General features: G+C 48.8%; 3 protein-coding genes across 4 annotated transcripts; 2 read left to right on the top strand and 1 right to left on the bottom strand.

The window, feature by feature from the left end:
- The first annotated feature begins 1,645 nt into the window (after nt 1-1,645).
- Nucleotides 1,646-31,111, top strand: LLGL1 (LLGL scribble cell polarity complex component 1). 2 transcript variants are annotated; one of them, XM_069734675.1, is made up of 23 exons: nt 1,646-1,850; nt 16,030-16,127; nt 20,194-20,275; nt 20,656-20,786; nt 21,667-21,825; nt 21,956-22,118; nt 22,216-22,351; nt 22,547-22,601; nt 22,746-22,900; nt 23,175-23,392; nt 23,523-23,590; nt 24,168-24,321; nt 25,157-25,261; nt 25,384-25,676; nt 26,084-26,237; nt 26,314-26,467; nt 27,708-27,991; nt 28,080-28,344; nt 28,439-28,553; nt 28,651-28,739; nt 28,846-28,969; nt 29,201-29,277; nt 29,976-31,111. In XM_069734675.1, exons 1-22 carry the CDS (start codon nt 1,770-1,772, stop codon nt 29,274-29,276), a joined length of 3,159 nt encoding a protein of 1,052 aa, XP_069590776.1. In that variant the 5' UTR covers nt 1,646-1,769; the 3' UTR covers nt 29,277; nt 29,976-31,111. The 2 variants fall into 2 exon arrangements, with proteins under 2 accessions (XP_069590776.1, XP_069590777.1); XM_069734676.1 differs by having other exon boundaries at nt 1,671-1,850; nt 20,656-20,771.
- A 3,323-nt stretch (nt 31,112-34,434) lies between these two features.
- Nucleotides 34,435-56,412, bottom strand: FLII (FLII actin remodeling protein). The gene is made up of 30 exons (XM_069734674.1): nt 56,202-56,412; nt 51,835-51,945; nt 50,104-50,175; nt 49,908-49,988; nt 49,229-49,314; nt 48,232-48,393; nt 48,041-48,144; nt 47,767-47,942; nt 47,263-47,420; nt 47,099-47,183; nt 46,867-47,023; nt 46,645-46,781; nt 46,209-46,421; nt 45,674-45,853; nt 45,464-45,546; nt 45,069-45,143; nt 44,912-44,995; nt 44,480-44,651; nt 44,262-44,366; nt 43,726-43,917; nt 43,450-43,638; nt 43,193-43,332; nt 42,873-43,113; nt 36,890-37,044; nt 36,730-36,790; nt 36,523-36,651; nt 36,330-36,436; nt 36,047-36,152; nt 35,906-35,971; nt 34,435-35,146 (listed from the first exon to the last, which is right to left on the bottom strand). The coding sequence occupies exons 1-30, from the start codon at nt 56,262-56,264 to the stop codon at nt 35,012-35,014; spliced, it is 3,825 nt and encodes a 1,274-aa protein (XP_069590775.1). The 5' UTR covers nt 56,265-56,412; the 3' UTR covers nt 34,435-35,011.
- Nucleotides 56,413-56,741: 329 nt separating this feature from the next.
- Nucleotides 56,742-63,853, top strand: MIEF2 (mitochondrial elongation factor 2). Its single transcript, XM_069734673.1, has 4 exons — nt 56,742-56,829; nt 58,029-58,182; nt 58,288-58,474; nt 59,541-63,853. Exons 1-4 carry the CDS (start codon nt 56,750-56,752, stop codon nt 60,593-60,595), a joined length of 1,476 nt encoding a protein of 491 aa, XP_069590774.1. The 5' UTR covers nt 56,742-56,749; the 3' UTR covers nt 60,596-63,853.
- The last annotated feature ends 1,032 nt before the right edge of the window (nt 63,854-64,885 follow it).

Below are 64,885 nucleotides of genomic sequence, written 5' to 3'. Positions count from 1 at the left end.
AGGCTGTCACTGCTGTGCAATGCGTGGAGTGGTGTAGTGAGGTGCCTGTGCAGACTGTCACTGCTGTGCAATGCGCGGAGTGGTGTAGTGAGGTGCCTGTGCAGGCTGTCACTGCTGTGCAATGCGCGGAGCGGTGTAGTGAGGTGCCTGTGCAGGCTGTCACTGCTGTGCAATGCGCGGAGTGGTGTAGTGAGGTGCCTGTGCAGGCTGTCACTGCTGTGCAATGCGCGGAGCGGTGTAGTGAGGTGCCTGTGCAGGCTGTCACTGCTGTGCAATGCGCGGAGCGGTGTAGTGAGGTGCCTGTGCATGCTGTCACTGCTATGCAATGCGCGGAGCGGTGTAGTGAGGTGCCTGTGCAGGCTGTCACTGCTGTGCAATGCGCGGAGCGGTGTAGTGAGGTGCCTGTGCAGGCTGTCACTGCTGTGCAATGTGTGGAGTGGTGTAGTGAGGTGCCTGTGCAGGCTGTCACTGCTGTGCAATGCGCGGAGCGGTGTAGTGAGGTGCCTGTGCAGACTGTCACTGCTGTGCAATGCGCGGAGCGGTGTAGTGAGGTGCCTGTGCATGCTGTCACTGCTGTGCAATGCGCGGAGCGGTGTAGTGAGGTGCCTGTGCATGCTGTCACTGCTGTGCAATGCGCGGAGCGGTGTAGTGAGGTGCCTGTGCATGCTGTCACTGCTGTGCAATGCGCGGAGCGGTGTAGTGAGGTGCCTGTGCAGGCTGTCACTGCTGTGCAATGCGCGGAGCGGTGTAGTGAGGTGCCTGTGCAGGCTGTCACTGCTGTGCAATGCGCGGAGCGGTATAGTGAGGTGCCTGTGCAGGCTGTCACTGCTGTGCAATGCGCGGAGGGGTGTAGTGAGGTGCCTGTGCAGGCTGTCACTGCTGTGCAATGCGCGGAGCGGTATAGTGAGGTGCCTGTGCAGGCTGTCACTGCTGTGCAATGCGCGGAGCGGTGTAGTGAGGTGCCTGTGCAGGCTGTCACTGCTGTGCAATGCGCGGAGCGGTGTAGTGAGGTGCCTGTGCAGACTGTCACTGCTGTGCAATGCGCGGAGCGGTGTAGTGAGGTGCCTGTGCATGCTGTCACTGCTGTGCAATGCGCGGAGCGGTGTAGTGAGGTGCCTGTGCAGGCTGTCACTGCTGTGCAATGCGCGGAGCGGTGTAGTGAGGTGCCTGTGCAGGCTGTCACTGCTGTGCAATGCGCGGAGCGGTATAGTGAGGTGCCTGTGCAGGCTGTCACTGCTGTGCAATGCGCGGAGCGGTGTAGTGAGGTGCCTGTGCAGGCTGTCACTGCTGTGCAATGCGCGGAGCGGTGTAGTGAGGTGCCTGTGCAGGCTGTCACTGCTGTGCAATGCGCGGAGCGGTGTAGTGAGGTGCCTGTGCAGGCTGTCACTGCTGTGCAATGCGCGGAGCGGTGTAGTGAGGTGCCTGTGCAGGCTGTCACTGCTGTGCAATGCGCGGAGCGGTGTAGTGAGCTGCCCTGAGCCCTGAGATCAGAGAGGAGACACGACAGGATGTTGATTTCAGAAAAGACAAACCTCTCCACAGAAACTACACTTCCCACAAGGCATTGTGCTCAGAGTCGCATGCGTACAGATCGGCGTGAAGCTGAGCAACGCTGTCGAAATCCGAGCCAGAATCTGGCTTTTGTGATTGGCTGAGCCGTACGTCAATCACAACCCGGGCTGGATCAAGTTGCCCGGCCGCTTGTGTGAGTGAACGCTGGCTGCGGAGAGTGGCGGCGGCGGTCGTGTGCGCTCCGGGAGCCGGGCAAGATGATGAAGTTTCGCTTCAGGCGGCAGGGGCACGACCCCCAGAGGGAGAAGATCAAGCAGGAGCTGTTTGCCTTCAATAAGGTGCGGGGCCGGGAGAGACTGTGGTGGGGCCCCGGGGGCTGCACAGGGGTCTGCGGCTGAGCTGAGGGATCAAGGGGCTGCACTACAGCGCTGTTATGGTGGGGGGCTGTGAATTGTGTCCCTGGTATTCTCCATAGGATTCCACCAGCAAAACAATGAGTGCAGCTCTGGAGGGTAATACAGGATGTATGTAATGTATGTACACAGTGACTGCACCAGCAGAATAGTGATCGCAGCTCTGGGGTATAATACAGGATGTAACTCAGGATCAGTAATGTAATGTATGTACACAGTGACTGCACCAGCAGAATAGTGATCGCAGCTCTGGGGTATAATACAGGATGTAACTCAGGATCAGTAATGTAATGTATGTACACAGTGACTGCACCAGCAGAATAGTGAGTGCAGCTCTGGGGTATAATACAGGATGTAACTCAGGATCAGTAATGTAATGTGTGTACACAGTGACTGCACCAGCAGAATAGTGAGTGCAGCTCTGGGGTATAATACAGGATGTAACTCAGGATCAGTAATGTAATGTGTGTACACAGTGACTGCACCAGCAGAATAGTGAGTGCAGCTCTGGGGTATAATACAGGATGTAACTCAGGATCAGTAATGTAATGTATGTACACAGTGACTGCACCAGCAGAATAGTGAGTGCAGCTCTGGGGTATAATACAGGATGTAACTCAGGATCAGTAATGTATGTACACAGTGACTGCACCAGCAGAATAGTGAGTGCAGCTCTGGAGTATAATACAGGATGTAACTCAAGATCAGTAATGTATGTACACAGTGACTGCACCAGCAGAATAGTGAGTGCAGCTCTGGGGTATGATACAGGATGTAACTCAGGATCAGTAATGTAATGTATGTACACAGTGACTGCACCAGCAGAATAGTGAGTGCAGCTCTGGGGTATAATACAGGATGTAACTCAGGATCAGTAATGTAATGTATGTACACAGTGACTGCACCAGCAGAATATTGAGTGGAGCTCTGGGGTATAATACAGGATGTAACTCAGGATCAGTAATGTATGTACACAGTGACTGCACCAGCAGAATAGTGAGTGCAGCTCTGGGATATAATACAGGATGTAACTCAGGATCAGTAATGTAATGTATGTACACAGTGACTGCACCAGCAGAATAGTGAGTGCAGCTCTGAGGTATAATACAGGATGTAACTCAGGATCAGTAATGTAATGTATGTACACAGTGACTGCACCAGCAGAATAGTGAGTGCAGCTCTGGGGTATAATACAGGATGTAACTCAGGATCAGTAATGTAATGTATGTACACAGTGACTGCACCAGCAGAATAGTGAGTGCAGCTCTGAGGTATAATACAGGATGTAACTCCGGATCAGTAATGTATGTACACAGTGACTGCACCAGCAGAATAGTGAGTGCAGCTCTGGGATATAATACAGGATGTAACTCAGGATCAGGAATGTAATGAATGTACACAGTGACTGTACCAGCAGAATAGTGAGTGCAGCTCTGGAGTATAATACAGGATGTAACTCAGGATCAGTAATGTAATGTATGTACACAGTGACTGCACCAGCAGAATAGTGAGTGCAGCTCTGGAGTATAATACAGGATGTAACTCAGGATCAATCAGTAATGTAATGTATGTACACAGTGACTACACCAGCAGAATAGTGAGTGCAGCTCTCGAGTATAATACAGGATGTAACTCAGGATCAGTAATGTAATGTATGTACACAGTGACTGCACCAGCAGAATAGTGAGTGCAGCTCTGGAGTATAATACAGGAGGTAACTCAGGATCAGTAATGTAATGTATGTACACAGTGACTGCACCAGCAGAATAGTGAGTGCAGCTCTGGAGTATAATACAGGATGTAACTCAGGATCAGTAATGTATGTACACAGTGACTGCACCAGCAGAATAGTGAGTGCAGCTCTGGGGTATAATACAGGATGTAACTCAGGATCAGTAATGTAATGTATGTACAGAGTGACTGCACCAGCAGAATAGTGAGTGCAGCTCTGGGGTATAATACAGGATGTAACTCAGGATCAGTAATGTATGTACACAGTGACTGCACCAGCAGAATAGTGAGTGCAGCTCTGGAGTATAATACAGGAGGTATCTCACGATCAGTAATGTAATGTATGTACACAGTGACTGCACCAGCAGAATAGTGAGTGCAGCTCTGGAGTATAATACAGGATGTAACTCAGGATCAGTAATGTATGTACACAGTGACTGCACCAGCAGAATAGTGAGTGCAGCTCTGGGGTATAATACAGGATGTAACTCAGGATCAGTAATGTAATGTATGTACAGAGTGACTGCACCAGCAGAATAGTGAGTGCAGCTCTGGGGTATAATACAGGATGTAACTCAGGATCAGTAATGTATGTACACAGTGACTGCACCAGCAGAATAGTGAGTGCAGCTCTGGGGTATAATACAGGAGGTAACTCAGGATCAGTAATGTAATGTATGTACACAGTGACTGCACCAGCAGAATAGTGAGTGCAGCTCTGGAGTATAATGCAGGGTGTAACTCAGGATCAGTAATGTAATGTATGTACACAGTGACTGCACCAGCAGAATAGTGAGTGCAGCTCTGGGGTATAATAGAGGATGTAACTCAGGATCAGTAATGTATGTACACAGTGACTGCACCAGCAGAATAGTGAGTGCAGCTCTGGAGTATAATAGAGGATGTAACTCAGGATCAGTAATGTAATGTATGTACACAGTGACTGCACCAGCAGAATAGTGAGTGCAGCTCTGGGGTATAATAGAGGATGTAACTCAGGATCAGTAATGTAATGTATGTACACAGTGACTGCACCAGCAGAATAGTGAGTGCAGCTCTGGAGTATAATACAGGATGTAACTCAGGATCAGTAATGTAATGTATGTACACAGTGACTGCACCAGCAGAATAGTGAGTGCAGCTCTGGGGTATAATAGAGGATGTAACTCAGGATCAGTAATGTAATGTATGTACACAGTGACTGCACCAGCAGAATAGTGAGTGCAGCTCTGGAGTATAATACAGGATGTAACTCAGGATCAGTAATGTATGTACACAGTTACTTGTGCAGAATGGCGAGTGCTGCGCTGGAGTGTAATTGAAACTTAAGCCAGGAGTGTCTGAATCCTTTGTGAGCTCTTCCTTCTCTGTAGACTTGAGGTCGGTGTCAGCTCCTGGTCAGGACGGTCCTCACTATTTGTGAACAGGTGTAATAGTAGAACTTAGCGGTGCAGCCACAAATAGTCGTGAGAATATAACAAGCAATAAAGTTAAGGAAGTGGTGGGGGGGAATGTGCCCCTCTGTTATAAGAAGCCCACAAAACCTTTTTCCGAAACTGTTGAGCTGAACATTTGCCACCTGTAAACAAAGGTTGGCAGAGCTGAACTCTGGCTGCATTAGAGGAAATGCTGAGTATCCTTCTGGGGGTCTAATAGGTCCTGCTTGTGCCCCTCTAGAGCAGCTGCTTTGGTTTTATCAGAAGTACTGAATCCCCCACAAAGGACACTTCTATTCCTTGTATTATGAATGTGTAGCTTTGCTGGAGGAGCGGCGTTCTCTCTGATGGTTGGAGCGATTGATCCGTCTTAATGCCATTCTCTTTAATTCAGAAGAATTTTTAATTTTTTTATTTTTGTTTCCATTCACTAACATAAATAAAATCTGTGCAAGTAGCCTGTTTGTCTCTGGATTTGCCACACTCCTACATAAAACTGCTAATCCTGCATGTAGAAGTAGGTGATTACAGCTCTGGGGCCCCGTACCCCAATGATTTGTTGTTAAGGACCAGCAGCATAAGTCTGCACTATTTATATGAAGTGTATGTCCGCTATTGAACCCAATCTTGTAGATGACTTACACTGATTCTTAGTTATGGTTTGCAGAGCTGCATTAGCAATTCTGCTTGTTACTGGAAACTGTCAACAAGCCTGATGTAAGACAACCCCACCCTCCACTGCTTGATTTCTTCCACATTTTAGTATCTCCGCCAAGTGTCCCTGTTCTTTATAAGATATCAGGTCAGAGGATAGGAGAGAGGCTGAACAGCTTGCTGACCATTTTCAAGAATAAACAGCAGAATGAGTGCAGCTCTGGGGTATAATACAGGATGTAACTCCGGATCAGTAATGTATGTACACAGTGACTGCACCAGCAGAATAGTGAGTGCAGCTCTGGAGTATAATACAGGAGGTAACTCAGGATCAGTAATGTAATGTATGTACACAGTGACTGCACCAGCAGAATAGTGAGTGCAGCTCTGGAGTATAATACAGGATGTAACTCAGGATCAGTAATGTAATGTATGTACACAGTGACTGCACCAGCAGAATAGTGAGTGCAGCTCTGGGGTATAATACAGGATGTATCTCAGGATCAGTAATGTAATGTATGTACACAGTGACTGCACCAGCAGAATAGTGAGTGCAGCTCTGGAGTATAATGCAGGATGTAACTCAGGATCAGTAATGTATGTACACAGTGACTGCACCAGCAGAATAGTGAGTGCAGCTCTGGAGTATAATACAGGAGGTAACTCAGGATCAGTAATGTATGTACACAGTGACTGCACCAGCAGAATAGTGAGTGCAGCTCTGGGGTATAATACAGGATGTATCTCAGGATCAGTAATGTATGTACACAGTGACTGCACCAGCGGAATAGTGAGTGCAGCTCTGGAGTATAATACAGGATGTAACTCAGGATCAGTAATGTAATGTATGTACACAGTGACTGCACCAGCAGAATAGTGAGTGCAGCTCTGGAGTATAATACAGGATGTATCTCAGGATCAGTAATGTATGTGCACAGTGACTGCACCAGCAGAATAGTGAGTGCAGCTCTGGGGTATAATACAGGATGTAACTCAGGATCAGTAATGTATGTGCACAGTGACTGCACCAGCAGAATAGTGAGTGCAGCTCTGGGGTATAATACAGGATGTAACTCAGGATCAGTAATGTAATGTACACAGTGACTGCACCAGCAGAATAGTGAGTGCAGCTCTGGGGTATAATACAGGATGTAACTCAGGATCAGTAATATAATGTACAGTTGTGGCCAAAAGTATTGACACCCCTGCAATTCTGTCAGATAATACTCAGTTTCTTCTTGAAAATGATTGCAAACACAAATTCTTTGTTATTATTATCTTCATTTAATTTGTCTTAAATGAAAAAACACAAAAGCGAATGAAGCAAAAAGCAAAACATTGATCATTTCACACAAAACTTCAAAAATGGGTCAGACAAAAGTATTGGCACCCTCAGCCTTAGGCCGGCGTCACACTGGTGTTTTAAACGGCCGAGTGCAATGCGATAAAAAAAATCGCATTGCACTGGGACCAATGTTAAGCTATGGGGCAGCTCCCAGCAGCCGACTTTTTGTTGTCCGTTTTCCTCGGTCCGAGACAATCGCAGCCTACCTGCTGGAAAACTCTCGGCTGACTCGCACTAATATAAGCCTATGGGTGCGAGTGAGACAGCGCACACCACTCGGATATCATCCAAGTGCTGTGCGTTATAAGCGGACCCCAGCAATGGAGGAGATGGAGAAACTCATTTCTCCACAGCTGTGCTCCGATCCTCCCTGTGTGAGAGAATCGGAGCGCAGACGCATGACACTCGGCTCCTGATCTGCTGCAAGCAGGAGCCGAGTGTCATTAGCATATGACATCCGACGATATCGCATCAGATGCAATACGCCAGTGTGACGCCGGCCTAATACTTGGTTGCACAACCTTTATCCAAAATAACTGCGACCAACCGCTTCCGGTAACCATCAATGAGTTTCTTACAATGCTCTGCTGGAATTTTAGACCATTCTTCTTTGGCAAACTGCTCCAGGTCCCTGATATTTGAAGGGCGCCTTCTCCAAACTGCCATTTTTAGATCTCTCCACAGGTGTTCTATGGGATTCAGGTCTGGACTCATTGCTGGCCACCTTAGAAGTCTCCAGTGCTTTCTTTCAAACCATTTTCTAGTCCTTTTTGAAGTGTGTTTTGGGTCATTGTCCTGCTGGAAGACCCGTGACCTCTGAGGGAGACCCAGCTTTCTCACACTGGGCCCTACATTATGCTGAAACATTTGTTGGTAGTCTTCAGACTTCATAATGCCATGCACACGGTCAAGCAGTCCAGTGCCAGAGGCAGCAAAGCAACCCCAAAACATCAGGGAACCTCCGCCATGTTTGACTGTAGGGACCGTGTTCTTTTCTTTGAATGCCTCATTTTTTCTCCTGTAAACTCTATGTTGATGCCTTTGCCCATAAAGCTCTACTTTTGTCTCATCTGACCAGAGAACATTCTTCCAAAACGTTTTAGGCTTTTTCAGGTAAGTCTTGGCAAACTCCAGCCTGGCTTTTTTATGTCTCGGGGTAAGAAGTGGGGTCTTCCTGGGTCTCCTACCATACAGTCCCTTTTCATTCAGACGCCGACGGATAGTACGGGTTGACACTGTTGTACCCTTGGACTGCAGGGCAGCTTGAACTTGTTTGGATGTTAGTCGAGGTTCTTTCTCCAACATCCGCACAATCTTGCGTTGAAATCTCTTGTCAATTTTTCTTTTCCGTCCACATCTAGGGAGGTTACCCACAGTGCCATGGGCTTTACACTTCTTGATGACACTGCGCACGGTAGACACAGGAACATTCAGATCTTTGGAGATGGACTTGTAGCCTTGAGATTGCTCATGCTTCCTCACAATTTGGTTTCTCAAGTCCTCAGACAGTTCTTTGGTCTTCTTTCTTTTCTCCATGCTCAATGTGGTTCACACAAGGACAAAGGACAGAGGCTGAGTCAACTTTAATCCATGTCAACCGGCTGCAAGTGTGATTTAGTTATTGCCAACACCTGTTAGGTGCCACAGGTAAGTTACAGGTGCTGTTAATTACACTAATTTTTCGAACAGTGCCAATACTTTTGTCCACCCCCTTTTTATGTTTGGTGTGGAATTATATCCAATTTGGCTTTAGGACAATTCTTTTTGTGTTTTTTCCTTAAGACAAATTAAATGAAGATAATAATAACAAAGAATTTGTGGTTGCAATCATTTTCAGGAAGAATCTGAGTATTATCTGACAGAGTTGCAGGGGTGTCAATACTTTTGGCCACAACTGTATGTACACAGTGACGTAGATTCTTCTTGCCCCATGTTGTGTATGTACTGGTGTTCTGTGGCATTGTTTTAGTGGTGGTCAGCTCCTCTCTTAACCCCCTGGCACCGTATGGCATCCGGTTTTGCTGGGGATTTAGTCCTGTATCCTCCTATTGTGTTACTAATGAGAGCTGACTGTCTGTCCGCCTCATTTGCTGGATCTGGGACATGTAGTGTTTGGATGTGCAGACTAGAGAATATTTCCCCAGTAAATTGGGAATAACTGCACTGGTTTCTGGGAAAGCTGGGTGATTTATAAAGGTCGCTGCTACTACATCTTATCATTGTTTTACCCTGCTTTCTCTGACTATGTAAATATATCAACCTTGATAATGGATCAGAATATCCGAGGCTGGGTGATTCCTGTGGCTACACTCATCACCCAGCTTTCCCGATATGACGTGTGTAGTGATTGATTTGCTCTGGATGCTGTCATGGCCGCTGTCTGCTGGGAGTTGTAGTTTGGTAACTGCTCTGAGGTTGCTGATTTTTTGAGTGTGATAAGTCAGGGCAGATGGAGAGGAAGGTGGGCTTCATGCTGACGACTCCCCTGTTCATCCTGTGACTGCACAGCTGCAAGGCATTAACATTAGAAGTCCATAAAACGGCAAATCATGTCAGATAGCAGCAGCGCAGAAATACTTCACTGATATTATGATAAACTTGTGCATTGCCAGAGGTGGCCCGCAGGGACCGAACCTGGGCCCCGAGCCCGGGCAAAGCCTCGTCTGAGGACTCCCTGTTGCATTGTTTATTTAAAAAAAAAAAAAAAAAAAAAATTAATCCCTTTTTCCCTTTTTGCTCCTACTTATAGTCCTGGGTGCAGCAGCTGGATCCCTCCTACACACTCAGCAGAGTGCCACTTCCCTGACTCAGCCGAGTAGACTCCAGTGTGTTGTAATGGATCCTGTCAGACAGCTGGGAGGCCGACGGCCCATACAATTAACTCGTAAAGAGGTCCTCCTCCTCCCCGCACGTCTTATAGGACATATACAGTCACAATAGTAGTAATCGCCTACCATACAATAATCCCACAATCTCATGTAGGAGAAAAGAACCGCTATAATACTGCCCCCCCCCCCATGTACAGGAATATAACTACTATAATACTGCTCCTATGTACAAGAATATAACTACTATAATACTGCCCCTATGTACAAGAATATAACTACTATAATACTGCCCCTATGTACAAGAATATAACTACTATAATACTGCTCCTATGTACAAGAATATAACTACTATAATACTGCTCCTATGTACAAGAATATAACTACTATAATACTGCTCCTATGTACAAGAATATAACTACTATAATACTGCTCCTATGTACAAGAATATAACTACTATAATACTGCTCCTATGTACAAGAATATAACTACTATAATACTGCTCCTATGTACAAGAATATAACTACTATAATACTGCTCCTATGTACAAGAATATAACTACTATAATACTGCTCCCATGTACAAGAATATAACTAATACTGCTCCTATATACAAGAATATTACTACTATAATACTGCTCCTATGTACAAGAATATAACTACTATAATACTGCCCCTATGTAGAAGAATATAACTACTATAATACTGCCCCATGTACAAGAATATAACTACTACTAGATGGTGGCCCGATTCTAACGTATCGGGTATTCTAGAATATGTAGGTAGTATATAGCACAGGCTGTGTACTATATTGCACAGTGACGTAGTATATAACACAGCGTATGTAGTATATTGCACAGCCAGGTAGTATATTGGACAGTTACATTGTATATTGCCCAGCTACATAGTATATAGCACAGAGATGTAGTATAGAACAGAGCCCACGCAGTATAGAGCAATGTGGGCACTATATGCGTGGTTAAAAAAGGCGTAAAATAAACATATACTCACCTTCCGAAGGCCCCTTGATGTCCTCGCCCTGTGTGCGGTGCACGCGGCAGCTTCTGGTCCCAGGGTTGGTATGAGCGCAGGACCTGTAATGAAGTCGCGGTCACATGACCGTGACGTCATGGCAGGTCCTTCTCGCATAGCATCCTTGGCACCGGAACCTGCGCTTGGACTGCCGAGCACAGTGCGCGACCTCGGAAGGTGAGAATAACTTTTTTTTTTTTTTTTTAATGTTATTATTTGTAACATTAGATCTTTTTACTATTAATGCCGCATACGCAGCATCAATAGTAAAAAGTTGGTCACACAGGGTTAATAGCTGCATTAATGGACCCCGGGCATTAACCCTGTGTGAGCGCTCAGCGCTGACTGCAGGGCAGTAAAGCAGCGGCCATTTCGCTGCCAGACTATGGCCATCGCTGATTGGTCGTGCGCGTTTTGCCACGACCAATCAGCGACTTGGATTTCCATGACAGACAGAGGCCGCGACCAATGAATATCTGCGACAGACGGAAGTGACCCTTAGACAATTATATAGTAGATAATACTGCCCCATGTACAACAATATAACTACTATAATACTGCTCCTATGTACAAGAATATAACTACTATAATACTGCCCCTATGTACAAGAATATAACTACTATAATACTGCCCCTATGTACAAGAATATAACTACTATAATACTGCCCCTATGTACAAGAATATAACTACTATAATACTGCCCCTATGTACATGAATATAACTACTATAATACTGCCCCCTATGTACAAGAATATAACTACTATAATACTGCTCCTATGTACAAGAATATAACTACTATAATACTGCCCCTATGTACAAGAATATAACTACTATAATACTGCTCCTATGTACAAGAATATAACTACTATAATACTGCCCCTATGTACAAGAATATAACTACTATAATACTGCCCCTATGTAGAAGAATATAACTACTATAATACTGCTCCCTAAGTAATACTTTATAATTCGGCCCTGATATTATCTCATGTTCTGTCTAGTTTCTGTTCTGTGCATTATGTAAGGACGTGAATTATTAAAGGTTCCGCGCTCCTCTCTGCATTATATATGACCTCTTCGCTGGAAGATCTTGCGGTTTCTGATCGGATTGTGACCCGTCCATTTAAACCTAGAATATACATGGGTATGGAGATGGGAGTACCGTGCTGATGATGTCGGCCATGTTGTGCAGATGTTAGCGGTATGCATCGTGTGGTGCAGCGCTCTCTGCAGCGGTGCCAGGTCAGCTTTGCAGCCTCTGCTCCAGGTGTTTTTTTTTTTTGGGGGGGTCTTAATGATGTTCATGAAGCTTTGTGCAGAGATTGTGGTGCTCATCCTTCCTTGTATATTTGTAATCAATTTGGTTTTTTTTTTTCCACTATTCTTTAACCCTTCCGTTACTACTACGTTCCGATTTCATGGCTCCTCTGCATTGCAGTCCTCTATCGGCATGTAAGCAGTTAATCCTGGGAAAGGCTACCTCCGGTCATTGAGCAGAGGCCCCTCTTCCCGGGGTGGCATTGTGGTCCGGTCTCTGATCTGGCCCTCCTTTCTATGGCCGAAGCTGGAGTAATGACTACCCCCACCGTCCCCCTCCTCTTTGGGGTATTGTGCACTTTGTGTATAGAGGACAAAAGCTCCATTTTTCTCCAGTCCTGGATTAGATGCTCTATGGGAACAATGGTCATCCCTAAACTTCTCCCCATCTCCTCCTTCTCGTGCCCCCCATCTCCTTGCAGATCCGTGTATCTGATGGAGGGAGGGCTGCAGCGCTTTCTATGGAATCTTCTGCATATCCTATATACCTCCCATATGTCTTATATACATCCTTGCGTCCCCCCTTCATGCGGTATCCGCAGTCTGCATTGTATGGACGCCGCTGGTTTTAGTTTAAACTTCCTCGACCAAGCCTAAGAAATTCTTTAGAAATTCCCGGCCCCTTTGGGAATGGCGTTGACCGACCAGCTGTGGGGGGCCGCCTATGATCATCCACCCGTTCTATAGAGCCATTTCTGGTCCTCCTATGTAAAGATTTGTGTATCGGCGACTTAAAGGGATCCACCCAAATATGAAAAGTCAGGGTTTTTTTTTTTTTTTGGGATATTCTGTCTTGTGCGACTACTGTGTCAGTCTCTACTGCATTTATGACATTATATTCAGGACTCACAGTATGAACAGAGAAATGGGACTGTACCGCATGAAATACCGTAGTTGCTGGAAATCTTACACCTGCCCCATTCATGGCTGAAATGATCACCTGACCTCCTCCGACCAGAAGAGGAAGCCATTTTTGAGCAAAAACAGTTATGGTTTCCTTTTTCTGGACTTCCCCTTTAAAGGGTCATTGAAGTCTTTAAAATAAAATAGCACGGAGGCTGTGTCCACCCTAAACAATAAATGGACTGGGACGTTGTGGAGTGAATATTATTTCCTTTTATCACTGTTTCCAAGAACATTGAGCATTTTCTATCATTACTAAGGAGGGGAAAACAGCCGGCTTTGTTACCCTTAGCAACCAATCACAGCGACTCTTTCATTTTTCCAGAGCATAAAATAAAATGAAAGCTGCAATGTGATTGGTTGCTATGGGAAACGAGGCCTGTTGTGATAATTGAAGCCTTTACTTGCATAGTTGTGGTGTAAAAGCCTCGGGTGCACTGAGATAAGGCTTCCTTCACCTTAGTATAGAGATAAAGGAAAGTTAGGGAGCAGTTACCACTATAAAATGGCTCTCATTTTGGTAAATTCACACCAGCACTCTAGGTCTTGGCTGAATTGGTGCCTTACATGTGTACCCTATGTTTTACCAAAAACTTTTACTGCCTGTTTAAAGATATCAGATTGACCAGTTATAACCTTGTGATCTGCCTGCAAATGTTCAGTTTGCCAACACTGCCCCCACAGGGGAGAGGGGGCATTACACTGTTCTCATTGACATTGGCAAGGTGTTCGCATAATTGGGTCCTCCAAAGACTGGAAAAATCCAAAATCAGCTGTGCCACGGTGGATGTAGAGACGCCCCCATGTTCTCGTCTACAAGGCGCATATCTGGGGAAGGAGGGGCGAACAGATCACTCGCACATAATTAAAATCAGATTGTGGCAGAGATAATTTATCCATAGCTGATGCAGCTGTTTTGTGATCTCACCCAGGGGGCGAAGAGTGACGTTGTTCAACCTGCTTAAAGGAGTTCCTCCCTCACCGGTGGGGTTTAGGGAGGATGGGGGAGATGCTGCACTCGCTTTATTTATTTTTCGGCGTCGCCTCATGTTGTTGGCTCCGCTCCTTGTTTTGTTGGAACGGGCCCAGTTCTTGGAAGGTCCTGAAGTATTGGATTTTAAGGAGGCTTTCATATGTCCAGGTGTAATGGGGCCTTCGTCTTGTAGCGGGCTAAGGGTGAGGAGGAGGTGAGAGCGCCTAGCGGGGCTTTGTTTACCGCTAAGGTGGTTTATACTTCTTTTTTTTTTCTTGTCTTGTGTAGATTCCAAGAAGGTTCTGGGTAGTTCTCGGTGTAGTTTCATATGTGTTTTTATTCCTTTTTTTTTTTTTTATTTATTTATTTTTTGGAAGGGATTTTCACATCATCAATATAATTGTCTGTGGGTCCCTTCCGTCTGTCTGTCTGTCCTTCTGTCACGGTTATTCATTCGCTGATTGGTCTCGGCAGCTGCCTGTCATGGCTTCCGTGACCAATCAGCGACGGGCACAGTCCGATTAGTCAATCCCCCTCCACTCACCGCTCACACAGGGTTAATGGCAGCGGTAACGGCCCGCGGTGTAACGCACTCCGTTACAGCTGCTATTAACCCTGTGTGTCCCCAACTAATTACTATTGATGCTGCCTATGCAGCATCAATAGTAAAATGTCATGTTAAAAATAATAAAAAAACAAACAAAAAAAAAAACCTGCTATACTCACCATCCGCCGCCTTTCCCGCTCCTCGGGACGCTCCCGGGACCGCTCCATTGCAAGTGGCAGCTTCCGGTCCCAGGGCTGGTGTGCGACAAGGACCGTGGATGTGACCGCGACGTCATCACAGGTCCTGCTCATACCAGCCCTGGGACCAGAAGCTGACGCTTGCAATGGAGCGGTCCCGGGAGCGTCCTGAGGAGCAGGAAAGGCGGCGGATGGTGAGTATAGCAGGACTTCAACGGGCCTTCGGAAGGTGAGTATATGCTTAATTATTTTTTTTTTTTAAGTCTCTATACTACGTGGCTCTGTGCTGTATACTCCGTCGCTGTGCAATATACTATGTGGTTGGGCAATATGCTACGTGACTGGGCAATATGCTACGTGACTGGGCAATATGCTACGTGACTGGGCAATATGCTACGTGGCTGTGCAATATACTACGTGCACATGCATATTCTAGAATACCCGATGCGTTAGAATCGGGCCACCATCTAGTCTTTTATAAATGGGTACACTGTCGGATAGAGCTTGTAAAAATAATCACGTTTGCAATTTACTGTTTGTTTAAAATTTGCAGTTGTTCTTGAGATATTACGCTTTTTTTTGTTTAAAGCATGTCACGTTGCCCTGGAGACCGACTTCCACTGCTGTCTAGATTGTAAGCCCTTTGCTGAAGGTGGTCAGGATTTGGAGGTAACCGCATACTTTAGCAATCCCTGCCAGCTTCAAAACGGCACTTGCGAGATGTTTTCCATTGACTTTGTAAGGACTGAGCATGTTCTGCTGCCTATCAGTGGTGGTCGGTTTCTAAGGCAACGAGATGTAAACAAACTAAGTGTTAATATCTCAAGACCGGTTGAAAATTTTAATAAGCAGTAAATTGCAAAATTGCTTGTATTTACAAGTTCTGTCCAATAATGACCTTTCTGGAGATGGGGAAATAGCCTCTTTAAGCCAGCTAGATGTTTTCCTTGGTTGATAAGCGGCTCCAGATGTGTCTTGCGGATACTTGTCTGTCTTCACTGCACTGTAGAGGCCTGGCGTGGCGGGATGACTCTAGATTTTTTTTTTTTTTTTTTTGTTGTAATTGAATGATACAGTATATAGACTTCTGATTATTATTTATTTATGGTTTATATACTTCTCACCTGTCTCTTTTCTCCTTCCAGACTGTAGAACATGGATTCCCCAACCAGCCCAGCTCCCTTGCCTTCGACCCTGTGCTGCGGATTATGGCGATCGGTGCAAAATCCGGAGCTGTTAAGATGTATCCTTTCATTACAATTGGTCATATGACACTTTGAGGGCTGTATGGGGCGAGAAGAGGGGGTCATACAGGTAGGAAGTCTGGACCTCGCCATTAGACAGTAAAGGCTATTCTGTCTCTTTAATTGGCTTATGTCCAGAAAAAGGTCGACATGATGCATGGCCCAGATATTTGTGTGTCAGTCTGTTCAGCTCTGCTACATCACTGTGCATGCATCTTGCAATATTGGCGCATGCGCTGTGCTTGTCAGCAATAGACGCAGGTTCTGGAGTCTTGTCACTCTGGATAATAACCAATATGGCCGCTATAGACACCATCACCCTGCTCTCCTAAAGTACTAGGTACACAGCAGTACTGAAGCTTGTGCTCCCTCCTGTCCCTTTTGGCGGTTTTGCCTGTATTGAGCCCCTGGCATCGTTCTGGGTGACCGCTCAGATGAGGGCACGGGAGATGAGTGTCGCCAAGCAACATCCCCCCCCCCCCCCCAATGAATAGATTTTTTTCGCCCCCTTGTACAAGGGCTAGGACGTGGCCCCCTGTCCTCCCCAGAGCGCCTGTTGCCAAGATGATGGCATTGATGTGACCCGAAGGGAAGGGGCGCAATTAGAGTTTTGCCCACTGTAACGGGCGCTGCGTCTGACATCCTCTTGCCTGGGGCTGTCTAGTTGTTCCGTCATCCTTCACATAATAAAGATGCAGTAGTCATGTCACTATGCCCCTGCCCCCTACTCTGTGCAGCCCCAGGAGGGGCATCAATGAGCCCTGGAGAAATCCCCATACAGGGTCAAAGACTTAATGATAGGTGGAAAATTCTATACCCAAAAAAGTTGTTTCCCCCCCCCCCAAATTTGAATCATTAATGTTCATTTCAGTTCTTGCGTTTTTTTTTTTTTTCCTTCTTATAATATACTAGATTGTGGCCCGATTCTAACGCGTCGGGTATTCTAGAATATGCATGTCCCCGTAGTATATGGACAATGATGATTCCAGAATTCGCGGCAGACTGTGCCCGTCGCTGATTGGTCGAGGCAACCGTTATGACATCATCGTCGCCATGGCAACCATTATGACATCTACGTCGATACTGTGCCCATCGCTGATTGGTCGAGGCGAATTCGCGGCAGACTGTGCCCGTCGCTGATTGGTCGAGGCAACCTTTGACATCATCGTTGCCATGCTGTGCCCGTCGCTGATTGGTCGAGGCCTGGCGGCCTCGACCAATCAGAGACGTGGAATTTCCAGGACAGACAGACAGAAAAACCCTTAGACAATTATATATATAGACAACCTATACTGTTCAGGCCTAGTGGATCTCATCCCTACAAGATTGGGGTGATCCACCAACCAATCTGTTCATGGGCAGCTTGAGTGACATCTGCCGCAGACGTTGGTGCTGTCGTCCGGCTCTGTCCGTTTTCTGCATGAATCCCCCTCATTGGATTGAGCCTCCGTTATTGATGACATCCCTATCCCTCTCCCGGTCTCTGTCATGGCGTCTCCACATGGCGTTTATTCTATAGTGTTGCCTTGTAGCGCCCACATAGGGGATGAGTGTGGCCCCCATTAATGTGGGGCAGCGCTGAGGGTCTTCCACAGCTGTCAGTGAGCTGGGAATATCCAGGTCACCGTTCCATTACCCGTCCTGCACACAGACGCTTATTCTCCAGCACAAAAGGACAATTGTGCGTCTGCAGCTGGGCCTGACCGCCGGGGCGAGGGTCTCTGTCAGCCCATGATGGCTCCAGCCTCGTCACAGTCCCATATAACGGTTGCTGCCGCTCCCAATTGGCACACGGATTGGAACTTGGTTAGAGCTTTTGCAGTGGTCTCCTGGGTGGGGGTGTTAAAAAAAAAAAAAAAAAAAAAAGCCTTATGATTTTGCATTAGAAGGACAAAAAATATATCTTTGTTCTTATGGCTAATAGATTGAAGATCTACTTGCCATATACTGTTCTTGCATAGGCCCCTTCCGTGTGTATAGAACTGCATATGATGCAATTACCAAAAGTACCTTGAAAGTGGATAATTTTTTTTTTTTTTTTTTGGGACTAAATGTAAAATATTAAACTCCCAAGAGACGCGCCTGTAACGGCTTGTTCTGCGCCACTCCGTCACCTGCTGAGTCAGCGGGACCAGACCTGTCATCTGCTCTTCCCTTTTAAGTTAAAGTTCTGTAGTCATGGTAACAAGCGGCACAGAAATCTACTGCGTATTATCTCCCAAACACATCTGTTCGGGAGACGCTGCAACTGTTCACTAATTACTTCTAAGGGGGTAGTATTATAGTAGTTATATTCTTGTACATAGGAGCAGTATTATAGTAGTTATATTCTTGTACATAGGGGCAGTATTATAGTAGTTATATTCTTGTACATAGGGGCAGTATTATAGTAGTTATATTCTTGTACATAGGAGCAGTATTATAGTAGTTATATTCTTGTACATAGGGGCAGTATTATAGTAGTTATATTCTTGTACATAGGGGCAGTATTATAGTAGTGATATTCTTGTACATAGGAGCAGTATTATAGTAGTTATATTCTTGTACATAGGAGCAGTATTATAGTAGTTATATTCTTGTACATAGGGGCAGTATTATAGTAGTTATATCCTTGTACATAGGAGCAGTATTATAGTAGTTATATTCTTGTACATAGGAGCAGTATTATAGTAGTTATATTCTTGTACATAGGAGCAGTATTATAGTAGTTATATTCTTGTACATAGGAGCAGTATTATAGTAGTTATATTCTTGTACATAGGAGCAGTATTATAGTAGTTATATTCTTGTACATAGGGGCAGTATTATAGTAGTTATATTCTTGTACATAGGGGCAGTATTATAGTAGTTATATTCTTGTACATAGGGGCAGTATTATAGTAGTTATATTCTTGTACATAGGAGCAGTATTATAGTAGTTATATTCTTGTACATAGGGGCAGTATTATAGTAGTTATATTCTTGTACATAGGAGCAGTATTATAGTAGTTATATTCTTGTACATAGGATCAGTATTATAGTAGTTATATTCTTGTACATAGGGGCAGTATTATAGTAGTTATATTCTTGTACATAGGAGCAGTATTATAGTAGTTATATTCTTCTACATAGGAGCAGTATTATAGTAGTTATATTCTTGTACATAGGGAGCAGTATTATAGTAGTTATATTCTTGTACATAGGGAGCAGTATTATAGTAGTTATATTCTTGTACATAGGGAGCAGTATTATAGTAGTTATATTCTTGTACATAGGGGCAGTATTATAGTAGTTATATTCTTGTACATAGGAGCAGTATTATAGTAGTTATATTCTTGTACATAGGGAGCAGTATTATAGTAGTTATATTCTTGTACATAGGGGCAGTATTATAGTAGTTATATTCTTGTACATAGGAGCGGTATTATAGTAGTTATATTCTTGTACATAGGGGCAGTATTATAGCAGTTATGTTTGTAAATTATTTGTTTGAGGGATTTTTTTTTTTTTTTTGTGATAGAATATATTCTTATCTTTTTGGTGTGTTATGTAGCTAAATAGTTTTTGTTTTGTTGCTGCGCCAGCGGTGTTGGCGTCTGTCCCTCTGGTCGCTCCTCTCTCTGCAGAGGGTCTTGGTGCTGGCAGGAGTCCGTTCGTCTCTGGACTATGAATGGGTTTGTCCTTCTGATTTCCGTGCCCCCGCTCTATGGGCTCTGGCCTGCCTTCATCGCTGATTTGAGGTTTAATCTTTGCACTTCTGGATGTCGCAGGTTCTGGGCAGGAAAGCGTTGGGTCCTCTGCAGTTGGAGACTTGTTTGTTGCCTTGTTACAGAATTGTACATCTGGGGATTTATTATAGAGTTGATGAAAATGTTCTGATTTTTAAAGGGACGGTATTAAAGATGAGGCCTGTTTTCAACACCGATCTTCTCTTCAGAACGTGTCTATCCACTGCCCATCACCCGCTGCTCCTTGGATCCTTTGCGGATTATCTCTTCCGCTTCTATAAATATTCTCCAGCGCCCCCCCACCCCACCCGCTATGACCGTAGACGAGTTCATCTCCTTGACCCCTTGTGTCCTTCAGATATGGCGCGCCCGGCGTGGAATTTACCGGTCTGCACAAGGAGACCGCCACCGTGACCCAGATGCACTTCTTACCTGGACAGGTAGACTTTTTTTTTTTTTTTTTTTTCCCCTATCTAAAAATGAACCCAAAACTCATGGTTAAAGGGGTTAATAGACTCCCTTTGCTTCCACATCAGAAAAGCTGCGGCTGAAGTGGCCGGCGGCCTGTCAGCTCATGGCGGTCCTTGTGCGTCTGTCCTACCTAGACGTGGTGTACTGATACCTGGCAGGCGCCATCGATGCCACGTCAGCAGTAACTGATGCAGAGGCACCAGAAATCCTCTATTAATATTCCCTAGGGCGTATTTCCTAGTGATGGGGGTCACACACCACCTCCTGTATTTCATTAATGTCTCTATAGCGCCAACTACTGGTTGTTTGTAGAAATGCATCCATTCAGCTCCTTCCTTTTCCTTCCCAGGGTCGCCTTCTCTCCTTGCTGGACGATAACACCATCCACCTATGGGAGCTGCAGCAGAAAGATGGCTGCTCCTACCTGGAAGAAACCCGCAGCTTCCTCCTCCCAGGCCGACCAGGGTTCGACTGCGCTAAGTACTCACGCCCCTACCTTCTTTCTCCCACGCTCGTCTGTTAGGAAGAGAACGGTCTGCACCCGTGTACCAGAGCATGATGGGAGTTGTAGTTTTACTACAGGGGGCGAGAGACTCGCTGCAGCCGACTGATGCACCATATTGTGACTGGGGAAGGTTATGGGTAGTATTTTTTTTTTTTTTTTTTTCCCACCATGCACTGCAGATTTTGGAAGCCATGACCCCCGAGAGGTCACACTAGCCCCTGGTCGGGTGGATCTGGCCCCATATAGTGACAGCACACAAGCGTGAGGAGGGGGACGGCGGTCACTTTGGTGGAAGCTTTGCGGTGTCCCTTGTTCAGGACCTTGTTTTTTTTTATATATATTGTTTTAAAGGGGATGTCTAGGATTAGGAAAAAAAAAACTGCTTCCCCCCCCCCCAACTCAGCGCCACCTCCCTCTGCAGGTTGTGTGTGGTATTGCACCCCTGCCCTATTCATTTTCATACAAGACGTGCTGCAATACTCAACACAACCAGGTGTGGTGCTGTTTCTGCAAGAAGGCTGCCATGTGTGTTTTTTCTAATTGTGGACCATCTCCTCGTAAGATGACGGACTTTCCGTACCCGCTTCCTTTGCATGATGTGATCGGTCGCTGATGGTTATGGCGGCTGGTGACGATGCAAGGGGAGATTTATCAGAAGTCATGTAATTCAGTGTGTAATGGGGGTGGAAAATAATCATGGCTGTCCGCAGGTTGCATGACCTTATAGCTCGGTGAAGCAGAGCCGCAATACCAGATGGAACCTGTGGACGGAGGCGGCGCTGTTTCTGAATTAAAGCGGCCAATGTTTTTTTAAATCCTGGTGAGCGGATGGTGACGGTCAGTGTCTGTGTTCAGTTCCCCTCCCAGCGTTACCCGCGTGACTGTGATCCTAGTGGCGGCCTCCTGTGACGTGGCCGCTCTGGGGACGGAAGGTGGCGGCGTCTACTTCATCCAGATCCCGACCTTCAGACTCCTGGAAGATCAGACCTTGCTACAAGACGAGATCTTGCAGAGGTGAGGGGCGTCCGTGCGCTGGGAGGCCACTGTGCTGGGCCTTGTAGTCCCCATCTGCATCTAGGTGGGGTTCATTGTAGATTATCTCGGACCCCCCTCCATGTGACCTGTACGTACTGTCCGCTTACAGCCTTCCGGAAGAATACAGATGTGGGAAGACCCTGGGGCCGGTCGAGTCTTTGCAGCAGCATCCACAGCATCCGAGCAAGATACTGATCGGATACAGCCGGGGACTGGTGACCGTGTGGGACCGAGACTCCCGGAAGGGGGAACATCACTTCTTGGGGAACCAGGTGACTACGAGAATCCAACCTGCCACGATTCTCCTCCTCTGCCCGGGGATTTTTATTTTTTTTGCATTATTATTAATTTCTTTTTTATACCCACCAGCAACTGGAGAGTCTGTACTGCGAGAGCAACGGTTCGTCCTTCATCACGTCTCACAGCGACGGAGGATACATGGTGTGGGCCGCGAGCAGCAACTCCACCACCACATCCCAGCCCGTCACCTCCACAATACCGTACGGTGGGTTCACCTCCTCCCTCCCCATTAGGAAAAACCAGTTTATCCAGTACTGGTCCATTTAGGTCAGACGGTCTATATGGCCGCACCTTGCCCAGAGGACAACATTCTCGCAAAGAAGTCATAGAAAAAAAAATGGTGGCTGACAACCCTGGGAGTAGTAGTGAGATGACAAGCGTGTTCTCTGCGTTCTTCTAGGTCCCTTTCCCTGCAAAGCGATTAGTAAGATCCAGTGGCAGTCCAGCAGCTGCGGGTAGGTGAGATACGGGGGTCCTATCGCCTCTGCTGTTATTTCCTCCCTGGGATGTGACGTTGGGGTCCCTCCGGTGTTGGGGCCGCAGATGTTGACTTCTTTAATGTCAGGAAGTAATTTCCTTCCTTCTTTCCTTGGCTGCAGGAATCACTTCATCATGTTCAGCGGCGGTATGCCCCGCGCCAGCTACGGAGACCGCCACTGCGTCACCATAATGCAAGGAAAAAACCTGGTGACCTTGGACTTCACCTCTCGCGTCATCGACTTCTTCACGGTCTCTCCAGTCAAGAGTGAGGACGGTACGATACAATGGGGGGGGGGGGGGTCTCGCGGGGGTCATTTATGGCCAAACCAGGGTCCCCTCCACTGGATTTGCCATAAATGTCCACTGGGTGCGACCAGCGGGGAGGTTGCCCGACATTCGCCCCTTCTCTCCATTCATCGCTGTCAGATTTCCTCCTTTTTGATCAGAAATTCTTTGCTTTGGACGTGAATTATCAAAATCCGCAGCTCGGCCTAAGGACAAGGAGCGAATGATCGTCGTCTGCTCACATTTCTTCCACTTGTCTCTAGGTTCTGACAACCCCTCAGCCCTGGTGGTCCTGGTGGAGGAAGAGCTGGTGGCAATTGACCTTCAGACCCCCGGTTGGCCCACCATCCCTGCCCCCTACCTCGCCCCGCTCCACTCGTCGGCCATCACCTGCTCCTATCACATTTCCAACGTCACGCTGAAGCTTTGGGAGCGGATCATTCTCGCCGGCGAGCAGCAGAACCCGCACTTCTCATCTGTGGTGAGTGCAGCGCTTTCCCCGCGCCGTCCTCCATTTTGGAGAGGGGATACGTTGACATTTCCTGCTCCCTATTTTTGGATGAAGCCGTTCTGTTCCTGATGTTTTGATAAATGCGTCTTTTCTGTTGCAGAGCTGGCCACTAGACGGTGGGAAGAGCCTGGCCGAGGAGCCTTCCCAGAGGGGACTGCTGCTTACCGGGTACGGGGACGATGGGGTCGGAGATTACTATGATGTAATTTGGGCCATGGGGAGGGGATTTTTATGGACCAGTCGTATTTGGATTTAAGATGCGTTCTTAAAGGGATATTAAACCATTTTTTTAGCATCTGTCTGACTTCCCACGTGCGCCCCCTTAGGATGTGTCGCTGTGTTCTGCAGCAGCTGGAGTCCTGGGTTAGGTCTCGTCATCCAGCGTCCTGGATGGGAGGCCTTCCTGTATTATCTGGAGCTGCAGGGGAGGAACGCGGGCTTGTGTGTGGGCTCGCGGGGGCCTCTCCTTTATGGAGCAGCTGAGCCAGGAACTGGATGGGAACATTGGAAAGTCAGATCCTGGGACTGGAGCAAAGCCCCCTGGGAGCTGGGAGTGTAGAGTCGGGGGTCAGCACAAGTCCAGATGTGCGGGGGAGAAGTGAGCGGGGAGCGCCGCCGATTCATCCTGCTGCCGTTGTAAACCCGTCTCCTCAAATGCTCATTGGGACCCCATTATTTGCACCTTGCGTCCCCTCCAACTTCTTTGCTTTCTGCTTTTTAGAATTCCGTTCCCTTTGTCTTCTAGACACGAGGATGGCACCGTGCGCTTCTGGGACGCCTCCGGTGTTGCTCTGCGGCCGCTCTATAAGCTTTCCACCGCCGGCATCTTCCAGACAGACTGCGACCACAACGAGAGCTTGAACCAGAGCGCAGATGAGGACTGGCCGCCGTTCCGCAAGGTGCGAATTTTAAAGGGATTTCTGCTCCAAAACTACAACTCCCAGCATACCCACATGGTCTAAGGACTGCAACTCTCAGCATGTCTTGACAGCCAGGGGTTGCAAAGCTTACTACATCTTGTATCGTGCATTGTCAGGGAATGCTGGGACTTGTGGTTTTGCAATGAATTTGCTTTAATACACAGAACGAACCCTCTGGAAGCCTCCGCTGTTTACGTGTTCCATTCATGGCTGCCGGCGTCTCCTGTCTCTGGGTTGTGTTTGCTTTTGGCTCGGGTGTGTGCAGAGCATCTGGTGCGCAGCTCTCCCCCATGTGCTGCGCCCTGATCTCCGCTCCGACCCGGCCGTGTGTTCACATCTGTGATTTACTCCTCTCCTCTTTCCTTTTGCTCTCAGAGGAGGACGCGGTAATGTTTTTGGATTTGTCCACACCGCAGACTTAGTCTATCATAATCCATCTGCGTCCTGACACAGCGGGGGGCACTGTAGATAGCGTAACCCCCACGAAAAATAAAGCTCTCCATCCCTTAGTCCAACTTTGACACAACCACTTTGCAATTTCTTCCTTGGACTGATTTTTATTTTATTTTTTTTTAGCCGTTTACTTCTCCATTCACACCCAAAGCTGATTCCAAGCTGCTGTCATAGGAGCAGTGAGGGATTTGCAAAAACCATTCCGCTCTCCCCTCCTCAAACATCTTGACAATCCACCATCTGTAGCGACAGCGCCCTCTGCAGACGGGAAATACATTTTCTGTGATTTGAGTTTTAGCTATAATATATACAGGTTCATTACATACGTCTCACTTTACTGTACGCTGTGTTTTTTTTCCAGGTGGGCTGCTTTGACCCATACAGTGATGACCCCCGGCTGGGCATCCAGAAGATCGCTCTCTGCAAGTACAGCAGCAAACTGGTGGTGGCAGGTACCGCAGGACAGGTAATGCCACCATCCCTGAGCGGGGAGACATCAGAGCCCTCTTACAGGACCCTCTAAGGGCCGTGATTTAGCCTAGGTACAGATGGAGGGTAATTTTTGTTTGGCTGCTTCTTCTCTTCTAGGTTCTCGTCATGGATCTGAATGATGATAAATCCGATCACCTGGTCAGCGTGGCCACCGTCGACCTCCTACAAGACCGAGAGGGCTTCACCTGGAAGGGGCACGATAGGTTGACGCCTAGAAACGGCTCCTTGTTTTTCCCGCCCGGCTTCCAGACGACCTTGTTGGTGCAGTGTATGCCGCCTGCAGCCGTCACCGCCGTCTCCTTACATTCAGAATGGAATCTGGTGGCGTTCGGCACCAGCCATGGATTTGGGGTCTTCGACTATCACCGGAGGAGTCCTGTCCTGGCCAGGTAACCGTCCCCCTGTAGAATCGGATGGTGAACTGATCGTGTTCATTATTTTAGGTTTACCTACAAGCTGATGACTGATGCGTAGCCGATTCGGTGGTCTTGGCCTCTCGTACGCAGCGGCTGCCGCCCATCCTCTTCTCCTCATTAATAATGCACCGCGCTGTCTCTGTGCCAGTGTTGGTCCTGAGAACGCGGCGACGTCTCATGTTTTGATACATTAAGTGGTTTACGGTTGAAGCTCGTTAAACTTGAGAGTGGTTTGTTAGCGGTCGCAGCGCTGCGGTGTAATGGATCCTGCCAGGATTGCTTGTTCTGACTGTGCCAGTCCCTGGAGATGAGGATGGGGGGGCTCCCGTCTGGGTATAAATGGCTGCTGGAGCCACTAATAACGAATGTTGTCTCTACAGGTGCACGTTACACCCCAATGACTCCCTGGCCATGGAGGGACCCCTGTCCCGGGTGAAGTCTCTGAAGAAGTCTCTCCGACAGTCATTCCGAAGAATAAGGAAGAGCAGAGTATCTGGGAAGAAGAGGCTGAACCCCGCCAACCCCAACAGCAGGGTATGTGACGGACGACAGCTTCTGGTACATGTGACCACCCAAAACCCCCGACTCACTTATCCTGTTTGCTTTTCAGCTCCAAGAGGCCAATGCACACTTAGCAGAGCAGCCGGGTCCCCATGACCTAGACATAGCGCCCGTGCAGAGAAGGATCGAGCCGCGATCTGCAGATGACTCGCTTTCTGGCGTGGTGCGCTGCTTGTATTTTGCTGACACCTTTTTGCGGGATGGTGAGCATCATTCTCATAGATCTATTATAATACTACTCTATGTACAAGAATATAACTACTATAATACTGCCCCCTATGTACAAGAATATATCTACTACTATAATACTGCCCCTATGTACAAGAATATATCTACTACTATAATACTGCCCCTATGTACAAGAATATATCTACTACTATAATACTGCCCCTATGTACAAGAATATATCTACTACTATAATACTGCCCCTATGTACAAGAATATATCTACTACTATAATACTGCCCCTATGTACAAGAATATATCTACTACTATAATACTGCCCCTATGTACAAGAATATATCTACTACTATAATACTGCCCCTATGTACAAGAATATATCTACTACTATAATACTGCCCCTATGTACAAGAATATAACTACTATAATACTGCTCCCTATGTACAAGAATATAACTACTATAATACTGCTCCTATGTACAAGAATATAACTACTATAATACTGCTATATACTGCCTCCTATGTACATGAATATTACTACTATAATACTGCTCCTATGTACAAGAATATAACTACTATAATACTGCCCCTATGTACAAGAATAGAACTACTATAATACTGCCCCTATGTACAAGAATATATCTACTATAATACTGCTCCTATGTACAAGAATATAACTACTATAATACTGCCTCCTATGTACATGAATATAACTACTATAATACTGCCCCTATGTACAAGAATATAACTACTTTAATACTGCTCCTATGTACAAGAATATAACTACTATAATGCTGCCCCTATGTACAAGAATATAACTACTATAATACTGCTCCTATGTACAAGAATATAACTACTATAATACTGCCCCTATGTACAAGAATATATCTACTACTATAATACTGCCCCTATGTACAAGAATATAACTACTATAATACTGCTCCTATGTACAAGAATATAACTACTATAACACTGCCCCTATGTACAAGAATATAACTACTATAATACTGCCCTATGTACAAGAATATAACTACTATAATACTGCCTCTATGTACAAGAATATAACTACTATAATACTGCCTTTATGTACAAGAATATTACTACTATAATACTGCCCCTATGTACAAGAATATTACTACTATAATACTGCCCCTATGTAGAAGAATATGACTACTATAATACTGCCACCTATGTCCTGCTATATAACTATGATACTGCCCCCCTGTATAGATCGGTTGGTGACTCTTCATCTTCTTCTCCCTTAGCTGTCCACCACGGCCCTACAATGTGGGCAGGCACAAACTCTGGCTCAGTCTTTGCTTACGCGCTGGAGGTCCCTTCTCGGGAGAAGTTCTCGGACCGCTCTGCGGAAGCCGTACTTGGGAAAGAGATCCAACTCATGCATCGAGCGCCAGTTGTTTCCATCGCAGTCCTGGACGGGCGAGGGAACCCTCTCCCAGAGCCCTTTGAGGTGTCGCGGGACTTGGCGAAGGCTCCTGACATGCAGGGGACGCACTCCGTGCTCATCGCTTCCGAAGAACAGTTTAAGGTCAGTCTAGATCACTTGGAGAAGACGCCGGGCTTTACGCAGGAGCCGCCTGGCATTGTTCCTGATCTCTGCCTCGTATCTCCTCCAGATCTTTACTTTGCCCAAAGTCAGTGCCAAAACTAAGTTCAAGCTGACAGCGCATGAAGGCTGCCGGGTACGTAAGGTGGCTCTGTCCACCTTCACCAGCTCTGCGTCTGAGGATTACTCCGAGAACTGCCTGACGTGTCTGACCAACCTGGGCGACATCCACGTCTTCAGTGTGCCCGGTCTGCGGCCACAGGTGCGCTACGACTGCATCCGCAAGGAGGACATTAGCGGGATTGCATCCTGCGTATTCACCAAGTACGGCCAAGGTCAGACATTGCGGGGGTCTTCTGATACAGGAGAAGCTGTGGGATCGCCACAATATCGGCCGTCATGGATCTTTATTTTTATTCCCCCTCTTAGGCTTTTATCTGATCTCTCCCTCCGAATTTGAGCGTTTTTCGCTCAGTGCCAAGAATATCACAGAGCCGCTCTGCTTGGTGGAATTTGATCGCCCCCACGATCCTTTGTATATCAGGTAAGGAGCTGAGGGTCCCACTTGTTGTCCCTGGGGGAGGAGGGGGGAGCAAAAAGCCAATATTATTGGAAAGCTTATCGACTTCTCCTTCTTCCAGTAACAAGGAAACCTTATCCCCCAAAAACGCCCAAGCCAACGGCACGCACATTCCCCGCGAGTCTGACAGCACCCCGCTCGTATCTGAAGGTGAGCGTGATCCCTGCCTGTCTTGATCCCAGCAATTCTGCTCAATGCAAACTTTATACTCAGATTTGTGAGGTTGAACTTTTATTTATTTGTTTTTTTTTTTCAGCCAATTCCTGTGAGCACAGCACCACGTTATCGCCCTCGCCTCTGGACTCGCCCTTAAACAGCACAGACACCACTCTGGACACAACTGGGGACATTACAGTGGAGGATGTGAGAGACCTGCTGGGGTGAGTGTCCACCATAGTCATCGTAGGTGACCTGCAGTACCCGACACCACCACGTCTACAAGAGCGGCGCTGTGCTACTCCTATAGGATGCATTTCTGGCCTTAGGGGTCCGACTCCCTCACATCGCTGATTATTGGCCGGTCTCTGCCTGGGGGGCTCTTTACTTGTTACAAGCGCAGGTTCTCCCCCTGTATACTGCTGAGGTTTAATGCTGCAACGTTTCTCTTATAGATCTAATGAAGAGTCGGAGAAAAACATGAAGAATTCAACAGACGAGACGCGGCCCCCGGAGATCCTGATCAAGTGAGGTGAGTGCCAGCAGTTCTCGCCCCTTGGTGCCCATGTGGCATAATGTGATGGGCGCGGTTATGGTTTGTGCAGGAGCAATGCCGGCCTCCTCCCTGTCGGCATCCCTGCTCCTCTTGATTAGTGCGACATCTTGTGTGCGTCAGCCCGGCCAATCAAAAATCCAGGGATGTCGGCAGGGGAGGAGGCACCGTTCAGGGCCTCCATGGCAGGGGAGGAGGCGCCCTTCAGGGTCTCCATGGCAGGTGAGGAGGCGCCGTTCAGGGTCTCCATGGCAGGGAGGAGGCGCCGTTCAGGGTCTCCATGGCAGGGGAGGAGGTGCCGTTCAGGGTCTCCATGGCAGGGAGGAGGCGCCGTTCAGGGCCTCGGCGGCAGGGGAGGAGGCGCCGCTCAGGGCCTCGGCGGCAGGGGAGGAGGCGCCGCTCAGGGCCTCGGCGGCAGGGGAGGAGGCGCCGCTCAGGGCCTCGGCTGCAGGGGAGGAGGCGCCGCTCAGGGCCTCGGCTGCAGGGGAGGAGGCGCCGCTCAGGGCCTCGGCTGCAGGGGAGGAGGCGCCGCTCAGGGCCTCGGCGGCAGGGGAGGAGGCGCCGCTCAGGGCCTCGGCGGCAGACAGGGAATTGCCAGGAGTATAAGAATTGGATTTGCATGTAAAACTTACTGTCCCTCCCCAGCCAGACTTCATCCCCCATCTTTCTTTTTCCAGGGTTTTTCCGACCTGGTTTACATCCGTCTTCACGGCTGCTTCTCCATTGGACCTTTTTTCTTAAAGCCTCATCCTGATGACACCAGCGCCCCCGCCTCCTGCACTGGTGAGCCCCCCAATATCCGGCTCCATCAAGTTGCCTTTTGCGTCGGTGGATGATCACCGCCTTGTGCCTCATTCCATACATCCGAATATTTTCTTCATGATTCCAGAGTTGTATGGGACGGATCCATTCCCCCCTCCCCCACACCCGTCTCTTGAGCCACGGACCACTAAAGACTGACGTTTTAGTACTTCAGCAGCCTGGAATACTTCTTTTTCCTTTTCTCTTTCTTTTTTAATGCATTGCTGATAATTGCCATCATGGACGCCAACGAGGCCGCTGGTCATGTGATTGACCCGCAGTTCCTTTTTTTTTTTTTTTTTTTTAAATATGGACTTGCTGCTCTATATCGCAGTCTGCATCTTGCACAAATTAAGCAAAAAAAATTGTGTAAAATTGTTCAGAAACTTCCCCTAACCCAGCAATAACCCCGCTCGCTCGATATCGAGGCATGGGCACGGCGCCCGCTATTACCCGGTCATCCCTGCTTGGCGGCAAATGTGAATGTGAACTCCGGGCCGAGGACTGCTTGTTTGTACACAACTGTGAGTTATGGACCCCTGCAGCATTCGAGGGGTTAATCAACTTTTTTTTTTTACTTTTTTTTTTTCCCTTTTGCGACCATTAGATCTATTTTTGTACGCCCTCTTTTGCCTTCCATTTCCGAGGCTGATTTTTTGGTACCGCTTTTCTGTGAAGCTACTAGGATTTGTAACAAGGGGCAGATCGACAGATTGGGGGGTGTAATCGCTGGTAACGCCTGGCTCTGGAAGGAACTACTAGTCCCAGCGTGGCACTGGATGACGGCAGCATGGAGCCACAGGTTATCTCGCCGCGAGTAGAAGGGGGTGTTCCGCTAACCTTTATTGTCTTTGACAAGATTCTTTGAAGAATTTATCCAATTTACATGGATTTTATTTTTCTGTTTAGGATGTAATCTTATTTTATTGCATTTTGTTTGTTTAGCTTTTTTGTTTAGATATAAAATGGTTTTTATTAAATAAAATAAAGAATATTGTTAGTCTCTGTGAAATGAAGCATGTAAGTGGGAGCAGGACATTGTGGGGGTGGACACAAATAAACCTGGTGTGGGGGAAATAAGTTGTCAATCAACTCTCTAATATCATTTTAGGGGTTGGAGGGTTAACGCTCAAAATCCTCAGCTTCCCTTTAAACCTTAACCCCTTCATGACCTTGGGATTTTTCGTTTTTCCGTGTTCGTTTTTCGCTCCCCTCCTTCCCAGAGCCATAATATTTTTATTTTTCCGTCAATTTGGCCATGTGAGGGCTTATTTTTTGCGGGACGAGTTGTACTTTTGAACGACACCATTGGTTTTAGCATGTCGTGTACTAGAAAACGGGAAAAAAAATTCCAAGTGCGGTGAAATTGCAAAAAAAGTGCAATCCCACACTTGTTTTTTGTTTGGCTTTTTTGCCTGGTTCACTAAATGCTAAAACTGACCTGCCATTATGATTATCCAGGTCAGTACGAGTTCATAGACACCTAACATCACTAGGTTATTTTTTTTACCTAAGTGTTGAAAAAAAATTCCAAACATGCTAAAAAAAAAAATTTGCGCCATTTTCCGATACTCGTAGCGTCTCCATTTTTCGTGATCTGGGGTCGGTTGAGGGTTTATTTTTTGCGTGCCGAGATGACGTTTTTAATGATAGTATTTTTGTGCAGATACGTTCTTTTGATCGCCCGTTATTGCATTTTAATGTAATGTCGCGGTGACCAAAAAAAACGTTATTCTGGCGTTTAGAATTCTTTTTTTCTCGCTACGCCGTTTAGCGATCAGGTTAATGCTTTTTTTTAATTGATAGATCGGGCGATTCTGAGCGCGGCGATACCAAATATGTGTAGATTTGATTTTTTTTTTTTTTTTTTTCTTTTCTCTTTTATTGATTTATTTTGATTGGGGTGATTTAAACTTTTTTTTTAATATATATAATTTTTTTTTTTTACTTTTGCCATGCTTCAATAGCCTCCATGGGAGGCACAACGCGATCACCTCTGCTACATAGCAGCGATCTGCTGTTCGCTGCTATGTAGCAGAAAATCAGGTGTGCTGTGAGCGCCGACCACAGGGTGGCGCTCACAGCTGCCGGGGATCAGTAACCATAGAGGTCTCAAGGACTTCTATGGTTACAATGGAGAAGCATCGCCGACCTCCGATCATGTGACGGGGGTCGGCGATGCCGTCATTTCCGGCCGGATGCGGTAGTTAAATGCCGCTGTCAAAGCGGGGCTTCTGACCTCGGACGTACTATCCCATCCGAGGTCAGAAAGGGGTTAATAGAATTTTGGATACCCAGCTGCCACTAGAGGAGCTCACTCGCTGCATGTGAATGGTGCTTTATATACAGCCGCCACTAGAGGGAGCTCACTCAATGCATGTAAATGGTGCTTTACATACAGCTGCCACTAGAGGGAGCTCACTCAATGCATGTAGGTGGTGCTTGATATACAGCCGCCACTAGGGGAGCTCACTCAATGCATGTAAATGGTGCTTTACATACAGCTGCCACTAGAGGGAGCTCACTCGCTGCATGTAGGTGGTGCTTGATATACAGCTGCCACTAGAGGGAGCTCACTCGCTGCATGTAGGTGGTGCTTGATATATAGCCGCCACATATGTCAAACTCTGAGCCAAGGGCGAGTAAGTATTTGGCCTGCGATACTGGGCGGATCGCCCTCCTTGCATCGCCCTTTAAACTATATTGGCTTCAAGGATCCTGATGGTTGAATGCGATGATAAAGGTGGGTGCCGCTGCCTCTCACATCATTCTGCCTCTGACGTCTCGGAGCAGAGAGCGTGTTGATGTCATTACAATGCACCCACTATACAGAGATGTGCAGAAGATCTGAAGAGACCGGCACAGAGGAGATCAGGCAGAGGTGTGGTGTTTATATAATAATAAAAAAAAAGTGGGGCTGTTAGACTGTATGGAAGGCAATGCAGGCCCTGGTCTTCTATAGGGAGAACGTTATGTGGCCATTATACTGTATGGAGGGCTGTGTGGGGATTTCACTTGTAGTAATGGGGTCAACATTATTATTATTTTTTTTTTTTGGGGGGGGGGGGCAGGGTGCACAGTAGGGTCATCATACTATGTGCGGAGGGTGCCATCCTTTTTGGGGACACTTTTGTATGCATCACACTTCCTGTGTTTGTGTTTTTTTTGTAATTTTTTTAAAATCTTAATTCAAGTTTAAATTGGGTCATATGCTGCCCGCATCACAGATCTATATACATCTGCCACTAGGGGGAGCTCACAGCATGTAGATGCTGATTTATATGCAGCTGCCACTAGGGGGCGAGCATAGCATGTAGATTTATTCACAGCTGTCACTAGGGGGAGCTCAAATGTAGATTTATATACAGCCACCACTCTCGGGGGCACTCTGACCATTTTAGATGCTGATTTATATACAGCTGCCACTAGGGGGCGCTTGCAGTGCATAGATTAGTATATAGCCGCCACTAGAGGGAGCTTACAGCGTGTAGATGAATGTACAGCTGCCACTAGGGGGGGAGCGCTCTCCCTTTTAGATGCTGATTTATATACAACCACCACCAAGGGGAGCTCACTCCATGTAAATGCTGATTTATATGCAGCAGCCACTAGGGGGCGCGCCCTCTATGTAGATGCTGATTTTACATATAATCGCCACTAGGGAGAGCTCTCAGAGCGTAGACTAATATACAGCTACCACTAGGAGGAGCTCTCACCCTTTTAGATGCTTAGTTATATACAACTGCCACTAGGGGGAGCTCACAGCGTGTAGATTAATTTACAGCTGCCACTCGGGGGAGCTCTCACCCTTTTTGATGATTTATATCCAGCCGCCACTAGAGGGAGCTCATAGCATGTAGATGTATATAGCTAGTGTTAAAAACACAATTGGAGCTGTAAAACCAAACTAGGCCATGGGCTCCCTCTAGTGGTGGGTCAGACAGGTTCTGCCAACAGTTGGAGTCAGTGACTAAATGAACCATAGCCAGGATTCTCATCCTTCTCACGCTCCAGCCGACAACTCCCAATGTTCCTCGACAGCTGCTGACGGGACTCTGGAGTGCCGCAGGTTGCTGATGCCTTAATTTAGATTTTTGCTCTACATAGATCACATTTATTTGCAAAGTTTTCTTTCTGATTTTAGATGCAATTGTTTTCTGAATTAAGACAATATATTCTTAAAGGGGCGTTCTAGCGCGCTGTCACCCACCGCTGATCATGTGCACATCCGGCATCACACATGCATCATCGTCCGTGTGCGCTGGTGGTCTCATCGCAGCGCAGAGCCTAACATTGATCAGATACATCCCCCCTCTATAACACCACGCTGCGATATTTGAAAGTGAAGTGCAAATTTTATTAAAATATATAAAGCTCATACAGTAAAAGTCTATTCCCTCCCCCGACTGTAGGGTCGCGGCCTCTCCTCTAGGGGGCGCTGGGGAGCGTAGTCTTACCCGGGGGGCCACTGTTACACGGATTAGCACCTTCTCCAGGAAGACGGCGGCAGAGAAACCCTGTGATCTGCACATGGCTGGTACTGTGGCAACAAACCACTTCGATAAGTTATAATCTACAGTTATTACGATGCATGCCCCCTCCCACCAGGAGAGCTATGGCAGCTGCGGTGCCCCCCGTTGGCATCAAAGTGCAGGCTGCAGCTTTGGAAGAAACATTGCCCTTAGTGTGCATCCCCCCCCAACCGGTATTAACCCTTAACACTGTAGAAACGGAGTCACAGAAGAGAAGCAGTAGTGCAGTCATGGCGGCAGTCGTTCTGTCCCAGCGCTTGTACAGTAAAGAGTCGGCCAGGAAGTGTTAAATATATTAACGTCCTTTGTGCCAGTGCTGCCCATGGGGAAAAGCAGCCGTTGCTGCGCAGGAACAAGGTCCGCGTTGCTTTTGGATTGGACTAAGCTGGCGGCTTGCGAAAGGCACCCCAGGCGTGGAAGCAGCGAGTGAAGGCGTGAGGCTCGTTTCCCTTTCGGACCAGGCGCAGTTTACGAGGACGATCAGGATCCTTGGCTCTCATGTGCTGGATGTAAACCTGTAGAGATAAGACATACATACAGCACAGCAGAGTTTAACCGTGTCACATTACAAAACTTTATCAGTCAACTTTCCTCCTCTCATTGTACTGTCACCTCTGATGTACCTCCCCTCCCCCACATTGCATGGCAGTGTCAGTATTCACACTTATGAGCACAACAGATATAAGTTTTGACTCCACTCTGGACAAGCAGTACAGCAGAGGTGACAGTGCAATGAGAGATGGTAGAAGGCTTTGTAATGTGAAAGAGCTGACCTCAGCTATGCTGCCACTTCCCCCACGGAGATCTTACGTGAAAGGTATTAGTCAGCTGCACTTTCTAATCATGCAGGAGGTTAGACCAGGCGATCACAGCTCCATTTGGAAAGCACAGGCTCCAGCGCTGCTATGTTTCCTCAATGACATACTCTTCTAATCATTGGACCACTGCAGCCAATCACAGGCTACAGTGGTGCTGCGACTTCAGAACAGGGCACAGACCCCACTTCCGGAGCGGCCTGCGCTAGATTCTCAATTTGTCATTTTTCAAACAATCCTTACTTCATGAAAAAAAAAAAAATGATTTGCCTGTCGGACACCTTTATTATGGGAAGTCCCAAGGTAGGTAATAATTTGATAATCCCAGCTATAGGGCCACAGTCAGAAGACCCCCAAACACGTTAGCCACAACGACAGCTGAAGCCGAGACTGCCATATTGACACCACAATGGACGTGACGTAGGACTGCGCGGCAGATCCGTGTGTGGAGCCACGTACCTGACAGGCCTTCAGGCTGAGCTTTATCTCCACCTGGCTGGTCTGACTCCCGACCCACATATAGACCTGCGGACAGGGAAAGCATTAGGATGGATCCAGGGTGGTACCCCATCCCAGGACCCTCGTTCTGCCCTCGCTCACCTCTGTGCCATTGTCCAGGAGCATGATGTCGTCATCGGCGAGGTCGTCCTGACAGAAGTCGGAGCATTTCTCAGACACCGAGAAGTAGCCCTTTTCATTGGAGCATCTGCGTGAAAGGGTTAATTACACATCGAGGGAACATCTAATGGTGGATTATCCTATAAGGTCACTATTAGCTCCCCCTATTGATAATAGGAAGTAGGGGGGTCTCCGAGCTCGGTGTTATGGGGTAATTGCTACTATGTGACTGGAATAAGTGCTGCCATCTTGTCTGACCATGTACCTGAATAACCGAGAGAACTTCATATACTCGGCATCCTCATCATAGGACTTCTGGCCTCCGATGCCCACCCAGAAGAAATTCTCAGGTTCTTCTCCTTCATCTATAACCTGACGGATAGAAGAAAGCTTCATCAGTCCCATCTCACTCGTCCAAAATCATCAAAGACCCCAAAACGTCCCCTCGAACACTGCACCTGTTTACTGTACGTGTCGTCGAACATGGTGTTCATGATGTCCTCGGCAAGCTTGGCCTCGTCGGGGTCTGCTGCCCTCCCGACCCAGGTGTACACAATGCCCTGGTTATCAGTGCTCTCAAAGGGGACCTGGAAGACACGAGCAGGTGAGGAGGAGGGAATGGGGCGAAGGGTGTGGAGGGGACGCAATGGCCGCTGCGGGCTCACCTTCAGGAGGAAACAAAACTCGGAATTCAGCAGACTGCAGTCGGTGTTGATCTGGATGACCCTGCAGGGCAGAACCGAGAACTGTGAAGCCGCACGTCTGAGCGATGGGATATCCATGGGGGTCTTAGTTTCTGCCATACTGATGCAGCCCCCTCCTCACCTCGTGCACAGAGAACTCCCGTTAGTCCTCATGTGGTATAAGTTCGGCTGCAGCCCCACGTCCCTCATCTTCCTCTTCCCTTTGTGAATGATGAACTTTCTCTTGAAGTGAGAGAGGAACTTTGCGTTTTCTTGCTGCTGCGTCATCCTGACGACCTAAGAGGAGAAGAACAGAAGGATGAGGCTTAAAGGGATTGTACAGGATAGGCGATAACTTGCTGATTGGCAGAGGTCCAACCGCTGGGGCCAACACCGACTGGCGGGGCTACAAAATGGCTCCATATATTCTCCATGGGGCTGCCAGAAAAAGGGTGTAGCGCTTAGATGCCACATAGCGAACGGATGGAGCGGCCGTCAGACAGGCACCAACAGGGATCACGAAGTGTCCCATGCAGCCAATCAGTGCAGGTGTCAGCGGTCAGACCCCCGATAATCGACAACTCCTTTAACCCCTTCAAGACCCAGCCTATTTTGACCTTAAAGACCTTGCCGTTTTTTGCAATTCTGACCAGTGTCCCTTTATGAGGTAATAACTCAGGAACGCTTCAACGGATCCTAGCGGTTCTGAGATTGTTTTTTCGTGACATATTGGGCTTCATGTTAGTGGTAAATTTAGGTCAATAAATTCTGCATTTATTTGTGATAAACACGGAAATTTGGCGAAAATTTTGAAAATTTCGCAATTTTCACATTTTGAATTTTTATTCTGTTAAACCAGAGAGATATGTGACACAAAATAGTTAATAAATAACATTTCCCACATGTTTACTTTACATCAGCACAATTTTGGAAACAAAATTTTTTTTTGTTAGGAAGTTATAAGGGTTAAAATTTGACCAGCGATTTGTCATTTTTACAACGAAATTTACAAAACCATTTTTTTTAGGGACCACCTCACATTTGAAGTCAGTTTGAGGGGTCTATATGGCTGAAAATACCCAAAAGTGACACCATTCTAAAAACTGCACCCCTCAAGGTACTCAAAACCACATTCAAGAAGTTTATTAACCCTTCAGGTGCTTCACAGCAGCAGAAGCAACATGGAAGGAAAAAATGAACATTTAACTTTTTAGTCACAAAAATTATCTTTTAGCAACAATTTTTTTATTTTCCCAATGGTAAAAGGAGAAACTGAACCACGAAAGTTGTTGTCCAATTTGTCCTGAGTACGCTGATACCTCATATGTGGGGGTAAACCACTGTTTGGGCGCACGGCAGGGCTTGGAAGGGAAGGAGCGCCATTTGACTTTTTGAATCAAAAATTGGCTCCACTCTTTAGCGGACACCATGTCACGTTTGGAGAGCCCCCGTGTGCCTAAAAATTGGAGCTCCCCCACAAATGACCCCATTTTGGAAACTAGACGCCCCAAGGAACTTATCTAGATGCATAGTGAGCACTTTGAACCCCCAGGTGCTTCACAAATTGATCCGTAAAAATGAAAAAGTACTTTTTTTTCACAAAAAAATTCTTTTAGCCTCAATTTTTTCATTTTCACATGGGCAACAGGATAAAATGGATCCTAAAATGTGTTGGGCAATTTCTCCTGAGTACACCAATACCTCACATGTGGGGGTAAACCACTGTTTGGGCACATGGTAAGGCTCGGAAGGGAAGGAGCGCCATTTGACTTTTTGAATGAAAAATTATTTCCATCGTTAGCGGACACCATGTCGCGTTTGGATAGCTCCTGTGTGCCTAAACATTGGCGCTCCCCCACAAGTGACCCCATTTTGGAAACTAGACCCCCCAAGGAACTTATTTAGATGCCTAGTGAGCACTTTAAACCCTCAGGTGCTTCACAAATTGATCTGTAAAAATGAAAAAGTACTTTTTTTTCACAAAAAAATTATTTTCGCCTCAATTTTTTCATTTTCACATGGGCAGTAGGATAAAATGGATCATAAAATTTGTTGGGCAATTTCTCCCGAGTACGCCGATACCTCATATGTGGGGGTAAACCACTGTTTGGGCACACGGCAGGGCTCGGAAGGGAAGGCGCGCCATTTGACTTTTTGAATGGAAAATTAGCTCCAATTGTTAGCGGACACCATGTCGCGTTTGGAGAGCCCCCTGTGTGCCTAAACATTGGAGCTCCCCCACAAGTGACCCCATTTTGGAAACTAGACCCCCCAAGGAACTTATCTAGATGCATATTGAGCACTTTAAACCCCCAGGTGCTTCACAGAAGTTTATAACGCAGAGCCATGAAAATAAAAAATAATTTTTCTTTCCTCAAAAATGATTTTTTAGCCTGGAATTTCCTATTTTGCCAAGGATAATGGGAGAAATTGGACCCCAAATATTGTTGTCCAGTTTGTCCTGAGTACGCTGATACCCCATATGTAGGGGTAAATCACTGTTTGGGCGCACGGCAGGGCTCGGAAGGGATGGCACGCCATTTGGCTTTTTAAATGGAAAATTAGCTCCAATCATTAGCGGACACCATGTCACGTTTGGAGAGCCCCTGTGTGCTTAAACATTGGAGATCCCCCAGAAATGACACCATTTTGGAAACTAGACCCCCAAAGGAACTAATCTAGATGTGTGGTGAGGACTTTGAACCCCCAAGTGCTTCACAGAAGTTTATAACGCAGAGCCATGAAAATAAAAAAAAAAATTATTTTCTCAAAAATGATCTTTTAGCCTGCAATTTTTTATTTTCCCAAGGGTAACAGGAGAAATTTGACCCCAAAAGTTGTTGTCCAGTTTCTCCTGAGTACGCTGATACCCCATATGTGGGGGTAAACCACTGTTTGGGCACATGCCGGGGCTCGGAAGTGAAGTAGTGACGTTTTGAAATGCAGACTTTGATGGAATGCTCTGTGGGCGTCACGTTGCGTTTGCAGAGCCCCTGATGTGGCTTAACAGTAGAAACCCCCCACAAGTGACCCCATTTTGGAAACTAGACCCCCAAAGGAACTTATCTAGATGTGTGGTGAGCACTTTGAACCCCCAAGTGCTTCATAGAAGTTTATAATGCAGAGCCGTGAAAATAATAAATACGTTTTCTTTCCTCAAAAATAATTATTTAGCCCAGAATTTTTTAATTTTCCCAAGGGTAACAGGAGAAATTTGACCCCAAAAGTTGTTGTCCAGTTTCTCCTGAGTACGGTGATACCCCATATGTGGGGGTAAACTACTGTTTGGGCACATGCCGGGGCTTGGAATTGAAGTAGTGACGTTTTGAAATGCAGACTTTGATGGAATGCTCTGCGGGCGTCACGTTGCGTTTGCAGAGCCCCTGATGTGCCTAAACAGTAGAAACCCCCCACAAGTGACCCCATTTTGGAAACTAGACCCTGAAAGGAACTTATCTAGATGTGTGGTGAGCACTTTGAACCCCCAAGTGCTTCATAGAAGTTTATAATGCAGAGCCGTGAAAATAATAAATACGTTTTCTTTCCTCAAAAATAATTATTTAGCCCAGAATTTTTTATTTTCCCAAGGGTTACAGGAGAAATTTGACCCCAAAAGTTGTTGTCCAGTTTCTCCTGAGTACGCTGATACCCCATATGTGGGGGTAAACCACTGTTTGGGCACACGTCGGGGCTTGGAATTGAAGTAGTGACTTTTGAAATGCAGACTTTGATGGAATGGTCTGCGGGTGTCACGTTGCGTTTGCAGAGCCCCTGGTGTGCCTAAACAGTAGAGACCCCCCACAAGTGACCCCATTTTAGAAACTAGACCCCCCAAGGAACTTATCTAGATATGTGGTGAGCACTTTGAACCCCCAAGTGCTTCACAGACGTTTACAACGCAGAGCCGTGAAAATAAAAAATCATTTTTCTTTCCTCAAAAATTATGTTTTAGCAAGCATTTTTTTAGATTCACAAGGGTAACAGGAGAAATTGGACCCCAGTAATTGTTGCGCAGTTTGTCCTGAGTATGCTGGTACCCCATATGTGGGGGTAAACCACTGTTTGGGCACACGTCAGGGCTCGGAAGTGAGGGAGCACCATTTGACTTTTTGAATACGAGATTGGCTGGAATCAATGGTGGCGCCATGTTGCGTTTGGAGACCCCTGATGTGCCTAAACAGTGGTAACCCCTCAATTCTAACTCCAACACTAACCCCAACACACCCCTAACCCTAATCCCAACTGTAGCCATAACCCTAATCACAATACTAACCCCAACACACCCCTAACCCTAACCACAACCCTAATTCCAACCCTAACCCTAAGGCTATGTGCCCACGTTGCGGATTCGTGTGAGATATTTCCGCACCATTTTTGAAAAATCGGCGGGTAAAAGGCACTGTGTTTTACCTGCGGATTTTCCGCGGATTTCCAGTGTTTTTTGTGCGGATTTCACCTGCGGATTCCTATTGAGGAACAGGTGTAAAACGCTGCGGAATCCGCACAAAGAATTGACATGCTGCGGAAAATACAACGCAGCGTTCCCGCGCGGTATTTTCCGCACCATGGGCACAGCGGATTTGGTTTTCCATATGTTTACATGGTACTGTAAACCTGATGGAACACTGCTGCGGATCCGCAGCCAAATCCGCACCGTGTGCACATAGCCTAATTCTAAAGGTATGTGCACACGCTGCGGATCCGCAGCAGTTTCCCATGAGTGTACAGTTCAATGTAAACCTATGGGAAACAAAAATCGCTGTACACATGCTGCGGAAAAACTGCACGGAAACGCAGCGGTTTACATTCCGCAGCATGTCACTTCTTTGTGCGGATTCCGCAGCGGTTTTACAACTGCTCCAATAGAAAATCGCAATTGTAAAACCGCAGTGAAATGCGCAGAAAAAAACGCGGTAAATCCGCCATAAATCCGCAGCGGTTTAGCACTGCGGATTTATCAAATCCGCAGCGGAAAAATCCGCAGAGGACCAGAATACGTGTGCACATTCCTAACCCTAACCCTACCCCTAACCCTACCCCTAACCCTACCCCTAACCCTACCCCTAGCCCTAGCCCTAACCCTAACCCTACCCCTAACCCTACCCCTAACCCTACCCCTAACCCTACCCCTAACCCTAACCCTATTCTAACATTAGTGGAAAAAAAAAATTTCTTTATTTTTTTATTGTCCCTACCTATGGGGGTGACAAAGGGGGGGGGTCATTTATTATTTTTTTTATTTTGATCACTGAGATAGATTATATCTCAGTGATCAAAATGCACTTTGGAACGAATCTGCCGGCCGGCAGATTCGGCGGGCGCACTGCGCATGCGCCCGCCATTTTGGAAGATGGCGGCGCCCGGGAGAAGACGGACGGGACCACGGCTGGATCGGTAAGTATGATAGGGTGGGGGGGGGACCACGGGGGGGGGATCGGAGCACGGGGGGGGGGGGAATCGGAGCGCGGGAGGGGTGGAACGGAGCGCGGGGGGCGTGGAACGGAGCACGGGGGGGCTGGAATGGAGCACGGGGGGGTGGAACGGAGCACGGGGGGGGTGGATCGGAGTGCAGGGGGGGTGATTGGAGCACGGGGGGGTGATTGGAGCACGGGGGGAGCGGACACGAGCACGGGGGGGAGCGGAGCACTGGATGGAGGGGAGCCGGAGCAGTGTACCGGCCAGATCGGGGGGGTGGGGGGGGCGATCGGAGGGGTGGGGTGGGGGCACACTAGTATTTCCAGCCATGGCCGATGATATTTCAGCATCGGCCATGGCTGGATTGTAATATTTCACCCGTTATAATGGGTGAAATATTACAAATCGCTCTGATTGGCAGTTTCACTTTCAACAGCCAATCAGAGCGATCGTAGCCACGAGGGGGTGAAGCCACCCCCCCTGGGCTAAACTACCACTCCCCCTGTCCCTGCAGATCGGGTGAAATGGGAGTTAACCCTTTCACCCGATCTGCAGGGACGCGATCTTTCCATGACGCCGCATAGGCGTCATGGGTCGGAATGGCACCGACTTTCATGACGCCTACGTGGCGTCATGGGTCGGGAAGGGGTTAAGCTTCTGGTCTTATCTACAGCTCATTATCCAGTCAGTATTGATTATAAGGGGGTCACCTCCAACTTTCCTGGGAAGAGGCTCTCAAACTTCTTCTGCAGGCTGAAGGTGAACGTCAGCCATCCCATGTTGGAGGCCTCTCGACCCTGCCAGAAGTAGACCACGCACTGGAAGTCCTCCTCCGGCTGCTTCTCCTCATCCTCGTCCTCCTCCTCTTCGTCTCCGTCTTCATTGATCTTTCTCTTCTTGCTTTGCTGCTGCTCTTCCTCTTCTTCCTCACGTTCTACCGGAATCCAATATCTGAAGGAGCAGATCGGACATGAGGTCCTGCCGTGACCGGACTGCGTCCACCAACCATATATATGGCCTCCCCAATTACCTGCAGAGGAACACGTAGCAATCCTCCGTGTGGAAGTGGCCAAACTCTTCTTCTGGTAGACGGGCAAACTTCTTCCCCTCGAGTACAAATCCCTCCATCCCGTCCAGATCTTCATTCCACTCCTCCATCAGCTGCTCGGCCTACGAGACAAATTCATTGCTGATCTGACAATTTGCTGGAAGTTGTAGTTCCACACCAGAAAAAAAAATCATCTAGAGGGGAGATTGTAAAGCAGTTGTTGGCCATGAGGCGCTGACCTCTGAAGCCGTCATTGGAGGCTGGCGTGGCAGAAAGAGCGCGGTGAGGTCGGCCTTCATCTGGTCCTTCTTTTCTGCATCTTTCTTCACCTTGCCCTGCAATCCGCCGCTCTGCTCCACGCTCTCCGCGTTCCTGGTGTAATCCACCTTCAGGACGTCATCCCAGTTTCTAAACTTGGATTTGAACACCTAAAACAAGTGAATGAACGCAAGGTTGTTCCCGCTGCTCAGGGTAGAGAAAGATTTGGCTGCAGTCGGCCATGTTGGCCTCCGTACCTGACACTCCGTGCCCTCCAGGTTCCGGATCACCATGGAGTGTTTGGGTCGGTGCAGCATCCCGCACAGCTCCTGTCCAAGCTTTAAGGCGGCGGCTCTCACCAAGCGGGAAGACTTTCTCCCAATCCAGATGAATATGTCGCTGTGACAGTCCAGGATGTAGACGGCCTTAGTGTCCAGCAGACTCTGAAGCTGGAAAATAGGAAGCAACGAAGAACTCAACTACCGCTATGTACCACCATCATGGCGCAGTATACAGAGGTGGCGCAGTACACAGAGGAGGTGCCCCGCACAGCGTGGTGCACAGAGGGGGCATTGGCTCTGCTGTGCGGTGTAGTATATAGATGCCGTGTCGGCTCTGCTGTGCGGTGTACTATATAGATGCTGTGTCGGCTCTGCTGTGCTGTGTACTATATAGATTCCGTGTCCGCTCTGCTGTGCGGTGTACTATATAGATTCCGTGTCCACTCTGCTGTGCTGTGTACTATATAGATGCCGTGTCAGCTCTGCTGTGCGGTGTAGTGTGACTTTCTCACCAGCCTCATCTCTGGCACGAGGTCGATCTTCGGTCTCTTTTTATGCTCCACGCAGATCTTGTAGTTAATCTGTGGCAGCTCCAGATAACCCAGGCCCAGTCCAACCTGCAGGGGGCAGCACAGATGACTTATTAGGCAGCTGACATGGGACTGCGCCGCCGCCTATACAGCTGCAGTGTGAAGCAGTAATTTCTGTGACTCACGTCCTGGTCAGATACCTTATAAAGTTTGGGGCGAAGTGGCTGGAAGTCCTCGGGTACCCAAGGTCTGATCTCATGAGGCTGTCCCCCCAACACTTCCCAGAATTCTGGGGTCTCCTGCTCATCTGTAAGTAATACAATCTCCGCCTTCCCCTTCCGCTCATTCTTGTTGATCTTCTCGGCAAACAACCTAGAAATGGGGAAAAAAAAAAAAAAAAAACAATAGTGGAAAAGGAAGTGAATTCATGAAAGACGCTCTGCAAAACATCTGCAGATCTATACGGCCGGAACAGTGCGCCCCCTGCTGGCAGCATAAATAGGAAAAATAGATCACCTGCATTATATGCTGCCATCTAGTGGCCCCCACCGAACACACACTGATCACACAGTAAACTGTGCGTAGTGTTCCCGATGATCCGCGTAGTGAGCGCTCAGCACCGGAGCACGTACCTGGCTTTGGTCGTGTTGCTGAGCGAGGCTTGTGCTCCTCTCCAAATGTAAATTTCCAGACCGTGGTCCAGGAGGAACACGTACCTGAAACAGAAGAAATGTCAGATACGCGAGGCCTGAGATTACCAATGTCATTAATACAGGAGAAGGCCCTGACCGGGGGTCCAGAGACGAGCCCTTTAATGGCACAGGCTCCAAGCGGATATTTTTCTTGCCGTAAATTCTGTAGAGTCTGGAGGGAAAGAGAAAAAACACAGGAAGTGTCAACCTATGCTTTTAAGAACAGCGCCCCCTCCTGGATAGAATTGTGCATATCCTATTAAAGTGAATAGGAGCTGAGCTGCAGGACCCAAGAACAGCCATCGCACAGTGTACGGAGCCATGATGCCCCCCACCTTTGTGCACTGCACATCTCAGAAGTCAACTAATAGCGGATTAATGGGGGCGTCAGGTTTCAGACCCCCACCGACCTAATGACCCATCTTGAGTTCTGGACAAGCCCGTAAACTGTTGCCAGCATGCCCTGCACACAAAGAACAGTGCTGCCCTCACCTGGTGATGTACTGAGAGTCCTCCACTGTGTAGAAGCCACTGGCTGAACCTCCCTCAATGTAAGAAATCTCATTCTCAAACACCTACAGAAAAAATAGGTAGTAAACAAAATAAATATATATATATATATATATATATATATATATATATTTTTTTTTTTTTAAATAATTATTAGAAAGGTGGAATTTATATTCCAGTAGATTTTCCCACCTGACTGAACTCTTCGCTCTCATCGCCCATCTCTTCCCGGATTGTGCGGCACTCGGCTCCCAGGTAGTTGCGTAGATTCACGGCGTGGATGGCGGAGCAGGCCTTCTTATCCAGCGAGGCCTCCTGTCCGATCCAGTAATAAATCTCCCAGTGCAGACCGCCGTTATCATCCAGGAAAGTCTAAGGGGGTAAAGGAGAAATCATGTAGGGTGGGTGACCTGGGACCCCCTACTAACTTCCAGAGAGAAGGTATGGATTCTGGATTATAAACATCCATTGTTAAAGGGGTACTCCCATCTCAGACATTTATATCAGACCCACAGGAGGTGTGGGAAGGGCTCCGCTATGTTCAGGACTCCCATAGACGTCGATGGAGAGAGATGCACGAGGTGCGAGACAGGGGATCGCCGGTGAGATTAGGGGGTCCCTGTGGTGGGACAGGATCTGGCACATCCTACGCCCTGGTTGGGAATAACAGACGTGTAATGTGCAGGTATCACCGACCCCTCACCCCAAGGACACGGTGTTTCCTCACCTTCAGCACTATGTAGCAGTCGGCTTCGTAGAACTTCCCGTGTAAAGCCTCGTCCACCTGGATGGGGATAAAGTTCTCAATCTGCCAGGCAGTGATACCCGGGATCTGTCCTACATCCTCAGTGAAGAACTCAGAATAATCCAAGGGTGGCTTCTCCAGCCCCTGATCCCACCGCCGGGTCTTCAGGTCTGTGTATCTTATGTCTCCGTTCTCCTGCAAGGAAGTGGTGAGAAATCAGAAGAGAAAAAGGTAATAAAAATACAGGGAACAGTCACATACTACACCGAATGGCGGGACCTTTAGATAAGGGGTCACAGTAAGGATTATACTGGGTGCGGTGTTATCGCCAATCTTGGAATTTGGATGGAGGCGTAAATTAAGCAGTCGTGAGGCCACGTGCGTTGAGTTCGGGTCCGTCACTGACACTTGCGCTCACCTGTATCTTCTTGTTCTTCTCTTCAGCCACATCCGACATCCCCTTTAGCACCTGCTTGGCCTGGTCGTCCTTGGCGGAGTCCTTGCGCCGCCTCAGACGCATCTTCCTCGCGGAGGAATCCTTCGTCGCGCTCCCAGCTGAAAGGTTAGACACGATCATAAACCCTACCCATAACCATGAGATGTCGGACCGGAGGATGAAACACACGAGAGGCGCACTTACTGCCCGCAGCGGCTGCAGCAGCAGCGACCGTGGCCGGCGATGCCCCCGCAAGGCGCAACTGGTTCTGCAAGGAGAAGTCAATGTTGTAGAACTCAGAGGTGCGGTCCACGGGTTTGGGCGGCATCACAAGGCTGGGGTTCTCCCTTACATCCAGAACCTGGAAGAAAGAAATAATGCATTAAACCAGTGACAAATGAGGCTAGAAGACCGGACAGGCGGCTGCGACACCTACCTCCAAGTCTGGCAAGAAGTGGATGGCCTCTGGCAACGTGACCAGGCGGTTTTTATTTAGGACGAGCTTCCGTAATTTACCTGATCTGAATAAAACAGATAAGATCCATTAACCCTTAATGTTTCCCAGTTAGTCCCTGGATCCACTATAGACGGCTGCTTTACCTGCACAGACTCTCCGGGACGAGCTCCAAGTTATTGTTAGATGCCATAAATTCCTCCAGATTGCCCAGTTTGCCTATACCGGATGGGATCCCATCAAAGTCCAGCTTGTTGGAGTTTAGGTAGAGTTTCTTCAGCTTGGATAGTTTACAGATTGCAGACTGGAAGCAGAGAATAAGCATGGCCTATCATCCATTAAAGGGCATTTACCTATCATCTTTCCAAAATATACTGATCCTGGGGACAGAGACCTGAAATGCCCCCAAAGAAATGCACTCGGCTACCTCCTAGCAGGCTCATGGAGAATCAATGCACATGTGCGACCAATGGGGCATTTCAGATGCCCATTCCTGGGATTGGCGAGGGTCCCGAGGTTCCCTATCCACAAGACATCACCTGTCCCTTGGATCGGTGATAACTTTTAATGATTGCCTTTCATATGGTGTTGCAAAATTGGCTGTGATCTCTTGCCATTCGCATCCCGCTACCTGAAACAAGACTGCATACCGGAAGTGAGGTCAGCTGGTTGCGGGAGAGGTTGAGGGTCTCGAGTTGGGTCCACTGATCGATGCACAGCGAGAGTTCGGAGATTTGGTTACTGCTGAGGTTCAAGCGTTTCAGGTTGGCGAGTGTGTACAGGCACTCAGGGACCCGGGTCAGGTCGTTCATAGACAAGTCCACATCTGAAAGGAAGCAACACTGGAAATATTCCCACCATAAGGCAGCACACTGTATCCCCCTAATGCAGGGTCATTGCCCAGTCATGATACCCGCTGCGTACCTGCTAGATTCAGGAGGCCTTCCAAGGACGTGGGCAGATTGCTCTGCGTTCGCTGTGTGTTCTTTACATGCAGTGTCTGCAGGGCGACCATTGCAGGAAGCTGCCTGTTATCACAACAGAGAAGTGGCGATTAAGAAACATCACGCCGTTGGGTTACCTGAAACACCAGAGCAACGACAGGGCATACAGACCTGAGCTGGGCATGCATCAGGGGGTTATTATTGAGGATGAGGGTCTGCAGGTGCACCAGTCTCCGCATCTGCGGGGGCAAACTGTCCAGCTTGTTGTCGCTGAGGTCCAGGTACAGGATGTCCGTCAGGTTGATGAACAGCTGATTGGGAATGTTATCGATGCTGCGGAGAAGGAGAACAGAGAAACGTCACTGATAAAATGAATCTAGCTGGAGCACCACTTTTAAGATATATGTTTAGTCAAGTGCCAATCCAGAGTCTCATTTCTGAAAACTATCGTGTTGCTACAGTAGGTATAAAAAACAAAACAAAACGAGTATCACATACCCTCCCCGGGTCCAGCACAGACTCTCGATGCTGCCCAGGCTGTTTGTCTACACTGGTGACATCATGTAGACAGCTGCAGGCAGTCAGTGAGCTCAGCCGCCGCGCCGTCTACATGCTGGCTGGGTTATTGCAGCAATGCACAAGATCACAGCCGCCGTGATATGGAAAGCGTGAAACTCATGTCAGGTTCCCTTTAAAAGGGGTTTTCCGGTCCGCAGAAATTCTGACCTATCCATGATCGGAACCTCTCTGATCACCAGACCGGTGCACTTGGGGGGCACAAGACCACTCTGCTCAGTAGTCTTCATCAGTGCCAGACACTTTGAAAAGAGAAGCACGGTACATGTGCCACCTGTGCTCCATCCATCTCCTCCAGGATGTGAGAACAATGGGGGACACAAATCCCCTACTACAGCTATTGATAAAGTTCTCACCGAATAACAGAGACCACTCATCCCATGGATCAGTGATAATTTGCGTGACCCCTTTAGAATAATGGGCCCATCCCCATTAACAAGAGCAGTCCGTACCCCACTGCACGCTCCCTACCCCCGTAATACACGGACAGCCGGTCTGTGTCCGTGTACCACCTCCAGTAATAACAGGTCACCTCTGGGCCTTCTGGGGGGACTGGAGAAGCCCCCTAATCCTCTGCATGGAGACCGCTCACCTGTTATGGCTGAGGTTCAGCACCAGCATGTTCTTTGCATTTTCCAGCTCTCGTGGGCACTCAGTCAGCTGATTATAACTCAGGTCCTGGAAAGCAAAAATGGAAAGTTTTTTTTTTTTACTATTAACTTTCCAGTTCATGATTTCTTCCAATTGTAGGAAAATAATGAGAAATAACCAGACGTATAAGATGAGTATATGGGATCCGACCAGCTCCCTTCACATTTATCACACATCCTCAGAACTTGTAGGTGCAGCTGCGTCTATGGAGGGCTTCCTATAGTGCCGACAGAGGGGCTTAAATGCTGCCAATTACATGCCCTCTGCACGCTTAGCCTCAGGAGAGCCAGGAGGGTGTCACATGCATCGCTTACCCCCTAATAGCACTGCGTCTGACGAGCTGGGATATAATACAGAGCCCATATAGCATCATACAGATGGCGGCCTCTCCTATTGACAGTTTCCCTTTACAAGTCATTTTATATTTCATTTTCTGACAGTCCAGAATGTATATTTGGCTGCATGTCCTTCTGACGGCCACTAGGGGGCACACTAGCAGACCAGTATATCTTGGAGTGTGCAGGTTCTTGCAGTGCAATTTTTTGGGGGATTACAGGAAAGAGTAGGATTTGCATTAGCCACTTCCGTGGTATTCAACGCCGGAAACATTTGTCTCTTACCAGTACGGACAGGTCATCCAGCTGGAAGATGTCGTCCGGGATCCCAGAATTCTTCAGGCTGTTGGCGCGAGCTACAATAGCCTAGGAAGGGAGAGAGGAGACCAACTAAGGAGCCGCACATGGATATGGTGGAAGGCGGATGTATCAGCAGAGCGGCTGCCCCTGAGGATACCGGGGTGAAGGCCGGGCTACTTACCCGCAGGCAGGGCAGGGATGACAGCTCTCCGTGTAACGTGGTCAGGCTGTTGTGACTCACCGACAGGTGCTCCTGGAAAAGATGAACACAACTTATAAAATCGCATTATCAAAAATGTCAATGCATCGAAACTTTCCAAAACGTTCAAAACTTCTACCGCTTTGGGTATACAGCTACTAAGCTGACGTACGTGTCTCTATGGTAACAGACTACAAACAAACCTTGTGTAGTCTGATTCTGCAGTTATACTTTGGTTCAACGTCGATCACACATTTATAGATCAGAAATGGATGCAAAGTACAGAGCCTTAGCCCGCCGCATCGGAGACAGAATACAGGCTGCTGTAAAGGGCGGTCAGTACCAGGCTGACATTTCTGGAGATCATCCATGAAGAAGAGCGCCCTCTCATGGACGACCCTCATAATAACCCTTCCAAAAAACATCAAAGTCCTGTGGATGTATACAGTAGGCGACAGCTGTAAAATCCTTTCAAGAGCCAATTAGTCCCTGCCGTCACCTGAGATGCCTGGCACTGAATATTCCCACCGACATTCGGCATCGGATATTCCCTGCTGACGCCCGGTACCGGATATTCCCGCTGACACCCGGCACCGGATATTTCCCGCTGACACCCGGCACCGGATATTCCCCGCTGACACCCGGCACCGGATATTTTCCACTGACACCCGGTACCGGATATTCCCTGCTGACACTCGGCATCGGATATTCCCGCTGACACCCGGCACCGGATATTTCCTGCTGACGCCTGGTACCGGATATTCCCTGCTGACACCCGGCACCGGATATTTCCCGCTGACACCCGGCACCGGATATTCCAGCTGACACCCGGCACCGGATATTTCCCACTGACACCCGGCACCGCATATTCCCTGCTGACACCTGAGACGCCCAGCACCAGATTCTTCCCGCCGACACTCGAAACGCCCAGCACCACGTATTCCCCGCCGACCCCTGAGACGCCCGGCAGCGGATATTTCCCGCTGATGACCGAGACGCTCAGCACCAGATTCTTCCCGCCGACACGCAAGACGCCCATCACCGCATATTCCCTGCTGACACCAGAGAGGCCCGCCACTGGATATTTCCCGCCATCACTGTCACCTGATATACAGTACATGAGCACATGTAATGTAAGGAGGGTCTAAAGTGCTAACAATGAGAGAGCAGAGGATGGCGGTGGTGCGTCCACGTACAAAGAGCCATTCTAACGAGCCCTTGTGGACTGAATAAAGATCTTTTTTTTGTGCACGTAAGAAAACTCTGATCATCCGGATCTTCTTGATACTCCAATGGAATAGCAGTAATAAATAACGAACAGAACGGCTGTGGGGGAAATAAGAATGGAGGGGAACAGTCCGGCATAACTATGGAGAATGACGAGAGCTGGGTGAGCGCCCCCTATAGACACAGTGATGGCTGCAGTTACACTAAGCTTGTGCAGGGGTCATGATGCAAAAAAAAAAAAAAAAAAATGGACAAGATCGGTGCTAAGTCAGTGGAAGTCCGACTGCCACGATTGATGCCCAAGGGGAGCTGTGGTCGCAATCTGTGACTGCCGAATATAATGCAACGTGTGGTCTGAATCCGCCAGCAATCCCATAAACTATAGGACAGAGCAGCAGCGCACAATCCGTGGGGGTCCCGGCAGTCTGACCCCGACCAACGGAGCCATTCCCATCCAGCCTGTTGGAGTGCCCCTTTATATCTTACCAGCTTGTGCAGAGAGGACAGCTCCTCCGGCAGGTAGCACAGCCCGGTCCTGTTCAGCTTCAGCCATCGCAGGCTGGACATAGACCTGACGTGTTCAGGAAAGTATCCACCCTGGAGAAAGGGAGAGAGGAAAACATGGAGGTTAAAGGCGGAAGACAAAAGTCTGAAATGGAGAGAGAGCGAGCGAGCCACAGACAGACAGACAGACAGAGCGAGCCACAGACGGAGAGAGCGAGCCACAGACGGAGAGAGCGAGCCACAGACGGAGAGAGCGAGCCACAGACGGAGAGAGCGAGCCACAGACGGAGAGAGCGAGCCACAGACGGAGAGAGCGAGCCACAGACGGAGAGAGCGAGCCACAGACGGAGAGAGCGAGCCACAGACGGAGAGAGCGAGCCACAGACGGAGAGAGCGAGCCACAGACGGAGAGAGCGAGCCACAGACGGAGAGAGCGAGCCACAGACGGAGAGAGCGAGCCACAGACGGAGAGAGCGAGCCACAGACGGAGAGAGCGAGCCACAGACGGAGAGAGCGAGCCACAGACGGAGAGAGCGAGCCACAGACGGAGAGAGCGAGCCACAGACGGAGAGAGCGAGCCACAGACGGAGAGAGCGAGCCACAGACGGAGAGAGCGAGCCACAGACGGAGAGAGCGAGCCACAGACGGAGAGAGCGAGCCACAGACGGAGAGAGCGAGCCACAGACGGAGAGAGCGAGCCACAGACGGAGAGAGCGAGCCGCAGACGGAGAGAGCGAGCCGCAGACGGAGAGAGCGAGCCGCAGACGGAGAGAGCGAGCCGCAGACGGAGAGAGCGAGCCACAGACGGAGAGAGCGAGTGAGTACACAGCATTCCCTGCAAGCAAAAAGACACTGAAAATTATTAGAAAGTTTAGGGTTTCCATGATGTGACGTTCAGGCTCTGACACATGAGGAGCAGATGTAATTAGGAGCATTACAGGCGGCCGATGCCTCGTCAGGGTGTGAGCTTTAATGGAGGCACTAATGACGCCGTGGGTGCAATAACTGACGTCACAGGGAAAATAAACCAAGAAGAGAGGTACGGTGGGTGCGCCCCCATATATCCATCCTGCACACCAGACCAGCGCGCCCATCTCCTTATCAGACATACAGTGGAATAGTTTCCAACCTGCAGAACTACAACTGGGCATGCTGGGAGTTATAGTTTTACAAGAGCTTATAATAAGAGGGTAGTGATCATAATACGGGGTGGTAACCCAGGCCCATAAGGCCGGTATGAGCCATGCTAATAATCTGCAAGTATCAGAGCAAAGCAATGAAGCCGACATTTAAGAAGCTCAAAAACAATAAAAAGGGTCTGAAAACAGTCAGCGGACGCCCGGCTGCATCCATCGTGTGTGTCCAACAACTGCAGCGTCACAATGTGTCAGCCCTTCGCACTCCCAATAATTAGTGATTTTACAATATTGGGTCAGGATACGGTGCCAAAAACGGTCATTCCAACCAATATCTACGACAAGTCTTTAGAGGGACATGTCAGGGTTTATTGAGTGCAGGGAGGGAGGGGGCGGAGCATGACACCAAAGGAAGATTCACCGAGTCAAGCTCCGCCCCCTTGACCCTGCACCAGATATAGCAAAGCCTCAGTGGCCATATTTTGTGAATGCAAAATGGTGCAACATTGTTTAGGAAACTAAATTGCAAAACTTATGTTTAGCCCCAAATACATGCATTTAAATAAAAAACAAAAACAAAATAATCTCCAAGGGTGGAGAGACACTGACTCCGGTCAGCAGGACCCTTTGAGGTGAGAGGCTTGGCGTCGATTTCAGGCAGTGTCAGACGCGGGGGCTCACAATCTAATCCCCTTATCATAGACGCCGAGGAAGCCAAATATCTCAAGTATGTGCATGGAGCGTGGGAAGGAGCGCAAGAATCACAGGGCGACCGCCCCACAACTGCGGACCTGCAACCCCCGGATCCAGGGATAAGTCACTGGGGACCACACTCAGATTATTAGTCCTGACCGTGTCGCCCCTTCATGAACAGAGGATATTGGCCCCTCACAGTCAGCAGCTGTCGCCCTCCATCTTCACAGGGCTAAATATAATGTAGTGACGGCTGCGAACAAATCACCGGAGGAGAGAAACCTATAAGCAATCCCGAAATATAATGGTGCAGAGCTCACCGATACCAGCGCAGTCCGGAGTATAAACCCCCAGATGTATAACCTCCAGCCCCCCGGCCCCTCCGGTCTATAACCTCCGGCCCCCCTGCCCCTCCGGTCTATAACCTCCGGCCCCCCGGCCCCTCCGGTCTACAACCTCCCGCCCCCCTGCCCCTCCGGTCTACAACCTCCGGCCCCCCTGCCCCTCCGGTATGTAACCTCCGGCCCCCCTGCCCCTCCGGTCCACAACCTCCGGCCCCTCCGGTCCACAACCTCCGGCCCCCCTGCCCCTCCGGTCTATAACCTCCGGCCCCCCTGGTAAATAACCTCCGGCCCCCCTGCCCCTCCGGTCTATAACCTCAGGCCCCCCTGGTAAATAACCTCCGGCCCCCCTGCCCCTCCGTCCTATAACCTCCGGCCCCCCTGGTAAATAACCTCCGGCCCCCCTGGTAAATAACCTCCGGCCCCCCTGGTAAATAACCTCCGGCCCCCCTGGTAAATAACCTCCGGCCCCCCTGGTAAATAACCTCCGGGCCCCGGCCCCCCTGGTAAATAACCTCCGGGCCCCGGCCCCCCTGGTAAATAACCTCCGGGCCCCTGGCCCCCCTGGTAAATAACCTCCAGCCCCCCTGGTAAATAACCTCCGGCCCCCCTGGTAAATAACCTCCGGGCCCCGGCCCCCCTGGTAAATAACCTCCAGCCCCTGGCCCCCCTGGTAAATAACCTCCGGGCCCCGGCCCCCCTGGTAAATAACCTCCAGCCCCTGGCCCCCCTGGTAAATAACCTCCGGCCCCCCTGGTAAATAACCTCCGGCCCCCCTGCCCCTCCGGTCTATAACCTCCGGCCCCCCTGGTAAATAACCTCCGGCCCCTGGCCCCCCTGGTAAATAACCTCCGGCCCCCGGCCCCCCTGGTAAATAACCTCCGGCCCCCCTGGTAAATAACCTCCGGCCCCCGGCCCCCCTGGTAAATAACCTCCGGCCCCTGGCCCCCCTGGTAAATAACCTCCGGCCCCCCTGGTAAATAACCTCCGGCCCCCGGCCCCCCTGGTAAATAACCTCCGGCCCCCGGCCCCCCTGGTAAATAACCTCCGGCCCCCCTGGTAAATAACCTCCGGCCCCCCTGGTAAATAACCTCCGGCCCCCCTGGTAAATAACCTCCGGCCCCCCTGGTAAATAACCTCCGGCCCCCCTGGTAAATAACCTCCGGCCCCCCTGGTAAATAACCTCCGGGCCCCGGCCCCCCTGGTAAATAACCTCCGGGCCCCGGCCCCCCTGGTAAATAACCTCCAGCCCCTGGCCCCCCTGGTAAATAACCTCCAGCCCCCCTGGTAAATAACCTCCGGCCCCCCTGGTAAATAACCTCCGGGCCCCGGCCCCCCTGGTAAATAACCTCCAGCCCCTGGCCCCCCTGGTAAATAACCTCCGGGCCCCGGCCCCCCTGGTAAATAACCTCCAGCCCCTGGCCCCCCTGGTAAATAACCTCCGGCCCCCCTGGTAAATAACCTCCGGCCCCCCTGCCCCTCCGGTCTATAACCTCCGGCCCCCCTGGTAAATAACCTCTGGCCCCTGGCCCCCCTGGTAAATAACCTCCGGCCCCCGGCCCCCCTGGTAAATACCCTCCGGCCCCCCTGGTAAATAACCTCCGGCCCCCGGCCCCCCTGGTAAATAACCTCCGGCCCCTGGCCCCCCTGGTAAATAACCTCCGGCCCCCCTGGTAAATAACCTCCGGCCCCCGGCCCCCCTGGTAAATAACCTCCGGCCCCCGGCCCCCCTGGTAAATAACCTCCGGCCCCCCTGGTAAATAACCTCCGGCCCCCCTGGTAAATAACCTCCGGCCCCCCTGGTAAATAACCTCCGGCCCCCCTGGTAAATAACCTCCGGCCCCCCTGCCCCTCCGGTCTATAACCTCCGGCCCCCCTGGTAAATAACCTCCGGCCCCCCTGGTAAATAACCTCCGGCCCCCCTGGTAAATAACCTCCGGCCCCCGGCCTGGGTTTGGTGAATGCCAGGGGGACATTACCCCCCGGACGGTGTCATATGACTGGGGTCTTGGGGCTTCGCCATGGCGACCCTTGGGCACACAGTACACAGACACCTCACACTGTGCTCCTGCCTCTGTTCTCTCACCACACAGGACTGATGGTGGTCACTAGGCCCCTCCCCTAATCGCACACCTCAATGTCCCTCCGGGGTCTTCTTGGACCCTTCAGTTCCCCTCACCTTAAAATCATTTCCGCTCAGGTCCACCCCTCGGATGAAGGGCAGCACGCCGGTGGCCGCCATGTCCCGGTGCTAGGAAGAGTCTGACTGAGTGACTGGAGAGAGCAGCAGGAAGCGCCTAAGCCCCGCCCCCGCCGCTCACACAACCCTACACGACGTCCTGTCACTAGCGGTACACACCCTAACCCGGGCACATTCCAGCCCCGCCCCCTAACGATGGCTGCCACTGGATATGATTGGCAGGTGAAGGACCCAATAAACAGATCTAAATGTCTCTTGTTTATTCTCTAGTCCCGCCTTCAGACCCGACATGGCAACCAGTGACGTCATGTGAAGGTCGTCCATTGATTGAACCTTGCAGCTTCTATTTTGAGATAAAGATTTTTTTTCTAAATTACTGCGATAATGATTGGTTAAATTCTCTGCTCTTTCTCAGTGATTGGCTCATTCTTTTTTCGCCTCCCCTTTGATTGGCTGCTATTCTTTAGAACTTCCGTAATTAGTAATGAGGCTTTACAATGACACTTGTGATTGGTCGGCAGAGAACGATGGAGGTGTGTGATTGGTCAGAGAGCTCTGCGAGCGGAAGGAGAAGGAGCAGCAGCCGCAAGGGCCGCGAGAAAGCCCGGTGAGGTCGCTAGGTCATCGGTGTGGTCAGAGATGGGGAGACGAGGCAGGGTGATGGCGGGGTGTGGGGGCAGGACGGGTGAGGTGCGAAGGAACGCCGCCAAATAACTGTGTTTGGCCTTGGTGGAGAACTACAACTCCCAGAATTCCTTGTCACTATAGTACGTAGAGGCTGGTAGCTGGGCATGCTGGGACTTGTAGTTTTACAGCAATTTTTTTTTTGTACACAGTTTTTGCTCTTTCGACCACATTGTAACAAAATCTTCTTATTTTTTAGTTTTTGTTCTTTCTTCGTCCTCCAAGAGCCGCATCGTCTTTGTTTCTCCGTCCCCATCGCTGTACGGCGAGCTGCCGCATTGATTCATCACACCGTTCCTATACGGGGTGAAAAAAAATCCAAGCGGATGGAAATGGTTAAAAATTAAAAAAAATGTGATTCCGCCACGGTTTCTCGGATTTTATATTTCTGCGGCTAATTGTGCAATTAAAAATGATCCAATATCGCGAGTCACCGGTCAGGACGAGCAGCGGTTCCAAACTCCAAAAAGGTGTTTTTTTTAATAATAGTGGCTTAAAAAATTCTGAAAAAAAAAAAAAAAATTGTGTCTTCAATTTTTCAAATCCGCATTCTGTGGGTGCAGCTGTGTATATATATATATATATATATATATATATATATATATATATATATATATATATATATATATATATATATATATATAATTTTTTTTTTTTTTTTTTTTTTCAACTTTTCCCTATATATCGAGTCTGTAGTGGGAATATATAAAGTTCAGCCTTCACAGGTGTACCAAGATGGCAGCCACAACGGCCTTTAGCAGCCCCCTGATGACATGGCAGTTACTTGGCACCCTTAGTGGTCACGTCTCAGGTGGGACAGTGGAGCCTGAACAGATGCCTGGGTGGAATCGCGCACTGTCATTTGATTTACAGCAGCAGTTAAAGAGTTAACAGCAGTGTTCAGAGCTCCGCTCTGATTTCTGCTGCTTCCCTTTAGCCCTTTTTTTTTTCCATCCGATTGTCCTCTAGAAGTCTGGTGTAGTGATGGCGTCGTCCGGTCTGGAGATGACATCATCACACATTATGGTGTGACACAATGACATCATCAGTAACGCGATGACCTCATCAGGTCCGCGTGGAGCTACAGACGTGACTTGCCTTCTGCTCTTCTGTCCTCTGCAGGGTTATCATGGCCGAAATGCAGCTCCAGAAGAAAGGCAAGAAGTCCGAAGATGGCGTCGGCAGCATGGTGGATTTCTTACTGGCCAATGCCAGGCTGGTCCTGGGCGTCGGGGGAGCAGCACTGCTGGGCATCGCCACGCTGGCAGTAAAGCGGGTGAGAACCATTGTGGGTCCGATCTCTGGGTATAAAGGGGGGCTGCCGCCGGCTTTGCCATTACTGCGACGCTGATCCCTGTGCCTGACTCTTCTGTTTCCGCAGCTGATTGACCGAGCAGCGTCGCCTCCGGGCGAGAAAGAAACCGATGAGAAGGTAGAACAGAAATCCATCGAGGAAGCCTGGAAGGAAGCCGTGCTGCTGAAGGCCTCCCCGAAACTTGTGCGACAAGCAAATCGCTCCGACCTGAGCTCTGCGCTGCCAGCCCCCGAGCCCAGCCAGCCGGTCACAGGTCAGCGCGCGTGGGCACCATGTTGGCTCTATCGACTCCGGTCACACCTGCTGCCAAAGCTCAGCTTTACATCCAGCTGTAGCGCGTTATCGGAGGGCGGCTACTAGGAATTCAGCAGGAATTTTTCCTGCAGCTTTAGATGTGATTGGAGTATAAAGTCAAAAGGTTAACCCGGTGGCATTGTCTAATGTAATGTTAAAGCGCTATAAATGTCCGGTGCCCCCTGAGGAGCTGACCCCGCACCACTGTATAGTACAGAGGACTCTGCTGCAGTGGCCGGGGTCAGAGACAACTCTGATTGCGGCTGTTACCCCCTTAGATGCTGTGGTGAATAGAGACCTCCACATCTTAGCGGTTAGGCATGGGGAGGCCGCTCCTTCTCTCAGCCATCAGCAGCCCAATGAGCAGGGAGGGCATGGATGCCCAGGGTGGGGGCTTTCGTGGCGGCCAAGGGACGGGGCTTTCGTGGCGGCCAAGGGACGGGGCTTTCGTGGCGGCCAAGCGACGGGGCTTTCGGTGCGGCCAAGGGACGGGGCTTTCGGTGCGGCCAAGGGACGGGGCTTTCGTGGCGGCCAAGGGACGGGGCTTTCGTGGCGGCCAAGGGACGGGGCTTTTGGTGCGGCCAAGCGACGGGGCTTTTGGTGCGGCCAAGGGACGGGGCTTTCGGTGCGGCCAAGGGACGGGGCTTTCGTGGCGGCCAAGGGACGGGGCTTTCGTGGCGGCCAAGGGACGGGGCTTTCGTGGCGGCCAAGGGACGGGGCTTTCGTGGCGGCCAGGGAGGGGGCTTTTGTTGCGGCCATGGACGGGCTTTTGTGGCGGCCAGGGAGGGGGCTTTCGTGGCGGCCATGGACGGTGTTTTTTGTGGCGGCAAGGGAGGAGGCTTTCGTGGCGGTCAAGGTTATAGCGAGGCTCCCCCAAGTCTGCCATCTTTGTACTCCCAGGCCCTACATAAGTGTCCATTAGGGGTAAATTTTAACGTAGTGGGGCACAAACCAGAATTATGTGGAAGGTATCATTGGTGCGTGGAAATCTGGGCTGATGGAATCTAATTTTTCTATTTCTCCAGATGTCGCACCATCAAACATTGAGCCTGAGCAGCCCCCTGTGTCTGAGAAGACCCCCCTGTGCCTCACCTTCCAGGAGACCCTCTTGCATTACTACACCCACCAAGCCATTATGCCAGCAGCCCAGATACAAGCGGCCAAGCAGCTGGTGCTGGACATTACCAGCGAACTGCAGGACTTCCTGAAGGCCAAACACCCCAAAATGCCTTTTTCCGCCATGCAGTTGGGGGGCTCCCTGGGTACTGATCTCCCCGTTACCAGTTTGGACCAGGCTTACGTTTTGCTGCCCCTGATACTCGAACCGGATTTATGGACTTTTGTCCCAGGACAGGACACCATTCTCAATGACCCCCAGTTTTGGATGATAAAAAGAGTTAACCTGGAGTACACTGCCCGGGGGAGCAGTCCATGGGACAGGTTCATGTTGGGGGGCTACCTGTCCACCAGGAGGATCGTGGAGTCTTTGCACAAGACCGTGGTGGGATCCATTAACTGGCCGGCCATCGGGACCGTGCTGGAGTGCTGTGTGCGCCCCGTCATTGCACCTGATGACCTGAGGCTGGAGGTCGTCCACCAGGACTTCACAGGCACCATCAACTTCCTCCTTGTGGCTGAAGCCAAAGCTGTGGTCCTGCTGGCGTACCCCCACCCCACAGCCCCGGCCGAAAATCTGTGGCGGCGGAGCTACTACCGAGAGGAGACCCTGCGGCTCCAGGAGCTGGACAGCGGCGACTCCGGCGTCCGGCAGAAGTGTCTGCACATACTGAGAAGCGTCTGCCACCAGCGCCCAGAACTTCGCCAGCTGTCCCCTACCCAGCTAAGACACGTCCTCCTACACGTCAGTAAGGAGGCGTCTGATTGGTCGGAGTCCAGCCTTGCTGACTGTTTCCTGCAGATCATAGCGTCGATCATCGGCTACTTGGAGAGTGGGACTCTCCAGTGCTATTTTGACGAAAAAGTCAACTTGTTCTCCGGCCTGACGGACGACGAGATTGATGAGATCGGATATGGACTGTATCAGATTTTTTCCGATCCCAACTCGATTCTGGCGAAGTGAGATTATCGCGAGGTATGGATCTAACTGGCGGCGGGCGCCACTGGACGCTGAAGACTTGGCATCCTATAATAAAAAGTTCTGCCACTTGCCAATATACCGTACTCTGTGAAGCCGATCCTTAGCGCTGTCAAGATCTCTGCTTGCTTTTTGCAAACAGAAGCTTCCACAAGTGTAAAACTGTCTCCATTCACTGACAGCAAGCAGAGATCTTCACAGTGATGGGGAAATTAACACAGAAAGCTCGTTAGGAAGTTGCAGAACTTTTCATTAGACGATGATGAAGGGAATGTGCAGGAAAGTGAGTGGCGTCCATGGCTGCCCTGTTGTCCGGGTAAATGCTGTGATTAAATATGAAGGCGAGCGCATCCCGCCCTCCTATTAACTTTATCTGTACAAATGCGGGGTGCCTCTTTAATTACCTTAAGAAGATCTAGAAATAATAATTATTTTTTGCTGCCTTTCTTGTGATCGCACTTGCCAGTGATACAGAGCAGATCCATAGCCGGCTCTGTCAGCCATTAATGTATCGGCCAATTCTATTGTTGTTGTGTGCTTTAATTATTCGTATGAAGTTGGTACTTTTTAAAATGTACTGCACCTTTAGAAAAAACATCTGATCGGCGTGCGATTACTCAGCCTGGCAATGCCTGCTGGGAGTTGTAGTTTGCAAGACTCTCTACTGTGACATTTTACTAATCCCGGAGAGGAGACGCTGCCGCTCATCGTTTCATTCATGGAGTTTTATTTTTTACATGTTTATGTCTCTTGCACATTTCCTTTTACTTATTTTCGCATTCATCGGGGATTTCCTTGTGTTCGTTAATTCACATTTGCAGTTTGGGTGCAAAAATCTCTGAGGCCTTCTGGGCGGATGCAGCCAGGTTGAGGTCCTAAAAAATATGGCCGCCGCGATGGCTCCACAAAGTGGCTCCCCAGCTTGTCTGACAGGATTTCTTGTTATTGGGCAGGAAAGCTGTTTTTTTTCTGGAAGGGAGTTGTAATGGCGGCCATATTGGATGTCTTCCAGCTTTCCTACAAGTTCTTGGCTGAGTTTTCTAAGACGGGGCCACATCTTATTACCGATTTAGATGGACTATGTACTGGATAAGCTGACAATATGGCTACCCTTGCTATGTATAGGCTCACAGTATGGCAGCCTTCACTGTGGAGAAGGTGACAATATGGCCGCCCGCACTGTGTGGGTGCAGGGTCCTGGTTTTGACACTATTGTCGCCCGAGCTGGTGAGTCCTTGCCTTCTGGACATATTGTAAGCGCCTCGTAGGTTCAGTATTTGCCTCTTTGTGTAATGGCCGACCTCCTGGAGTCCTACAATAATCTGGTTGCTATGGAGTCTCTCCCTAACAACCGCAGGACTTTCTGTTGTTGCTGGGCAGAACCTCCCTAGTAACCAGTCTGCTATAGATTACTCTGGTCACAGGGTACCGTCACACAGTGCAATTTTGATCGCTACGACGGCACGATTCGTGACATTCGAGCGATATAGTTACGAGATCGCAGTGTCTGACACGCTCCTGCAATCAGGGACCCCGCTGAGAATCGTACGTCGTAGCAGATCGTTTGAAACTTTCTTTCGTCGTCTAGTGTCCCGCTGTGGCGGCATGATTGCATGGTGTAACATATATCGTATACGATGTGCGCATAGTAACCAACGGCTTCTACATCGCACAAACGTCATGAAATTATCGCTCCAGCGTCGTAGATTGCAAAGTGTGACAGCAGTCTACGACGCTGGAGCGATATTGTTACGACGCTGGAGCGTCACGGATCGTACCGTCGTAGCGATGAAAATTGCACTGTGTGACGGTAACACCAGGCCGAGAGCGGCCATTACTGAGGTCAGGCTTCGGTAATAACGCGGAGACTCTTTGTAACTCAGCGGGTCTCAAGCTCTCCTGCACTACTACTCCCAGCTTGCCCGGCCATCTCGCGGGGACAGCAACGGAGTAAGTTTTACGGGCCGCACTGAAATATAAAATATACGAAGCACATGAATTTGCTCACAGTATGGCGTCACTGTGGGTACAATGGGCACGACGCGGCACTGACGATGGCACTAGTTCTCTTTATCTTCCATGTACATGAACTCCCCCAGTATCGGTTTACATCACTGGGGTGGAAGGTCTCATCTGGCAACATGCAGATTGTATACTCTAGTCACATACAAAGCTGCATTCTGTGGCTCTGTACTCTAATCGCTTCCAGAGCTGCAGGACAACTTGTGTACACTAGTCACGTACAATGCTGCAGGGTGATGTGTGTGCACTAGTCACGTACAATGCTGCAGGGTGATGTGTGTGCACTAGTTATGTACAATGCTGCAGGGTGATGTGTGTGAACTAGTCACGTACAATGCTGCAGGGTGATGTGTGTGCACTAGTCACGTACAATGCTGCAGGGTGATGTGTGTGCACTAGTCACGTACAATGCTGCAGGGTGATGTGTGTGAACTAGTCACGTACAATGCTGCAGGGTGATGTGTGTGCACTAGTCACGTACAATGCTGCAGGGTGGTGTGTGTGCACTAGTCACGTACAATGCTGCAGGGTGGTGTGTGTGCACTAGTCACGTACAATGCTGCAGGGTGATGTGTGTGCACTAGTCACGTACAATGCTGCAGGGTGATGTGTGTGCTCTAGTCACGTACAATGCTGCAGGGTTATTTGTGTGCTGTAGTCACATACAATGCTGCAGAATGATGTGTGTCCTCTAGTCACGTACAATGCTGCAGGGTGATGTGTGTGCACTAGTCGCATACAATGCTGCAGGGTGTTGTGTGTGTGTGTGCACTAGTTACATACAATGCTGCAGGGTTATTTGTGTGCTGTAGTCACATACAATCCTGCAGAATGTGTGTGCTCTAGTCACATTGCATGCTGCTGGCCGACATGTATGTAATGTTTATAGCAGTGTTCGGCAGTACAGGTCTGGTGGGTCTCAGTAGGCAACTAGAATTCTGAATGCAGCTTTGGATGTGAGTGGAGTATAGTATCTGACCTGTTTCAGGTTCAGTAAAATGAAGATTTTTCCTGTTATGAATTGTCGCCTTTGTGCCAAACTCACCGACCGTTGTCCCCTAGCCATAGCGGGGGTGAATGCTGTGTGTACCGGGGTGGTCTCCTCCTCTCGGGGAGGGATTCACTTCGGTTGCTGCTTTCAATTGTGGATTTTGCTGCTTTAAATTCTATTTTTTAACATTATAAATTGTCATAATAAAGATTTTGTCTCAGTTCCAGTGAGTGGAGGATTCATCATTAATTTTGGCTAATCTGTACAGGAAAAAAAATACATGTCCATTGCATCCGTATCAACACACATCCCAGTAACAATTCAGAACTGGAGAAAACGGCGAGATCCATTACAGTATAAAAGCAATTTTTATTATTAAGATTAATGTAAACAAACAGGAAATGTCCCAAAGAGGAGGGAGGCTGCACAAAGCCAAATGTCAAGAAGTGATCTACTTCATAAATGAAGGTTGTGCCAAAATGTCAAAGTAGTAAGTGATGTACACTCCAATGAGAGAGCGAGCATGAAGTAGTGCGTCCCCTCGCCCCGACGCACGTTTTGCCGTCCGCTATCTTCTTGATACAGATGATGGGTGAACTGCTTAGCATAATTATGCATGTGCAATAGTGATATTCAAGTGTTAGTTTGAGGCCACTAACTGGCGTGACTGACAGCTCTTATATACTCAGCTGTGCATAAAGTCACTATATACACCACATAGTAGTTTCTTGAGACTACACTGATCTTCATGCACTGACTGCTGTCATAATATCCTGTGATCCGGTGGTTTTATTCCCCCAACTCTTGGCAGCAGTAACATTCATATACATTGGATTATGCATATAATTACAGGTATTATACAGTCATCTAATATTTCATGATTGCATCTGATGTTGATCGCTTCTGTCTTCACCAGGGTATCTCTGTATACAGGGAGCTCCCCCTAGTGGTGGCTGCAGACAGGATCTTATCATGTATCTCTGTATACAGGGAGCTCCCCCTAGTGGTGGCTGCAGACAGGATCTTATCATGTATCTCTGTATACAGGGAGCTCCCCCTAGTGGTGGCTGCAGACAGGATCTTATCATGTATCTCTGTATACAGGGAGCTCCCCCTAGTGGTGGCTGCAGACAGGATCTTATCATGTATCTCTGTATACAGGGAGCTCCCCCTAGTGGTGGCTGCAGACAGGATCTTATCATGTATCTCTGTATACAGGGAGCTCCCCCTAGTGGTAGCTGCAGACAGAATCTTATCATGTA

The sequence above is a fragment of the Ranitomeya imitator genome, chromosome 7 (genome assembly GCF_032444005.1).
Source record: "Ranitomeya imitator isolate aRanImi1 chromosome 7, aRanImi1.pri, whole genome shotgun sequence".
NCBI lineage: Eukaryota > Metazoa > Chordata > Amphibia > Anura > Dendrobatidae > Ranitomeya > Ranitomeya imitator.
Note: the sequence above shows the minus strand (reverse complement) of the source record. Positions and strands in the feature narration are given on the sequence as shown.

Bases quoted from the DNA above. Each gene is read 5' to 3' on its own strand.
- LLGL1 (XM_069734675.1), top strand. From the start codon at position 1,770: ATGATGAAGTTTCGCTTCAGGCGGCAGGGGCACGACCCCCAGAGGGAG. The intron at 16,128-20,193 runs GTATCCTTTCAT...TGTGTCCTTCAG, and splicing joins AAATCCGGAGCTGTTAAGAT to ATATGGCGCGCCCGGCGTGG. The intron at 25,677-26,083 runs GTAACCGTCCCC...TTGTCTCTACAG, and splicing joins AGGAGTCCTGTCCTGGCCAG to GTGCACGTTACACCCCAATG.
- FLII (XM_069734674.1), bottom strand. From the start codon at position 56,264: ATGGCGGCCACCGGCGTGCTGCCCTTCATCCGAGGGGTGGACCTGAGC. The intron at 47,421-47,766 runs GTATGCAGTCTT...CTCTGCTTCCAG, and splicing joins ACCAGCTGACCTCACTTCCG to TCTGCAATCTGTAAACTATC. The intron at 36,652-36,729 runs GTGAGCCCGCAG...CGTGTCTTCCAG, and splicing joins AGTTTTGTTTCCTCCTGAAG to GTCCCCTTTGAGAGCACTGA.
- MIEF2 (XM_069734673.1), top strand. From the start codon at position 56,750: ATGGAGGTGTGTGATTGGTCAGAGAGCTCTGCGAGCGGAAGGAGAAGG. The intron at 56,830-58,028 runs GTGAGGTCGCTA...TGTCCTCTGCAG, and splicing joins AAGGGCCGCGAGAAAGCCCG to GGTTATCATGGCCGAAATGC. The intron at 58,475-59,540 runs GTCAGCGCGCGT...CTATTTCTCCAG, and splicing joins GCCCAGCCAGCCGGTCACAG to ATGTCGCACCATCAAACATT.